The 71909-nt window shown below is 42.0% G+C and overlaps 5 protein-coding genes and 1 long non-coding RNA gene across 9 annotated transcripts in view; 4 read left to right on the top strand and 2 right to left on the bottom strand.

The window, feature by feature from the left end:
- Positions 1 to 1126, bottom strand: part of LOC133465168 (syntaxin-1A-like) — a 4425-nt gene extending 3299 nt beyond the window's left edge. The window contains exons 1-3 of one of the 4 annotated variants that reach the window (XR_009784561.1): positions 785 to 1125; positions 589 to 688; positions 175 to 249 (exon numbers count right to left, since the gene is read on the bottom strand). Coding sequence is in view for 1 of the 4 variants with exons in the window: in XM_061747662.1 (XP_061603646.1) it covers positions 175 to 249; positions 589 to 688; positions 785 to 835 (226 nt within the window). In the remaining 3 variants the exon portion in view is untranslated. Of the gene's footprint in view, positions 1 to 174; positions 250 to 588; positions 689 to 784 lie in introns of all 4 variants that reach the window. The other 3 variants (XM_061747662.1, XR_009784562.1, XR_009784563.1) reach the window with 3 other exon arrangements.
- On the top strand, positions 1104 to 9834 carry LOC133465169 (uncharacterized). Its single transcript, XR_009784564.1, has 3 exons — positions 1104 to 1239; positions 7682 to 7761; positions 9563 to 9834. It is a non-coding gene; the product is annotated as an uncharacterized LOC133465169 (long non-coding RNA).
- Positions 9835 to 13915: 4081 nt separating this feature from the next.
- Positions 13916 to 17151, top strand: LOC133465062 (stonustoxin subunit alpha-like). Its single transcript, XM_061747461.1, has 4 exons — positions 13916 to 14072; positions 14203 to 14311; positions 14404 to 15873; positions 15969 to 17151. The coding sequence occupies exons 2-4, from the start codon at positions 14224 to 14226 to the stop codon at positions 16502 to 16504; spliced, it is 2094 nt and encodes a 697-aa protein (XP_061603445.1). The 5' UTR covers positions 13916 to 14072; positions 14203 to 14223; the 3' UTR covers positions 16505 to 17151.
- Positions 17152 to 21420: 4269 nt separating this feature from the next.
- dnai2b (dynein, axonemal, intermediate chain 2b) lies at positions 21421 to 30746 on the top strand. The gene is made up of 12 exons (XM_061747714.1): positions 21421 to 21692; positions 22444 to 22605; positions 22690 to 22811; positions 22907 to 23049; positions 23125 to 23238; positions 23539 to 23678; positions 23768 to 23890; positions 23963 to 24186; positions 25325 to 25460; positions 25542 to 25688; positions 26979 to 27209; positions 27427 to 30746. The coding sequence occupies exons 1-12, from the start codon at positions 21510 to 21512 to the stop codon at positions 27499 to 27501; spliced, it is 1800 nt and encodes a 599-aa protein (XP_061603698.1). The 5' UTR covers positions 21421 to 21509; the 3' UTR covers positions 27502 to 30746.
- A 4636-nt stretch (positions 30747 to 35382) lies between these two features.
- On the bottom strand, positions 35383 to 62998 carry LOC133465115 (centriole and centriolar satellite protein ofd1-like). The gene is given in 2 exon segments (XM_061747563.1): positions 35383 to 35583; positions 61337 to 62998. Coding segments are annotated over 2 exon segments (1863 nt in total).
- Positions 62999 to 66431: 3433 nt separating this feature from the next.
- The window catches only part of LOC133465163 (matrix metalloproteinase-17-like), a 55702-nt gene continuing 50224 nt past the window's right edge, over positions 66432 to 71909 (top strand). Inside the window, exon 1 of the mRNA XM_061747655.1 lies at positions 66432 to 66903. Within this exon, the coding sequence (XP_061603639.1) occupies positions 66820 to 66903 (84 nt within the window). The 5' untranslated portion in view covers positions 66432 to 66819. The remainder of the gene's footprint in view (positions 66904 to 71909) is intronic.

The following is a 71909-nucleotide window of genomic DNA, read 5'->3' as shown; positions in this document are numbered from 1 at the left end:
GTGCATACTTAAATATTGAGACTTTGTTTAGCACATGGATTTATTGGCCTCATTTTATGTGCTTGAGACCATATGTCAACAAATACATGTTTACAGCACTGAATTATATTCATTCAATATATTCCACAACTGCAGGATATACTGTAGTCTACTAAAAGCAAAAAATTTACCTACTTTTTAACTTGGCTCGGAACAAGTTCGCATCAGTCTTGATTTTGTTATTAAGCAACTCCAACTCATCTCTGCATTCTGAGAATAGCACACCAACCATGACAGAAAAATCGAGTGGAAATGATTATCATGCAATTCGGTGAGTGTGTTTCAAGTATGTTAAGACGAGAATGCCTATAGCACCAACTAATTTCCAACAAGCGTTACACTGTGGACAAATGCAGAACAGAGGACAAATGCTTTCTTTTTTGGCAACAAATAAGTAGATGTCAACAAGTCTTTGATTGAAGGCTGTACTGCATGTTGACTTTGAGATGAAGATCAAATGTGGGGGCAAAACGCGCGCGCGCGCACGCACACGCACACGCGCGCGCACACGCACGCACACACACACACACACACACACACACAACGTACTCTTGTCTGGGTTGGAGGAAGCAAGAAGAGTACTTTGTCTTTCTTCCACTTCGTCCACTTGACAGGACATCTTTTGTATGAGGCTCCTCAGCTCCCCTACCTGCACATACAGTATTGACAAGACAGCTGGAAGTCACAAACGAAAAAATAATAAGAATAAGAATACAATTTAAAAAAACAGTAACTGCAGTCTTACCGTTTTAAAAAACTCCTCCATAACGACTTTGCCTCCGGTTGTATGTGCCATAAATGCTACCTTCGTTGTTGTTGAAAGTAGTTAATATAGCCGTCTGAAATGGCACCTAGAAGTCAGATGCTAACCTATTTTCTCCTCTTCACACGACGCTTTCTTCAGAGTAACAAACAAAAGTTAAGGTGACTTATAAACCTAGAGGGTTAACAAAACATTTTATCATGTGAAGGAGAACCACGAGTTCCTCTCGCGCCACAAGCTAGCTGAGCACACCTGCGCATCGAGCACGTTCGCGTGCGCGCGCTGCCGTGACAGAAGGACAGACAAAAGAGCTCGACTTCCGTCAGCTAGTTTGCTAAACATCGCAAAATACAGGACCTGTACACCAACAACTTGTGAGCGGTGTGAAGGATATCGGAAACGAATTCGTGGTGTTGGTGCGACGGAGTTAAGAAACCGTGCGTGTTTTTTGTTTTAATTTATTTTTATGTTGTTTTGTTTTCGTTTTTCATCCGTTAGCGCATTCGAGTAAGGTGGAAATACCAAATAAGGCCACAAGATGGTGCTATGGTTGATTGGAGAGAATTTGATGGACGACGGAAGCACAGTCAGTAATTATTTTTGAGTCAAAACAAATATGAGAATAGCCACTGGCTTCTGATAGAAAGGTAGCTAGAAATACTGTATATAGTAAACAGGATGTTTCACCTTTGAAAGATGCAAGTTCTTTTTTTGTGTGATGTATGAAATGGCACCAAAAGAAATAAGTGAGGAAAAAAAAGGAATCACAAACAGAACATCTCAAGTCTCAACACATTTAACCATCAATCGTCTCATATGTTGGCCTGTGCTTAATGGTGAACTGTACTATGACACTGCTGCTTCTCCTTCCTGTACAGCAGGCATTCGGAGGCTTCATCAAGTGGACATACTCTCACTTGAATCTTTTTTTCAATAGAAACACAGGGATGCCATGTTTCTGTAAAATACATAAAAAAGCAATAATAGCCTTTAAATTGGATATTCAATCCCAAGAAATGTTGGCATCATATTACTTGACAAAAAGCTACAAGAAATTTTAAAACAAACAATGGATGCTTTGACATAGTAAAGTTTGATAGATGAGCTGATTCACACCTGAGCACCGGGAGACTCATGCAGTGCATGACGCAATCGGTTTAACCCTCATGTGTCATGCTTTGGTCCAAGGGAGACGCCGTAAACTGCACTGTTGTAATTCTACAGACACAAACATCGGCGATGGGTCAACTTGCAATGTTGCCACTAAGTGGCAGCACAGACCATCTAATGAGTGAGCCAACGCTGTAGCAGTTTTGAAATACCAGTATGGTGACAGCACTTCTCGATTGCTAAAACACAAAACCCTGTTGTGCGAACCAAATGCTGTGTGTGCTCAACCCACTTATTGAATTGGTCACCCTTTAAGGTAGAACCTTAAGCACTTTTCACCTAGTTACACAAACACATTTTCCACTCTGATGCACTTGGGTTGCATAATGATAAACACAGGTAGCAGAAGTGAAACTCACTTGACAACATAAACAACATGGTTGTTGAGGTTTCACTGTATAGATCAAGACAATCAGAGAGACACAAGCAGAGTAAGTGGTGGTTGAGGAGGAAGAGGAGAGAGGAGGTATAACAAAGAACAATTGCGCATTTCCGATTCGACACAGGCAACATTTGTAGACCAATGTTCTTGTCCACGGTTTGACAATGAGCAAAGCGGGAATGCAGCGAGTGCAGACAAACCTAAGCACATTTACTGTGTCCACCATAGTCCGAAGACTCAGACACATGAACAGGTCAATTGTCTTGAGTAAAAAATGTCAAATTCATACGTAGGAATGTATCACAGAAGCCTGGGAAAGCGGCCGAATTGTGCAGCGCATATCTTCGCATGCAAGTCCGGGGTCAGCCTTGGCTGCGCGGTGCTTCGATGAGTGGCCGGGTCGTTGTCAGAGCGAGGAGAGGCCATCGCTGGACATGGCAGCTCTAATGCTGGACACCGTTCCACTGATTTGCACAGAGAGGAAAGCAGTTTATACCACCTTAGGTCTTTAGGCATCTGATGTATTGTGTCACTGGGATGCGGTCTGCGTTGTTCATCGTATTTGATAGGACGCCATGGTTAAAACATTTCCAAAGATGACATTCAGAGCAGTCCAAAATGAACAAGCATATGCCAAACTATTCCAAATACTGGCTGAGCTAGCCCAGGTTAATTGCCGGATTCTAGAGTTCTGGCAAGTGTGAAAGCATTTGCATTTGGAGTACATCAGTTGAATTATGCCGAACACTACTACCGTTGAACTGTAGATATGCTGACAAAAAGTCCAATGCTATGTTTTATTTTTCAAATTTTTTTTTGGTAGGCTCTTTTCCCCCCTACTTATAACTGAGCAATGTCTCGCTCTCTCACACATGCATGCACGCACACATCTTTCTACCAATTTACATAATGTGAAAAATGCTGACATAATAGAGGGTGGTCGTTGGTTGGATTCAGACTCATGTACAAACTGGAAATACAACGCAAGTCACTTGTGGAGCCCCCTGTATAATCTTTCAATTTACATTTTACAATAGGTGCCATTATTGGGTGAAGTCACATTCCTACAGCTAGATCAAGCAAAGCGGGCTAGCAAATGCACTAACCGATGAATGAATTAAAATAAAACAACATGCAGATTTGCCCTGAGTATGAAAGAACAAAAATTACTTTGGAGAAACAAATTGATGAATAGAACACCTAGTTCCATGTCGGAAGAACTTGAGCAAGGAAGTGCACAAAATGAGAATTTGTTTTATTCTTCTTCACCTGTGAAATTCACATTCATTCTTCTCGGTTAAATCACAACATCATGAAATGAAACAATGCAATGGAGTGGTGGTAACCAAAATGACATATAGGTGACAAACAAAAAATAGATTTTTTTAATATACGTCACAACTGAACTTGTCTGATGATGCAAGTTGTTCTTTCTCTGGACAGATCTTGTCATGGCGGTTTCTGTGAAGAATAACCGCTAAATTTACATTAGGGTGTGCCAAATTGTTACCCTTTGAATATGATAGCATTTGGGTATGTAAAAGAAGTTGTTAATGTAAATTCATGCAGTTGGCAGGCTTGGTTTTGTGTTAACCACGCAAAGCAGCATGATGTTGTGGTCCCTTTTTTTAATTGTCACGCTGTGAAATCTCTGTCGAGGAGGCCCAAGTTGCTCAGTTTGGACATAAAACCATATTGGATTTTATATTGTTAAACAGACTATTGCCTTTTTGATACTGTTGTGTTATTACATTCTAAAGTGTCTCGGGATAGCACTGATATTCCCTTATTCAAAAATAAGGTCACAGAGATAAAATGGATGAGCATTTTTTTCACCATGGCTTTAACAGTGTTGAATAAAACCAACAACCTCTTGTGGACTGACTGAAGAGTATCTGCAACATTTGCACAATCAACATTGTCCCAGATTATCGCATTACTCGTCACTTTAAACTGCATACACTCCTTGAAGTCTCGGCGCCCTTTGCACAATGGTCATTGCACCGTACTATTGCGAGATTAGTCATTCGAAGTGCTAGAGGACTCTGCATTGTTTTGCACAATTGTCCAAAAAAAAAAGAATTTGTACCGGCATTACCAGATAACTAGCAACCCTTTATTGCTCAGTGACTGTTTTGGTCAATGTCTTTATGTCTCAAAAATGTTCTCTGTCAATTGACTGTCTGTTGTCGTACTAGAGCGGCTCCAAGCACCGGAGACAAATTCCTTGTGTGTTTTTGGAAAATACTTGGCAAATAAAGATGATTCTGATTCTGATTCTGATTCTGGAACTGCAGGACACAAAATGTTGTCCTAACTGCATGCTAGAAGCAGATTGTCCTGGAGAAAATAACATGCTCACTAAAACTGATGTAGGTGGTTAATTTTGCAGTCTCAGAGTAAGAAAAATTAGAAGACAAACAGCACAAATCCCACGTGAAAAGAAACACAGCACAAGTGGTGACAATGTCCCAGAGGCTGAACACACTGACCCACAATAGATAGACACAAAACATGGGGAGACATAACATATGAAATGAGCATACAAAATGGATCCCAGCTATTCCTAAATGTACTTTATCAATCATATGCAGCATCCATCCATCCAATGACAAGGACGGACATCTTATTACAGTAGTTGGCTAAAAAAAAAATCAGCGCCCGCAGACTATTTTTCATGCACCTGCGAAGGGCATATTCGCTTCAAACATGTTTCATGGCGTCCTGTGAGTTTCTCTAAAAGCGCTGCTCACAACAACTGCACAGTCTGCACTACCGCCGTCAGTTTAACGGCGCGATGGTGTGTGTTAGATTTGGAATCATTTTGTTTTTATTTGATCTATGGCAAACAAAGAGGATTCTGATTCTGAGTCTAATTCTGATCTGAATCCGATATTAATCCGAATCTGATTGCGATTCTGATTCTGATTCTGATGTCATTGTCGGTCGTGAAATCTGTTTCAATCCGTGACTCGCCACCGTGTGTGGGGCCAATATGGTTGCTAGACAACTTAGTTCAAGCAGCTGGCTCGCCCGCTTTCCTATGATGGTCCAACTGCTGGCCATCAAAACATGCGTTCATGCATAGTATTCTGATTAAATTACATTTATTGTACATTATTTATGCAATAGTGAATACAAAAACATGCTCTCCTTCAAAGTAGCGCACATTTAGCGCTGAAGTCGCCCTAAAATAGGCTTAATGATGCCACCGTGCGTAATGTCACGTGACCAAACAGAAAACAGGTAAGTGGACTTCCTGTGCATGCTGCGATAACTGGCACAGCTACAGGTTGATGAGATGATGGTTTAAACCCGAACTTGCTTAGATTGTCATCTTTATGGCTGGTGTCTTTGGACAAAAAGTTAAATACATGTATATTGTTTATTTACACAAGTGTGATGTGATATATGTAAACAGGAATGAAGCCTCAATGTCGGATATTTTCATGTTTGGTAGCTCTTGGAGACACCTTGTTTCAAACAAAAGACAGTGTAGATGTTTAATATTTTTACAGTTGCTTTGTCCTGGTCTCCCGTCATAGGGCTGCGCCTGTCACCTGAACCGGAAGAAAGTGCTTCGACCAGTTTTACCGAATGCGAAAGTTGGTTGCGCATAACCCTCCATAGCAAACTCTCCTTGTTGATATTACTGCAGTAAATAACTTATGAGGCATGTTATACAAGTGCACAACTCAACACAACCTGTTGCTAATATTTGTGTACGAGTCGAGCTCGAGCTTCAGGTTGCTTTCTAATTGGCTATCGTTCAGTTTCACGTCATAATAATTAGGTCCGTAGATCGACTGACCTTGGTGTTGACCATCCAAAAGAATTTGTCATTGTAAATATTGAAAAGGTTCAACATTTTTGATTGTCTGTCAAAGGGTTTTACGAGCAATTCGGGGAGAGGAATAATGACTTTTCGAGATGTCTGATAATCGTGCTTCTGCTGACTTTGATCGTACGGTGGGAATCTGGCTCAAATTTGACCTGATTATTGATGTGTGAACCCCACTTAAGTTATTTCTTAATGTCAGTGAATGTGAGAAACCTATATGAATTTCCACAGTTGCTGAAAGCGCACCCATTACTGTGTAACTGACTAAAAAATGAGAGCGTGTAAATGAGACCACAGTGTAACACAGTCCTTCTCTGGAAATATAAACACAAAGTGGTCCCCAAAAATTGCATTAGTGCCCCGATGGGAGGAGAGCAAGCTTTGGCATCAGCAACATCCACAAACACAAACAGCTGTGAAAATAACCTCCACCGAACAAATATGACTTCCACTCGCTAATCTATCCGCTCTCAGTCTATCGAGCCATTTTTCTTTTTATTTATTTATTTTATTTTTTTGCAGACGGGCATTATGTGTTGTGTCCAGAAATCTCAATCAATACCGTTACTTTGTTTAAATGTCATTTGTGGTCGATGTTTTTTCTCTGAGACATGTCAATATGTGGTTATGGTGACATTTTCACAGAGAATGCAGTGTGTTTTTTTGTCCCACATGGCATGAAGGCTTATAGTGGATATATAGTAAGACATCAAGTCACCTCCGTAATCAGTTATTATGGGATGACTAACTAGTTTCTTGGTGTACATTCATGCTCCTGGTTATTTCTGGGGGGGGGGGGGGGGGCAATCATTTGTCTCTGTTGTTTACTATTAAGCCAAGATTTGAAAATGACCTTTTGATATATTTTAGATTTACACTTGAGGCGCTGAAAACATTGACTAGTGGATGCAGGATCGGCCAGGAGCTCAAAGGTAGACATTGCTAATGTTTGTCCTAGGAATGCATTTCACTTTTTGCCCCTCCCCCACAATGTACTTGGACAACAAGCATAAGTAAGGAGCTTCACAAACAAATCAATTTTCGATTTGTATTAACAGTTTGGCCATGGTGGAGATACTGTATGACATTGTAATTTAAAATCTGATTTGGGGTTTGGCTAATTCATGTATTTTTAGCCCCCACTACTAGTCGCAGCCTTTTCCCGCTGACATGTAAACCAAGCTATGATAAGGGTTACAAAAAAAAATAAAAAACATTTGAAAAATAATTTTATAGCAAGCACTGAGCCCTGATTAACACTAGTGCTTGAAAAAATGTTAAATAATAATAATAATAATAATAAAAAGTGTATAGGCTAATGAACAACAGTTCAGGGTCAGAGTGAAAACTGAATTTCATTTCAGGGATAATAATCATAATAAATTCATACATGCGCATTCAATGTGATGATTAATAATTCATGATCCTTATAGTTTAATAGGCTTTTATTTCCAATCCCTGTGATGTTCTTGTTGGATCTTTGCAGGTTTCTGACAACTGACAACATCACCTCAGCATGAACTTGCAGACTATCGGCAAAAGATGGCACCGCTCATATCATTGGAGGTAAATCAAACCTGTGAACTTTTTACCACACATTTTCCTATTTCAGTGTTATCTCGGCCCTCATTTCATTTTTTTTCGTTACCACGCTTCCTCTCAGGAGCTTGCAGTTTTATTTCCTAATGCAGACCAGGGTGAAGTACTTCAAATTTGGCTTGAATGGAATGGCAAATGGCGGCAATGATGTGCACAGACTGGAATATCTGGGAGACTATTCTTGAGGGAAAGATTTTAAAAAAGAGAGAAAAAAAGATTTTACATATACGATTGTCAGCCCCGGCTTAACACTCTTAACACACCCCAACCACAGGAGGATGTTCTTTTAGAGCCATCTGAAAATAAGGCCTTTGCTGACTTTGATTACATGGGAGGAAAAATGCTCAATGTTGTCATGATTGTCGTTATGTGCGTATCCCTCTTTCAGATCGTCTTTGTCCATCTTCCATTAGTCCTTCACTGAGGGGACATAGAGATCTCTGAAGCCATCACACATTAGTAAAAAATGATCACGTTTCATAGGGTGGTTACAGCAAGAAGTGGGAGTAAAGCGTGCCATAAGCCATCTGTGAACCTCCTTCCCAGATGGAATGCTTAAAGTCCCCCATGCACATAATTCATCACAATTATCATCGATTAGTCCCGCAAAAAGTCTCAACAGTGTTAATTTGTATGCGCTTTCCCTCACAAAGATCCTTGTCACTTATGCCCTCTGCTCATGGTCTGGAAGAAAGATGATGTGATTTAACAAGATCTGTCATTATTATTTGTCCTACACTGACACTGCAAGTTGCTCCACCGTGAGGTGTTATGATAACTGATTGGAACAGCCTCATCACTGCCGTAGTATTCAGTTAATGCACTGCCTACAGTCGCTTTTACCACAAACTTTCAAAGATGGCAACGAAGTTGTATGTGTCAAAATAATATATAGAGTGGAACCTGTCAAGAAAAAATGAATGGAGGTCACACAAAAAAACTTTGTAAGTCATTAAAAATGTTCTTAGTTTTTGTTTTGTTTTGTGTGTGTGCGTGCGTGCGTGGCTTTTAGGCAACCCTTATTCCAAATGAAGGACCACCCACAACAAGGGTTGTTAAGAACATGAGAAAAGAACAGAAAGAACACCAGAAGTCACAATATGCACCGTTACTTGTTGTCAAAGTGGGGGAAATTGCTTTGTTGTTTTTAAGGAAAGATATGTCATTTTTTTCCACAATCTAAAACATTTCCCAGGTGTCTTGTTTAATAATATGTCTGTTGCATGCTTGTGTCAAAACATCACAAGGATCAAGAATTTTAGGCACATTAACGGCATATTTCTCTTCGAACCTGTCACATTGCGTGTAACACAGCTAATGCTAATCTGTGCAAAGTCACCACTGGCTGAGAGACGCAAAGGAACAGAATGTTAAAGTTCAAAATAATGAATTTCAATAAGGAATAACAGGATTATAAAACTCTTTGGGGTTGTACAAGACTGAGGCAAAAATGACATGAGGTGCGTTTAAGGCACATAACACGGAAGACAGGAGGTTGGGGCCCGCTGATTCAAGTGTTGCTTGAAATGTCATCAAAATGGTAAAATCTTCACAATTCTTTCAAGAAACACTCAAAAGACTAGACTCTCGACAGAATCAGGATTGTTGACATCACAAAAAAAAAAAATCATTTGGAACACTTTTTTCTTTGCCCAGCAATACTGTGTCTCTTTTGTTGTTTGCAAATGACACATTATTTGAAAGACACAATTTGGGTTAACTTTGCATAGCTTTGCACTAATTCCCCTTCTTCTTCTTTTCCTTTCAGCTTGTCCCTTTAGGGGTTGCCACACATCCTTTTCCCTGTAAGCCTATCTCCTGCATCCTCATCTCGAACACCAACTGCCCTCATCAGAATCAGAATCAGAATCATCTTTATTTGCCAAGGTTGTCCAAAAAACACACAAGGAATTTGTCTCCGGTAATTGGAGCCGCTCTAGTACGACAACGGACAGTCAATTGACAGAGAACACTTTTGAGACATAAAGACATTGAGAAAAACAGTCACTGAGCAATAAAGGGTTGCTAGTTATCTGGTAATGCCGGTACATTTATTTATTTTTTTGACAATTGTGCAAAGCCCTCTAGCACTTAGAGCAGTTCGAATGACTAATATTGCAATAGTCCGGTGCAATGACCATTGCGCAAAGGGCGCCGAGACTTCAAGCGAGTAGTACGATAATCTGGGACAATGTTGATTGTGCAAATGTCGCAGATACTCCTCACTCAGTGTGCAAATGGAGCAGATGCTACTCCGGCATGAGTGGCCACTATTGGTCAACAACAGATATGCAAATAGTGCAGCGTGGTGAGACCACTACAGTGAGTGCACGAGTAATATATAATTGGCTCGAACGAAATGTGACAACAAACTCAAGACAAAAAATTGCCAGCATGTTGCAATGGAATTGTAGGTTAGGTGTTTAAGAAGTTGATTGCAAGAGGGAAGAAGCTGTTGGAATGTTCTAGTTTGCATTGATCGGTAGCGCCTACCTGAGGGAAGGAGCTGGCTAGCTCTCTTGCCTGGCAGCTCCATCCTCATCATCCTTCTACCAATATACTCACTATTTGTCCTCTGGATGTGTCCAAACCATCGAAGTCTGCTCTCTCTGACTTTGTCTCCAAAACATCAAACCTTGGCTGTCCCTCTGATGAGCTCATTTCTAATTTCATCCAACCTGGTCACTCCGAGAGCGAACCTCAACATCTTCATTTCCGCCACCTCCAGCTCTGCTTCCTGTTGTCTCTTCAGTGCCACTGTCTCTAATCCGTACATCAAGGCTGGCCTCACCACTGTTTTATCAACTTTGCCCTTCATCCTCGCAGAGACTCTTCTGTCACATAACACACCTGACACCTTCCTCCACCCGTTCCAACCTGCTTGGAGTCGTTTCTTCACTTCCTGACCACACTCACAATTGCTCTGGACGGTTGACCCCAAGTATCTAAAGTCCTCCACCCTTGCTATCTATTCTCTCTGTAGCCTCACTCTTCCCCCACCACCCCTCTCATTCATGCACATATATTCTGTTTTACTTCGGCTAATCTTCATTCCTCTGCTTTCCAGCGCATGCCTCCATCTTTCTCACTGTTCCTCCACCTGCTCCCTGCAGATCACAATGTCATCTGCAAACATCATGCTCCACGGGGATTCCAGTCTAACCTCACTGTCAGCCTATCCATCACCACTGCATACAGGAAGGGGCTCAGGGCTGATCCATGATCTAGTCCCACCTCCATCCTAAATTCGTCTGTCACACCTACAGCACACCTCACCACTGTTCTGCTTCCGCATACCTCATACTTCTCTGCCACTCCAAACATCCGCATGCAGTACCACAGTTCCTCTCTGGGTACTCTGTCATAGGCTTTCTCGAGATCTACAAAGAAACAATGTCACTCCTTCTGACCTTCTCTGTACTTTTCCATCAACATCCTCAAGGCAAATAATGCATCTGTGGCACTCGTTCTAGGCATGATATGGTTTCTGTTGCTCGCAAATACTCACTTCTGTCCTGAGTCTAGCCTCCGCTACTCTTTCCCATAACTTCATTGTGTGGCTCATCAACTTTATTCCTCTATAGTTCCCACAGCTCTGCACATCACCCTTGTGCTTAAAAATGGGCACCAGAACACTTTTCCTGCATTCCTCAGGCATCTTCTCACGCGCTAGAATTCTATTGAACAAGCTGGTCAGCCACCTCTCCTAGATGCTTCCATAGCTCATCATATGCCTCTTGTTTGGCCTTTGCCACCTCTACCTTTGTCCTATGTCGCATCTCAATGTATTCCTTTCGCCTCTCCTCAGTCCTCTCATTCTCCCACTTCTTCTTAGCTAACCTTTTCCTTTGTATGATTTCCTGTACTGTGAGGTTCCACCACCAAGTCTCCTTCTCTCCTTTGCTGCCAGAAGATACACCAAGTACTCTCCTGCCTGCCTCTCTGATCACCTTGACTGTAGTGGTCCAGTCTTCTGGAAGCTCCTCCTATCCACCGAGAGCCTGTCTCACCTCTTCCCGAAAAGCTGCACAACACTTGTCCTGTCTCAGCTTCCACCACATGGTTCTCTGCCCTGCCTTTGTCTTCATAATCTTCTTCCCCACCACCAGAGTCATCTTACACACCACCATCCTATGCACTAACTCCCCAAAAGGTGAAAATGAGAGATATTTTGATTTCTCTTTTTTAATGATAGGTTTCTAGGTCAGCAGGATTACACAAACACGACTTAAATCAGTTTCCATGAAATTTTGTGGAGTTGTGGCACATGTGCATGCGAAGCGAAACACATTCAATTTTGATGTTTATTCGGACAGGGGAACTGTATTTATTTTCTCTTTTTGCTGCTTGACCCGCAATGTAGCTGTCCCCTAATGCCATTGGCCTTTGTTTTGGCAAAAATAATAATTAAGAAAGCAATCTTGTCTTTGTGGGTTTTTATTACAAAGAGCTATTTACATAGTATGTAGAAAGAGAGAGAGAGAGAGAGAGAGAGAGAGAGAGAGAGAGAGAGGGAGAGGGAGAGAGAGGGTCTGAGAAGAGGGAGTGAGGAATGGAGAGGGAGGGGTCAGAGAGCTGACGGCTGGAGGTCCTAATACTCCTTACAAACTCTCTGAAGCTGACCCACGAAAAACACAGTTCCTTCAGTCTAATCGAATAAATGTTATGGAACAATAAGAGAATATATACTTAAGAATATCCATCCATTTTCTGAGCCGCTTCTCCTCACTAGGGTCGCGGGCGTGCTGGAGCCTATCCCAGCTGTCATCGGGCAGGAGGCGGAGTACACCCTGAACTGGTTGCCAGCCAATCGCAGGGCACATAGAAACAAACAACCTTTCGCACTCACAGTCATGCCTACGGGCAATTTAGAGTCTCCAATTAATGCATGTTTTTGGGATGTGGGAGGAAACCGGAGTTCCCGGAGAAAACCCACGCAGGCACGGGGAGAACATGCAAACTCCACACAGGCGGGGCCGGGGATTGAACCCGGGTCCTCAGAACTGTGAGGCTGACGCTCTAAGCAGTCGGCCACCGTGCCGCCATACTAAAGAATACATTAAATTAAATTAAATTAAATTAAATGAGAAATACGTCTGTTCGAAGACTGTGTGCAGTTAGAGAAGTGAATGTTACGGTCACTGGTCGTTTCCTGTAGGTTTTTATACTTACCGAACATCCTAATGTTAATTGCCTTGTGAGCAATGTTTAACCGCATGTTCCTGTAGCAGTGAAGTTTGTTCATGTCACATATACTTACTGCTGTGTATGTATATGTGCCGTATCACGCTTTCCATATGATAAACAGTCCGAACCCGGTGTCCTAACCTATTACGTGGAAGTGTTTAGCTAACCGGATGGCAGGATAGGACATTCTGTGAGGCCAACTGACTGACTCTTGGGACTTTTTCTGACACGCTAGTCGCTAGCATCTCCTCCATAAAATTTCACCTGCCAATCGCTACATTTTTCACCTGTTACCAAGTGTGCACTTTCCTGATGCTGTTATGAAAATTCATTTGCAAACTGGGATATGAGCTTATTATTATATAAGGAGCTAAGCAAACTAATCGTACATGCTCCCACCTTAGCTGAAATGAGATGTAAATTCAAGATTCGTGCGTCAGCTGCCCTCTGCACTTGCTGCGCCCTCAGCACATACTCATTGAATGGGAAAGTCGTTGGCGGCTTGCGCGTTGCAGTGTGAAAAGCCCTTAACACTCAGCGCACCTTGGTGGTTATGTTATTCGAGAATAAAATATTTTCATTAACCGAACATCCATCCATCCATCCATTTTCTGAGCCGCTTATCCTCACAAGGGTCGCGGGAGTGCTGGAGCCTATCCCAGCTATCTTCGGGAAGGAGGCGGGGTACACCCTGAACTGGTTGCCAGCCAATCGCACGGCACATACAAACAACCATCCACACTCACATTCACACCTACAGGCAATTTAGCGTCTTCAATCAACCTAGCATGCATGTTTTTGGGATGGGGGAGGAAACCGGAGTGCCCGGAGAAAACCCACGCAGGCACGGGGAGAACATGCAAACTCCACACAGGTTGGGCCGGGGATTGAACTGTGAGGCAGACACTCTAACCAGTCGTCCACCGTGCCGCCCATTAACCAAACCCAATATGAAAATACATACAAAAGACTAGCCAATTATAAGTATAAATAAGCCCGCAACCTGACTGATGATGACGCTGGCATCGCTGGTTAGAACTCGAGAAGACTCTCCAACAGCTCGGCTCGGCTGATCATCACACCTTCATCAGGTAACTAAGCAGCGGTACAAGTTGTGTGTTTACAACAGGCTGTATCAGAGTGAACATTGATGTTTGTTTGATGGTTGCGTGGCTTCAATGTTAAAATTAGATGGAGTTTTCTTTTTTTTTTTTCCATCAGCTACTCTTCATATCTGCAAGCATGTCAGACACCATGAAAGTTGTTGCTCTGGGCCAGCCCTTCACATTGGGGATGCTCTATGATGCCCGCAAAGATGAACTAATCCCAGGTAGAACTTGATGCACACAATTGTCCTTACTGTTATTTTGGGATACCTTGATTGTCAACGAGCTTACTTGTAAAACGTGTCTGTTCCTGCAGGTTTCACTCTGTGGGATAGAGAAACCCTAGATCGCGAGACCTCTGAAACTACTCAAAAAAGCAGTTCCTTTAAGATTACAGCCTCTGACACCATTGAATCGAGGTCTTCTCTAATGGATATTGAAGCTTCTCTGAATATGAGTTTCTTAGGTGGGTTGGTTCAAGTTGGAGGATCTGCCAAGTACCTGAATGACCAAAAGAAATTCAAGAACCAGAGCAGGGTAACGTTTCAGTACAAAGCTACCACGAGCTTTAAGCAGCTGTCTCTTCCTGCTCTTGGGGCACTAAACAGCCAACAAAAACAAATTATTGAGGAGGGCAAGGCAACACATTTGGTCACAGGTATCCTTTATGGGGCAAATGCAGTCTTTGTGTTTGACAGTGAGAAGTTGGAGGCCAGAAATGTTCAAGATATCCAGGGTAACATGCAAGCTGTGATCAAGAAGATTCCTACATTTAAAATTGAAGGAAGTGCTAGAATACATCTGTCTGAAGAAGAGCAGGAGCTGACAAACAAGTTCTCTTGCACATTCTTTGGCGACCTCATTCTTGAAAAAAACCCCGCCACGTTTGTCCAAGCAGTTGAAACCTACTGTGAGCTTCCAACACTATTGGGAACAAAGGACAACAATGCTCCTCTGCTTGTCTGGCTGTATCCTCTGCGGTCGCTGTACAACAAAGCTGCTGTACTGGTCAAAGACCTCAGCGTCTCACTATCGAGGAGAATTCAAGATGCGATGGAAGAACAAAATCAAGTGAAAATGAGATGCAACGATAGTTTGTTTAGCAGTGCAGCACAATATTGTCCCGTGATTCGCAAAAATATAAACAGTTTCCAAAAACTTTGTTCTTTTTACAAAGCTTCACTCAAACGACAATTATCAGACCGTCTTCCGTCAATCCGTGATGGCAAAGAAGAGGAGAGCGCGTTAGCAAAAGTCTTTAATGATCGAGAAAATTCTCCATTCCGCCAAGCACACCTTAACAAGTGGTTGGAGGAAAAAGAACGAGACATCAATATCATTCAGTCCTGTGTTGACATGATAATGAAGGAATCAAATGCTTATGTTGTGCGCACTAAGTCAGAATTGGATCGAGTGGTTCTTACTGTAGGTGTGACAAATGTTCTTTGCTATGTTTTCACCAACTTGGACATACATGACCCCTGCCTTGATGACATGGCTAAGTACTTGGACACATCGCAGGTTGGAGGAAGAAATGCAGACTATACGTCCTTCACGAATGAGGTCATCATTGAAATGAGAGAAAATGCCCAAACGTTCCTTAAATATGCTAAACCTCTGAAGCGTAGCAGCAGTATCAAGTTCCTTATAACTGCTATGACAAATAAGAAATATAAAGGATCTTCCATCTACCATTACAAAGATGGCCTCCTACAGTCTGACATGTTCACGGTACCATCCCTGCCACCAGTAAGGACGATCACAGACAGAAATTATGTCATCTGGCGTAAGTTCCTTTTTCGTGCTGCTGTTTCCACTTCCAAATCAAACTATATCAATTGTCATCTGTATGATGTCTGTGTTTTTTTTTCTCTCCATCAGATGCAACTGAACTCACGTTGGATGGCAATACTGTCAACAAAAATCTCACTCTGTCAGAGGAGAACAAGAAAGTGGGATATGGCCGTGTTATGTCGTATCCCTCTAGCTCGGAGAGGTTCGTTGATTTCCCTCAAGTTCTATGCAAAGAGGTGCTACGTGGTCGGCATTACTGGGAGGTGGAGTGGCGGGGTCGCGTTAATGTGGTGGCTGCATTCGAATCAACTCCGAGGAAAGGAGTCACCCAAACTGAGCGAAACTTCACGGATTTGTTCACTTCCTGGGGAATGCATGCAAGCCATAAATTTGAAGTAATTGTAGAAAACAGTTTTTTTCCTATCACGATCTTTACAGAATCTTCTAGTGGCATGCAAAAGGTTGGAGTGTTTCTTGACATTCCTGGATCCACTCTGTCCTTTTATGGTGTGTCTGGAAACAAACTGAAACACTGCTATACTTTTCCATTAAATTTTGATGAACCAGTCTATGCAGGTTTTGCAGTTTTAGAAAAACAAAGTTATGCTCACCTGACATATTAGCACTGCAAACCCATTTTCTTCCATTATATAGTCAAGTCTGCAACAATTATTTATCCATTAGTTTTGAACAGCTTTTTAAGTAGTTGGTAGCAGTAGTAAGGTCTAGCTAGCACAGCACGATTTATCAACGAATCACTGACATGTTTTTGATTGTCAAGATAGTAAGTGTTAATTTGCTACTCTGAACCGTTCTTCCCCGAAAGACAGGCATACACTACCGCCACCTACAGGAAACAGCTCAGTGTCCACTTCTGAAGCTGCTGAATACAAATGTTTGAATGTTAAATTATTGCAGCAGGAACAGCACCTTAGAATTTAGTAAGACATTCATTTTCAAATATACAATAAATCAATACAGAATCCATTTGAAACATTGCAACTTGGTTAGAATGATGCTTGTGGCTTTTTTGATTGGGTTTGATGTTAAAACAGAAAATTTCACTCTCTTCTCTTGCTTACGAGTTTTGAGCATGTGTTCTACCTAATTAGCAGCTAAACCAACAAAGATGCAACGCTTTGCTTGATGAGGTTTTAAGCGGCCTTGGCAAATCACACCATGTGTTCTACGTATATGATGTAACTCTTGACCTTTGTTGTCACTACATTTTGAAGGTCACATGGACAATAAAATTGCTATTTGCTCTCCCTCTGTTGGTTCTCATTCTGTCCCTCTTGCGATGAAAATGAGAGTGGGAGTGGATGATAGAGAATGCATCATTGTCAGAAAACAGAGACTATACTCCAGCTCATTGAGGATAATGTAAACCTGCAGGAGCCATGCCTCTTAATCACTCACTTAGCACACACTCATACCATTCACGCTATATATTTTTCTCACTAAACACATCAGGGTACGTACACATATCAAAGGGTTCCTGGGGGACTTGTATGGGATCGGGAGGGTGTGGGTTTCGGATCGGGTTTCAGCACGTCTGTGCTGTTTCCCGGTCCGTGAACCCTGCCCCTCCGCCCTGCCTGCCCCTCTGGATTTTAAATGCATCACACAGACTCCCCATGTTTTAATGCACCACATACACCTATCTCTGGGGGGTGGTGGGTTGTGGGTGTTGGGGGGGTTTGGCTGTTAGGCAGTAGTGCCTGGCAGCCCTGCTCCCACGCCCTGGGCTCACTGACCTCTCCAGATTTTAATGCACCACACCACTCTGGGGGCGTGGGGGGGGGGCACTGATACACTGGGTAGGGCCAATGACTGCCAGTCAGGGACCTGCTGCGTCTTGTTCTCCTGGTGTTGGAGGGGGGGTGGGGTGGCGGGGCGTGTGCGGCGGTGGGTGGGGTGAGGGGATTGGCTGGGGGTGTGGCATTGGGTCCCTGCGGCCCCCACTGGGTGGCCAGTTGTCGGGGTCGGGGGACCGCCCTGGGTCCCTCGGTGTGGGACGTGTCCCGTCTGCCGGGCTGCTCTCGGGTGGACCCCTGGGCCTGATCCCGCCCCTCGATTGATTGGGTGGGGTCCTCAGCCGCCGCGGTGCGGCCACAGCAATTACAGGACACTTCTGTCAGTCTTTGTGCATGTAAAACGGTACCAATTCACTTGCGTGTATCTGCAGACACACACCCCTAGGACTCTTTCACTGGGTGTGAGGTCACGCACTTACTGAGACAAATAACTCATGAATATGCAAATCGCGTGTGTATCCCCTCACTTATACTCTTGTCCTGTAGACTTTTATAATTCACATAATGCCACCACACTTCAGTTTTACAGCCAGGTTCACGACCCTTGTCCTTCATGCTTCTTCTCCTGTCCTTGTCCTGTTCTATCTTGTCCTGTCCTTCCCTCACAGGGTGTAGCACTACAGCCCCATGCAACACTCATATTTAATGTTTCATTGTTGTAGATAATGTAATGATTTACTTCTCGCATCCTTTTTACAATTAGTGCTTTGTCTTTTGTCTTTGTTTCTCTCTCCCTTCTTGAAACTTTGTTCTGTTCGACTGATCAAGTCTGATTCTCAATAAACCTCAATTATAATACCACAGTGGCAGCTTAAAAACTCCACTGTGACACAGTAAAACTGTTCCGGCATTAAAGGGATACAGATTTTCCATTCTGCTTGACCTAACAGCCGAACAGGACCAAAAAAAAAAGAGAGAGAAATAATGATGTTATACTCGTTCACTCTAATTTGAAGGCGTTTTTTTGACAAAGTGATATGACATAACGTTCCACAAAAGGCACTTTTTTTTTGACACAAAACAATCAATTACTCTGGAACCCATCATCCAATTTTCAAAATTCTTCGTTTGTTGTATTCAGATTGAAGAGGCCATTCCAACCAGACATTGCATTTTGACAGACTGTCTTTTTTGGGAAAACCTGGTCTTGTTGCTACTTTGAACACTTTTGAACACACGACTTTGATCTTTTTTCTTTGACTTACATTAACTCCCTTCCTTCTTCGCTGACCTCCTTTAGATCGTTTATCGGTCTGTATCATTACATCTAGGCCCCAGCCGCAGATGGACTATGGAATAAAACTAAACGTTTCGCGGCTAACACTGGGTCTTGGTTCCAGAATGACCTGTTACAGTTGCTGCTTCAATTCTCAAGAATAATCTCTCATCTCAGCAGTGCCCCCAAGCACGGGGCTTGCCCCCGCGTGGCCCCCCCAAAATCGACACTCCCCTCTCCCCATCGATGAAATTGAATTGACTGCAAAAATTGACGGCCAGCCCCCGCAAGATAATGAAATGGACAGGCACAATGCCTTGGACAGCCCAATTCCCCAACCTAACCTAAGCTATGGTAGGGAGGAGTAATTGGTTTACAATTTTTGTTTTACTGGCCCACTGGTTATTGCTAATTATTTTGCGGAACCTTGAGTTGCATCTCGTGGATGGATGGATGGATATTGTTCACTACAATATGTAAAATAGTGCAAAACATAATTTGAAATCATCACTCTATTTTAGATATACTCAACGGGAAAAAATACATACCATATTTTATAGCCATTGTCTTGACATATTTGTTCTGGGCGGCTGTGTTAATCTGTTCGTTATTTTTTTTTATATAAATAAAATATAAAACATAACAGCTTGTTGAAAATTAATTTATGTTCCTTTGCTCTTTCTCCATGCTTTTGCATTCTAATTGAGCAATTTAACAATAATTGTTTCAACATGCTTCTACTGTAATTATTATGTATTTTGAGCGATGAGTAATTGCAGCCATGTTAAATGGACTTTTTAAAGTGACAGACAACATTGCCCGCTGTTCCGGTGAGGTTTTATCCAGTGATGCCTTTACAAATGCAATCACTCACATGCGAGGACATGGTTCTTGTGGCTATTGTTGTCAACAACAAAAACTAATGGCAAGCATTCAAGCACACTGAGATTTTCCTGTAAAAGCTGAAATGGACTATCCATTAACATCCTTTTTGTGTGTTTCTCAAGATATTGTATCTTTTCTTCAGATTCCATTCACTGAGATTTCTCAAGGATTGTTAATACAAGTTTTTCTCATTCACACAAACACACATGCAAATACTTCATTGATTTATTGAAACAGCCCAGTTCTACTCAAGGATTGGAAAAAAGGCTAAGGAGCTTGTTCCCAAATTTAAAAATATATATACTTTTCTTTTCTCCTTGATAATGGTTGGGATAATGGTTAGCACATAACTGTATGTCTCGTTTGTCTGCTTGTGCAGTCCAGGGTGTAACCCTCCTCTCCCCGAGACAGCTGGGAAAGGCTCCAGCTCAATACCAAACTCATGAGGATAAGCGTGATAAAAATGGATGGATGGATATGTGATATGATTAATCAATACATCTGTAAAGGAATTGAACTCCCCTGCCTTTACAGCTTCTTTTTTCATTTGTCTCTAAATGCAACCTGATAAATAGAGTCAGTGTCTTTACTTGCTTTTCTTTCATAAACTGGAATAAATTAGACACAGGACGAGAGCTCTGGCAATGACGGGCAAGCGGTGATTGATCCAAAATGATATTATTTTTTAAACAATTTCAAACCAGGTGTCTTAATAATATGACATGTCAGGATTCGGGAATCTACCCAATAGCAGAATAGAATGATTTAATGGAAGATATATTTGCTTATCCATTGTTATTGTTTTTTTTTTTTTTTTTTTTTTCTGGGGGTCCATGGTGCTTCTTGCTTGGCACCCCCAGCAGCGTCGAGAAACGCCCCTGCATACACTACTGTGTGTGAACAGTATGTGGTGCATGGATGGACACATGATCAGCAGACACACAAACACTGGCCGTTACTTGAAGTGGCTAAGGACCTTTGCACAATTGGTTGTTTGATGGGCAGGCCCCCCAGATATTTGTATGCAGTACAAGTATTTAAAAAATGACATTTTCCATATAATCCCTTTAAAGCTGTGATGGAACAGCAACAATTGATCACACATCACCAATTTAACATAATTTTCTTGTCAAATGACAGCTGAAAATGTATTATTGATTGATGTTACCGTATGCTAGTGTCTTGTTGACGCTGTATCAATATTTAGTCACCCAAGTGAATCTTGCAGGTTTCATGGTGTTTGTTTCTTCTTCATTGCCATTCCTAGTGGAGGTAGTAATCATACGTCCATGTCCCAGTTTAACACGCACGTAATGTATTTATTCGTGTATGTGAGCAGTGAGTGTGCATGTGTGTTCATATTTTTCTGTCCTTCACCTGTCACTTAATTTTAGAGAGAGCAATAAAGTTTTGAAGCATTTGAATAATAATTTTAAAAAAAGCTAGCTAGTCACCTACTCCGCCTCTTTTAGAATATTGTTCCTTCACTCGTGTCAGCAGAGAGACGATAAACAATTCGAAATATATTGCGTCTGGTTAGCAGTCTAACCCTGAAAAGTCCCGTTTTCAAATTAAATAAAGTTTGAATCTCGTCGCTAAGAGACTAACAACATCCGGGTTCACAGTGTTGCTAGGAGACGGAAAAGCGCCGTTCCTGCTCCTTGTTTTTTCTGAATTTGTTGTTTGGTGTTTTTCGGCTGGTTTAAACGGATGGAGATTGTACACGAGTACACGAAGGCCCGCGGGGACTTTGGCCGCCAATGTCTCTTCTCGGACCAGCCCGCGGAACTTCTTGCGGACGTGGCCCCGGACTCGGACCTGGCGCTGCAGTTCATGACGAGAAGTAGCAGAGTTCAGGCGCTTCAGTGTTCTCAAGACATGTCCGAGCACCAGGTCGTCTTCACCTTCATCTCGTTAACCTTTAAACTCTTTTCTACAAATTAGAATGTCGAAATGTTCATTTATTTCAGTAGTTCCATTAAAAAACTGAAACTCACGCATTATTGTTAAACACATGGAAAAATACTTTTCAGAAGGCCAATCTAGATGACATAACTTTCAATTTAATGAAATTTGTGGACTAAATTCCTACAATATTCATAATTCATGAAGATGCACTCATATATGCCAACTTAATATAAGTATGTGGAAACTGGGAAACAAAAATACATAATTTCACTCGTATTCATGATACTTTAGCAAAGATTTTTCATTTAATTCTCTATTGAAAAATGTGGCTTAGTTCCTCGTGTGTTTTTTTGTTCCTCACTCGTCCAGTGGCAACATAGCAAAACAATGGGCTATAGTGTTTTGCACAGGGTGTACACCGCCTCTTGCCCAAAATCAGCTGGGATAGGCTCCAACACACCCGATGTAGTGGGCTGGGGGCATTTCTTTGGGCAAGGACGTGAGGGGGTGGGGGCAGGGACTAGGTAGTGAAGTTAGGCTACATCTACACCTAACAGTTTGAAAACTGCAGACTCTACCTTTATTTCACAGTCATCCCTGACAATTCTGATGATTTGAGATTTTTTTTAAATATATATCATTGTTCAACTTCTTTGTCATATACCATAAAAGTGAGTTGAATATCAACCGTGTTTATGTTGAATTAACCAACACCGGTTCATTATTTACAAGCCAGGTGAACACAGAGAGGTTTGAATCAGAAAGCCGTGGAATAAACCATGTGGAAGGGGGGTGGCCCAAAGACATCAACCCCCAAGACATGGAGCAAACCATTCGTTTCAGGAAGAAGGTGGAGAAGGATGAGAGCTACTTGATTAGCATCATGCAGCTTGGTGATGTAAGATCCTCTGGTGTCCCTCATTGCTTCAGTTTAGTCCTCAACTGATTCTGCACTCTATAATGTCATATCGCTGCGGTCTAGGTTATAGGGCACTGCGTTGGACAGAACACCGCCGTCAACATATACCAGAAGTACTTTGAGGATGAAGATCTGCGGGACAAAATTCAGGAACCGCCATCTGCTAAGACCATCAATGTGTTCAGGTACCTCATGACTTATTGTTCCCACAGGAGCCCTTTCTTCTTCTTGGATGTCAAAATTCCACTTCTAGATGTTACAATCAGGATTGTTTCAACAGAGATCCGAACCAGGTGAAGCGAACTGTCACCTGTCTGTCCTGGCACCCCGACGGAGGTAGAAAACTGGCAGCTGCCTACTCATGCCTGGAGTTCCAGAAAGCTTCCACAGACATGAGCCCGGATGCATACATTTGGGACATTGGTCAGTGTGACAGACAGAAAGACAGACCAAGAGGCCAAGATAACAGTCACTCGGATATTTACATGTGTATTGCAGAGAACCCCAACAAACCTGAGCTGACTCTGAAGCCTGCGTCTCCTCTTGTCTGTTTGGACTACAACCCAAAAGACTCACACACTTTTGTTGGCGGGAGCTACAATGGACAAATTGGTGGGTTCATGTAGAAAATGGATCAGTAACACTTCTTATGTGTAGCACAGTTGTTAAGGGGTTAGCACAGTCCACTCACAACCAGGTGGTCCTGGATGTGAATCTCTATGTGAAAGAGTTCCATGTTGAGTGGGTTCTCTTACATAAGGTTATTTGTTAACTCTACATTGCATGTAAATGTGAATGTCCATGCAAATTGGGATTAGTTGGTGATGAGTCCATGGGGTGTGTCACACCTCTCACCCTAGGTTAGCTGGGATAGGTGCCAGCTTCTGTTTAATAAGGCTTGGTTTGTTTCAGTGTTCTGGGATACCCGTAAAGGCAGTCAGCCTACGGATGTTTCCTCTCTGGAGCAGAGTCACAGGGATCCAGTCTATAAGACCATTTGGTTGCAATCCAAGACCGGAACAGAAGCCTTCTCTGCATCCACTGATGGACAGGTCAATATGTATAGTAAATTTGAATCAACCCTCAGGGGCTGGGTTGGATTCATCCAGCCAGACTGAGTGAACCCTGTTTATTATGTCAGATTCTGTGGTGGGACGTCCGTCGGCTGAGCGAGCCCACAGAGCAGTTGATTCTGGACTTGGGTCGGGAAGGAAACCTAGACCGGGCTTTAGGAGCGATCTCCCTGGAGTTTGAATCCACCATGGTGTGTTTTGTTTCAGCTAATCAAAACTGTGTGTCTCACTCTGCCCCTTAAAATGTCCTCTTGTCTCTCCAGCCAACCAAGTTCATGGTGGGGACCGAACAGGGTATTGTTGTGTCCTGTAACAGAAAGGCAAAGACTACATCTGAAAAGATAGTCTGTAGCTACGACAGCCACCATGGACCTGTCTATGCGCTACAGAGGAACCCTTTCTTCCCCAAAAACTTCCTCAGTGTGGGGGACTGGAGGGCTCGCATCTGGTCTGAGGACATCAAGGAGTCGTCCATCATGTGGACCAAGTACTATTTTATTTTCTTCAGCAAGGATGTATGTTGTTAGGTGACTGGATTCATCAAAAACAACTAAACCAATTACCACAAAACTATGTGGAGGGGTGTGGCATTGGCGGGGGAAGAAGCCATTACATTTTAGCTGGATTTCCTCCAAAAGATCCTGGAACTTTTCGTTTTTGGTACTTGTTGTTCCTGGAACTAAAATACTCCAAACTGCACCAAAGATTCCTGAAATGCTCCAAACTGCTGCTTCTTCTTTTGGCCCCGATACATTTAGACAAAGGAAATACAAAGCCTAATCCCTACTAGTTAGCACATCTGCCTGACTGCTCTAATTTGTGGGTTCAAATCTCTGCTCTGGCCTTACTGTGTGGAATTTGCATGTTCTTCCCATGCTTGCGTGGGCTTTCTCCAAGTACTCGGGCTTCTGCCCCCCACATTCCCAAAACATGCATGTAAGATTAACTGAGACTCTAAATTGTCCATAAGTGTGAATGTGAGCGTGAATGGTTGTTTGTCTATTTGTGCCCTGCGATTAGCTGGTGACCAGTCTAGTCCAAGTGTACCACACCTCTTGTTTGTTTGTATAGCCCTTAATCACAAGAGTCTCAAAGGGCTTCACAGGCTCACAGTTGTCAATGACTGACGACCCCCCCCTATCTTTCAGGACGGAACATACGGTACAACTAAGTCAGTGAGATAGGAGGCTGCTAACCCGTGTAATATTTTATGAATAAGTAAAAGAACCTTAAAATCGCTTTTCAAGTGGACTGAGAGCCGATGCAAGTTGGCCAGCATCGGTGTAATATACCCAATGTAAAATGGGATAGGCACCACCTCACCTGCGACCCTAATGATTAAATGTGCTATCGAAAATAGATGGATTGATACATATAGCCAATAGTTTCTGGGGTCCAAACTCACAGTGGTAGTCCCAAAGTTCCCAGTTGTAGGGTAAGGCTCTTGGGGTCAAACTGTGCTTTTTGGTGCTGATCCAATAGAAATGTGGATTCAGAATTTTTTTTCACAAAATTCTGTATTTGCTCCCTCTTCGTATATATTTTTCTACAACAATATTCTACCATTATTGTTGTGTCCTAACAGCTTGTTGTTGTTTTTTTTCAACTGTCTTTGCTTCAATCAGGTACCAGATGTCGTTCCTGACAGATGCCTGCTGGAGTCCTGTCAGGCCCGCCGTCTTCTTCACTGTGAAGACCGAAGGCGTGCTGGACACCTGGGACGTCTTGTTTAAGCAGAACGACCCCACGCTGAGTGTAAAGGTACACAAGTTTCTTCCATGTTCACCTAAAAGCCTAATAGCTTTTTCTGTGATAAAATCAAGCCGAGTGTTGTTTTTTTAGGTGTGTGATGAAGCCCTGTATAGCCTGCGGCCTCATGAGAGCGGACGCCTGGTGGCTTGCGGCTCTCAGCAGGGTGCAGTTACATTACTGGAGATCTGCTTGGGACTGTCCAGCCTCCAGAAGAATGAGAAGAGTCTAATGGCTGAGGTGAGACCCTGAAGTTAAAGTCTAGGAGTCACCAACATTTTTGAAACTGAGAGGTAATCATCTGTTACTGGTTAATGCAAAAGGCTACCAGTTTCATACGCACTTCTAAAACAACAAATTTGCTGAAATTATTAAGGTGCAAATCATCTCATTGTCATTGCGCCCGCTTGTCTTCGTGAACGCTAGGGTTTGTTCATGCGCTACAATACTGACCCTTAAACAACACTTTTGTTTTTTAATTGTCATTTCCAAATTTACACCGATGTAAGTGTGATGAAAAAAAGTAGCAGGAAATTAGCTGCAGCTCACTGTAAGTGGCGCTCCTTTTTTATAGAATAGCAGCACACAAAAAATGACACGCATCTCACTACTAAGCTATTTTTAGAACAGGCCAGTGAGATACTCATGTAGTCCGCAGGGTCTTCCTGGTGCGCCATGTTGGTGATCCCTGAGTTAAACACACAAGCTGATTTCCTCCACTTCAAACCGCAACAACTTTTTTTTTTTTTTTTCATTTCAGCAGAGAGGATGAACCATATTGCAGTAGGTATCTACAGTTCAAAGGAACGGTCTTTAGCCACCACTACATTTACACTCCAATGTAGGACAAAATGTCATAATGTAATAGTATCCATCCATCCTTTGTCTGTACTGGTTTATTTATTTATTTATTATTAATATTATTATTTTATTTATTTTCTATCGTGCTTGTCTTCATTGGAGTTGCGGGTGAGCTCGAGCCCACCCCAGCTGACTTTGGGCGAGAGGCGGGGTATACGCTGGACTGGTTGCCAGCCAATCCAATACTGGATCGAGAAACCACACCACTCACATTCACACCATTGATTAAACTAACGTGTGTTACTTTAAAGTCGCACCTGGACAAAATCCATGCAAGCACTCATCCACCATGCCTGCAGTGGTTAGCTTGTCTGCCTCACAGTCAAGAGGTCCCGGGTTTAAATCTCGACTCAGACCTTCCCGTGTGGATCTTAAATTGTCTCCCTGCAAGGGTTTTCTTCCAGTACATCAGCTCATCCCAGATTCCAAAAACATGCATTTATTTGAAAATGATCCATAGGTGTGACAGTAACAGTGTGAATGGTGTTTTGTTTATATGTGCCCTGCGATTGATTGGGGACCAGTCCAGTCCAGCTGGGATGTGCTCCAGTATTGAAAATGGACGGATTGATGTACAATATCCATTTTGGGATCTATGGATATCACCATGTTTTTCTTCTTGACATCATCAGAACACAAAGCATTCTTGTGTCAATTGTGCGTGTGCAGATGTTTGAGCGCGAGGCCAAGCGCGAGAAGATCCTGGAGGCTCGTCAGAAGGAGCTACGACTGAAGGAAAGGAGTCGGTCCGAGCAGAGCCGAGAGGACGAGGCGAGCCGAGACGCGGCGGAGCGAGAGGAGACTCCTGAGCAGTTGATCGCCAGAGCTGAGCAAGACTTTTTCAGCATGGTGGAAGCTGAGAAGAGGAGGAGGAAGGAAAGGGAGCAAGAAAAAAAGCAGGTAAGGGTGCATGATTAAAACTTTGTCGCAACTAATACTGTATTGTTATATTTTTGACAAAATAACACTTTGATACAGCCAAGAGCAATGTTAGTGCTTTCTCCTGTTATTATAGTGTGACACTGAGGATCTTATTAAAATCTAATCTCGAGCCATCTAATCTCACTTTCATTTATGTTTTTTTTTTTCTCTCCCCTTATCTCATCTTTGCTCATAGATGGGAGGAAGACAAAAAGATTGCACCAGTGGAGCTCAGCTTGGTGTGAAGCGCAGTCATCCTAAATCACTCTGACCGATAGTCACAAGAGACTCAACATTTGGCTAAAACATCTCCATACATTTTACAGTATAGATTGGTTGTCCTCATTAGGGACGCTGGTGAGCTGGAGCCAATCCCAGCTGATTTTGGGCGAGAGGCTGGGTGCACTCTTGACTGGTTGCTAGCCAGTCACATATGGACAGAAACCAACGCTCACATTCACACCTATTGACAATTTAGAGTCTTCAATGAACACTAACATGCATGTTTTTGGAATGTGGGAGGTAACCACAGTAGCCAGAGAGACAACCCGCACAAGCACTGGGAGAACATGCAAACTCCACACAGGAAGGCCAGAACCAACATCGGAATCCCGACCTCAGAACTGTCACACACATGCTAACAACTCGTCCACCATACCACAAATCAAGTAATTCCTGGGAAATGTATGCCTGGCTAATGTGTTTGGAATGGAGAGTAAAGAGGATGGGTCACTGATGGTGTAGTGGTACACTTGCCTGACTTTGGTGCGGGCAGCGTGGGATCATTTCCCACTCAGTGACGGTGTGAATGTGAGTGTGAATGGTTCTCCGTGTCTATATGTGCCCTGCGACTGACTGGCGACCAGTTCAGGGCGTAGTCCGCCTTTCGCCTGAAGTCAGCTGGGATAGGCACCAGCGCCCCGCGACCCTAACCAGGATAAGCGGTGTTGACAATGGATGGATGGAGTAAAGAGGTTGGATTTGCCTGCTTGATTGTGCGGCTGACTTTCCATCCTGGATTACCAGCGACATGCTGTATTGTGTCACAAGAGCAAAGAGTTTGCTAATGCGGAAATGGTGATTGAGCTGCATAATTTATTCATACCAGTTGGAGTGAGTGTTGGAATGAGGAACTCTTCCTCACGACCTAAGCAAATCACTGACAGCTGTCTGTCAATTAAGCAGAGTGCTTTTATGAGGCAGCGTTTGGGTGCTCTAACCCGCAATGGCTGTGTCATTTACGACGCATGCTCATTTTGATAATGCTACTCAACTCAAGCACGCAGTAGATTGAACAATTACCTGAATGGAAAACAGCAAGGTGGAGATTGGTTAGCCCATCTGTCTCACAGTCAAGAAGTTGTGGGGTTGAATCTCGACTCAGGGCTTCCTGTGTGGAGTTTTCATTCTCCCTGTACTTGTGTTGTTGTTTTTTTCAGGGTTTTTCAGATTCCTGCCACGTTCCAAAAACGTACATGTTAGGTTCATTTAAAACTATAAATAGTCCATCGCTGTGAACAAGAGTGTGAATAGTTTGTATGTGCCCTGTGCTTTGCTGCCAATTTTTCTCTCAGTTGTCTGGATTTTTGGTGCTTGGCTAAAACCAAGACCAAGTACACACTTGGGCTTTCTGGCATGAGTCGGCCCTCCCCAACTATATAAATACTGAGCACCTTCATTGCATCAGTGGCTATTCGCCACAATGAAGAACTTATCCCATTGTCACCACTACAAGATGCAGTTAGCTAGCAAGCTATGCTAAAAAAAAAAATGCATCTTCCCTGAAGTGTTATGTGTTATTGGGTCTCTGTTGTGTGGCGTGTGGAGCCGCCGCTGAGTCTTATGCTGTTTTACTTTTATGAGATTCCGCACCAACAGGTGCATTTTTGTGCAATAACCTGTGCAAATGTGGTGGGAAGGCAATATGTCAAAGGTGATCAATGTAGACCTGGAAATTATGTAAAGGTTTACCAAAAATTCAGTTGAAGTGACACTTTGGCATAGTTTGCTTCATATTTTGTCAAGGTTCTTGTGGATACTGGATTCTGAACCTTCAGTCGTGTCAGTTGCTGCGCATTGCTGCAGGCACTACACAAACTCTGAGTCACCTCATCATGAGGAACTGCTTGTTTGATCGCTCCCAACTTCTCTGAAAGATCTATTAACTGAACAGTCAGGCAGTCTATCGAAAAACTCCCTTTCTTCCCATCAGCCGCTGCTGTGGGAGGCTAAGGAAACCTACACGGTCATGAGTGGGGTAAAAAGCAGCCCTATCCCATCTATTATTCACAAAAGCATACGCGAGCAGCTGTTTCCAGCCTCATTAGACCAAGATCACACCAAGACGTGTAACACAATCGTCCATCTGATTGCACTATTGCATACTTGCAGTGAAGATCAAGGCAATGTGCAGTAGCTCCAAGCACCACATCAAAAAAGAATAAATGATTAAAAGTAAGAATATTTCTGATGGGGTTGTAAAGCAAATGTCTTGAGAAGTCCCAGTGCATTTGAGCATTGCAGATCGTGCTGGCGATTCCCTGAATGCCCTGGCCTGTCACTCATGTTGATTCGGCCACTAATTAAGAAAATTGCTACAGAAGGGGCCTCTTAGTTCACACAAATCAATGGTGTTGTCTTTCGAGGCTGCGCTTGGTCAATATTTAAGAAATAGCCTATGCTTTGATTTAAATGTGGTTGCGTAATCATTTTTTCCCTATATTATGTGTATCCAATTTGATTCCATTCATTGACGTCTGTATTGCATCTCAGTGTTTATTGTTGGTGCACATTTGAGGTCCCTTTTTTCTGCTCCAGTGCACAACAGCCAGATCCTTTAACTAGATTAATTTAGAAGAGTGGATTGAAGATGGAAAACTGTAAATTGGAGGGAGGAGGAGAGCATGAAGGGAATAGGAAGAAAGTGAATGAGTGGACAGAGTAACTGCAGCTCATAGTCCTAAGGTTGCATATAAGTCTCCACAGAGAGTTGGTGCAAGCGTAGGCAATTTTTTACGCAGCTACAGAAGAGCGTGATAATCCAGTTAAATGAAAATGTAAACACCAAATAATCCCCCACAACCCAGGCCTCATCATATTCTTATAAATCCTCTCTAACATCCACACAGCCAGATATTCATTAATATAGCAGATATCGTTAGCACTGAGTGGGTATAATAACTTACTTAGTGCAGCAAATTAGAAATATTCTGTTTGGGGATAGGAATGATGCAGCGTGGAGGGGGGAAAACTGTTTTGTTTTTTTCTTTGCAAAAATATCCCATCAAATGTTTGCACTTTTTCATTATGGAGTGTTGTATGTATATGTGATCTATTTTGGAATATGGCGACAACAAAACAAAATGTGGAAAAAGCGAAGCATTGTGAAAACCTTCCAGAAGCACTGCAAGCAAAACATGCAAAGCTGATACTTTGTAAGTCGAAATCTTAAGAGTTTTCACTGAACTGTGGTTGTATTCTGAAATAAGCAGGTAAGATAATACAGTGGTGCCTTGAGATATGAGTTTAATTCATTCTGTGACAATGCTCGTGACTCAAGACACTCATTTCTCAGTCAAATCATCTTTCCCAATTTAAATGAAAGGAAATGCCATTAACCCGTTCCAGCCTCCCCAAAAACAACGTTGTTAACGTGATTTTAAGAAAGTAGTGTGCTATAATATTGTAAAAAATACAGTAACGACATAGTTAAATAGAATGTAAAGAAAAACAATTTTTTTTGTTTCAATTCAATGGACATTGTGCAGCTCCTTCTGGTCGGTGCACCTTCACTACCTGACGGCGGTATAATAGATGGTCACAACTCCTCAGTATGGCAGTAATATTGGTCAGTCTTTGCAGAGGATTAAGAATATATATGAGTGCTTTTATATTACCTGCCTACGTGTTGCTTCAAATATCCGTTGCTTAAAGGGTTATAACACTGACGCTATTCGTTAGCCCATTCATGATGTTTTCTATTATGTGTTAGCATTTGGCTAGTGAAATTTAAAGCAAAGTTATGTCCATCCATCCATCCATTTTCTCAGCCGCTTCTCCTCACTAGGGTCGCGGGCGTGCTGGAGCCTATCCCAGCTATCATCGGGCAGGAGGCGGGGTACTCCCTGAACTGGTTGCCAGCCAATCGCAGGGCACATACAAACAAACAACCATTCCCACTCACACCTAAGGGCAATTTAGAGTTGTCAATTAACCTACCATGCATGTTTTTGGAATGTGGGAGAAAACCGGAGTGCCCGGAGAAACGGGGAGAACATGCAAACTCCACACAGGCGGGGCCGGGGATTGAACCACGGTCCTCAGAACTGTGAGGCTGATGCTCTAACCAGTCGTCCACCGCGCCGCCGCAATGTTATGTGATTATTTTAAATACACAACGTATAATACTCGTTATATTTTGTTTATTTTGACAATAAACTTCAAGTGGGAGTGGCAATGAACGGCTTGTAGCCTCTGCCAAACTGCTGCTTTTTATGAAGTGAGTTGAGTTGATGTCACTGCGACAATACAGCGCTTGTATCTTAAGTTTTTACTCGCAAGTCAAAGCAAGAAAACTCCAAAGTCAGCAGTTGGGTCACTCGTATTGCAAGGCAACACTGCATAGCTATTTATATATGTATGTGTGTATATATATATATATATATATATATATATATATATATATATATACACACACACACACAGTCCGGTTTCCTCCCACATTCCAAAAACATGCATGATAGGTTAATTGACAACTCTAAATTGCCCGTAGGTGTGAATGTGAGTGCGAATGTTGTTCGTTTGTATGTGCCCTGCGATTGGCTGGCAACCAGTTCAGGGTGTACCCCGCCTCCTGCCCGATGACAGCTGGGATAGGCTCCAGCACGCCCGCGACCCTAGTGAGGAGAAGCGGCTCAGAAAATGGATGGATATATTCTTGTCTTGGAAGTAATTCATTTGTATAGGAATGAATGCACTGTCCTGGTGGGTTTTAACTAATGGAATGCAATGCAGTTCAACAACACTGCACATTACATCTACAGTAATTAACATATTGCTAGATTAATATTCTCCGCCGGTGTCACTTCTGTTCACATAACGGGCCTCATTAGCTTGTGCAGGTGTACCTAATGAAGTGTCCCGTGGGTGATGAAGGGGAGTTTCCCCCACATCTGTACATGTTGGCGTGTTGGCCAATTCACTATCAAGCCAAGGCGATGGATAATTGCTGCAGCTATTATGAATCATGAATGCTTTGACTGAGTATCTGGGTTCAACTTCAGAGCCATACAGCATGCAGAAGGCACAAACTGTAAATTTGCCCATCTACCTTGTTCTCCATGTCCACTTCAGGGTTAATGAAAATTGAGGTATTTTATGGCAGCTGAAGGCGCTGAATCTGTACTCAATCATTATACTGTGGAAGGAGTTACGCTTGGTTTGTTTCTACTTGAGCTTCTTGTGTCCTTATGTGTGTGCGTGCATGAAAGGGGGCTGCAATATAACATCTCTTCTGTCAATGTTTCTGCACAGCACTGTCCTAAAAAAAATCGGCATGATTTAAAGGTTTGCAGGATTAGTGGTGACATTTTTATACCAGCGATGAAGCAAGGATGGAGGGCTTTGCTCTTTTGCTTTGGGACGAGGTAAATGAATGAGTGACTGATGTGCACAAGTCTCTTTTGCTGACGTTAGCGCAATTATTGAGAAAGGTTAGGCTAGTTCTAGAGGGGGGGGGGGGGGGGGGGGGGGGGTGATAAAGTTGGAATCCTGGAAAAGACATTTATATATATATATTTTTTTCATTTTTTGATTGTAGTGATGAGAGGGGGGAATTGAGTCTATTTGGGGTGTAGTCTATCATTTTTGAGGCAACTATTGTCATACACGTTCAACCTAGTGCTACAAAGCTGATAATGACTGTGAAAGAGGAAAATGGGGGTATACAGTTACAGTATGTCCATAGTGAAAACTGATGTGGTACATAAAATACCTGTAATTCCTAAATGGTAAATGCCATATTTATTAACCTGCCAAATCAAAGCTAAAACTCTACACTTCCATTACTTGTTAATTGTTTCTATTTCAAATGTGGTGTGTAAAGGCAAAATCATTTTGGGGGAAAAAAAAAAAAAGTGCCATAGTCCAAATACTTTTGGACTTCTATCAGCAAACTGTGTGAGGTTTCGAGGATAACAAAGATTTATTGACAATCCATCAAAAGAATATATCAGTTTAAGAACAAAACATGTAGATCCAAATCCACATTGTGATCTAAAGTTACTATATATTATTTGTCCATTGCTCATACCAAAGCTACACCCTGCAAGTCATCTGCAATCTTTGTGCATGATGGCAACAAACATACATGAACATGGGCAAAACATACTGTACATTAAAACATTTATGATTGATCCATTTTCTATAGTGCTTATCCTCATTGGGAATGCGGCTAAGCTGTACCCTATCCCAGTTAACTAACGAGAGGTGTGATGCACCCTGTGCTGGTTGTCAGTCAATGGCAGGCCAAATATAGACAAACAAGCATTCACACTCACATTCACAACCATGGACAATTTAGAATCTTCAATGAAACTAACATGCATGTTTTTGGAGTGTGGGTGTAGGGTGGAGTACCCAGAGAAAAACCACACAACCAACAGAAGAACACGCAAACTCCACACAGAAGATCCATAGCCAAGATTCAAACCCAGAACCCTCAGAAGTGTGAGGCAGTTGTCCTAACCACTCAAACACCACGATGTCCAAGCATACAACAACACAGTGTACAGTATGTTAGCAAGGTGATTAAAAAAAAAAAATACCTGTGTAAAGTTTCCTCGTTGAAAGTTAAATTTGCAAAGTGCACATTTTTAATGGAATAGGAACCACTTGTAATTTCTAATTGTATGAAGAGCGATGTAAATTGGTGTTTTGTTGGTTCATTGCAAACTATTTTCACTTTGTACATTTTGCAAGTAAAAGGCAATAAAGGCACAAGAGGCACTTAAAAACAATTAATGTAAGTATATTTTCAGCATGATCGCAATGTTTCCCCAAATTATTAACTGAAGATTTACTTACAGTCAGTGATTCTGTGGTGGGTTACTCGTCTGACTTCTTAAGTTCAATTCCCACTCAGTGAATGTGAGTGGTTGTCTGTCTCTGCACAGCACGTGCCCTGTGATTGACTGCTGACCAATCCAGGGATCATTTCCAGCTCGCCGTGACCCTAAACAGGATAAGCAGTAGTGCTGTGAAAGAACGAGTGGCAATTTATTTTCTCTCTCGAGTTTGCTTGGTTTTTCTTTATCACAGTTTTTGGCAGGAATGTTTTTATTGGTATTTGTTGTTTATGGGCAGCTAGGTTTTAGGTATAGCGCTGTTTTGTGCACACCGTACCGCCGCCATTTTGTGTCGTTGATGTCCAAGTAGATTATGGTGCTTGTATCGCTTTGTAGTGTATCAGTGCGTTAGATGTTGTTTTGTTGATTTGAGTTATATTTTTTAAGTCAGATAAGATGTGTTGGGGGAGGGGGGGGTTTGACGTTTACGAGGATAGGTGACGTAAAGGCTTGCGTGGAACGTGGGTTGAGGATTTTTGGGTGCATATGGTACTTTCTTTCTGGTCTGCATTGGGGTTTTTAGTTGTTGGTTTTAGGTTCGGGTAAGAGTGTGGATGAGTTTTAATTAGGGATCATCTTAGAGATGGATGCATGGAGAGCGGTCTGGGGATTTGTGTGCTGGGGGGGATCTTGTTGTTTGTATGACGTTGTGGGGACTTGGGGGTGGGAGAGGAGGGGGGGGGTGGTTATTTTATTGGTGGTTTATCTGCGATTAGGGGTGTATAGTGGTGAGAGGATTGGTAGTGGTTGTTGTGGCGTGGTGATTGGGAAGTGATATTTGTTGGTGGGGGGGTGTGATGTGGGTGGTTGTGTTGTGTATTATATGTTGGTGGGGTGTTCTTGCGCTGTTGGTAGGGGTGGAGTGGGGGGTGGGGGAGTTTGGGTGATGGCTAGTATTTTTTATGGAGAAACCGGGTTTTTAGGGGGGGGGTGTTTTTAACATTTCTTTCTAATGGGTTTTTAAAAAAGCGAAACCCACCACGACTGCACAATGACACATTGAATGGACATTGAAATGCTGCTGTCGCTCACACGTTAGCCAGCTGCAGCAGAGCCAGATGGCTTCTGTCAAAGCCTTTTTGGATATATTCTGCCCCTGCCAAGAGAAGCTGAGCAGCTCCATCCCGCCTGCCAGTCACAGTGAAGCTCAGCCAGGTTGTGACCTCACTAACGGGCTTCGGTGTGCAGAAGTGGAGACGCTCCACCGACTGGCTGACACTCTGAGACGGCTGATGAATGAGAGGAGAGAATGTGCTCACGAGGGTATAGATTTAAGAGACATGCTTGGTGTCTCACTAATGTCCTTTGGCAGCCCACGAACGGGCAGAGTAGAAAGATGTCGGCTCACGGGTCACGCTAACAGGAGAGTTTTTCGTCGCCAAATTCTCAGCGGCATTGTGGATGGAACATTTGGAGGTTCAAACGTGAATGAAAATCAGTCATTGCACATTTTCTATTTCAGCACTCCAAATAACAAAACTTTTCTCATATCGTTTATTATAATGTTACAGTTCTGGGGGAAAAAATATCTGAAGGGCTTGCTTACAGACAAGGAAATAGGCAGATGACAAAGGATTTATTTTGTTATGTCAGTTTACACTTGATGGTTAGGCAGGCAGCCCAGAGACACATACTGTATTTGTATAAAACTCTTCAAAAGTCAATTTTCCATTGTACTCGACTGAAAACGTTAGGGATATTCGGCTTGTGGTTGAAATTTCGACATCAGCCTACGAGGCAGTCCAACCTTTACAGGTAAACTTATTTTAACCTTCTCTAAACGTTTGAATGGACATGTCCAACTCATCAACGAATTTTGTTCATTGTTGTTTATTTTGGCATTCGGCTCCTTTTTTAAAGAACATCAAGTGGTGAAAAAATGTACAGTTGTACATTCAAAAGTTTAGAGAAGGTCAAGTTAAGTTCACCTGTAAAGGTTATAGTGCATTTTTGGTTTATCCTGAAATTTCATCCGAAAGTCCACTATCCTTAATTTTTTTGTGAGCAGTGTAATGTCACCTTTAATGCAAAGCACGTTGCCGCAAGCACAGACACTCAAGCTAATGATTAGTGTCCACCCTTCTCATACGAGCAAGGTTTCTTTGTCTGAAACTCTGTTTTAGAAATTGCACTTCCCATTCAATGGTTGGTCAGTTTGCTTTGGCCGAGGATCAGAATCAGAATCATCTTTATTTGCCAAGTATGTCCAAAAAAAAAAAAACACACAAGGAATTTGTCTCCGGTAGTTGGAGCCGCTCTCGTACGACAACAGACAGCCAAAATTGACAGAGAACACTTTTGAGACATAAAGACATTGAGAAAAAACAGTCACTCAGCAATAAAGGGTTGCTAGTTATCTGGTAATGCCGGTACATTTATTGATTTATTTATTTTTGACAATTGTGCCCTAGCACTTAGAGCAGTTCGAATGACTAATATTGCAATAGTCCGGTGCAATGACAAACACAGGGCTATTCTGGAATATACAATAAATATTTGTTTGGACTTGGTGATGCAACATGTGGCAAATTACCTAAGGTTGTTTCTATAGTTTATCTTCCAAGTAACTGTAAAACATTTTTTGTATGGTTTTATCACAGTGTCCCAATCTTTCTTACAGACCTTGAGGACTGCATTTTGTGTCTTCTTTATGCATTAACTCCTCTTTCTGCAGGAATCAAATGACAAAAAGACATCTCCTGGTATTTACTATAGTATAGCTAATATGCTGCCACAACACTTAGAGAAAAGACACCTCACTTTCTTTGCTTTTAACTTGATGAGAACACTTTTGGGAAGGTTCCTTTCTGTTCCCTGGGCACAATGCAAGGTCCGTAAAGGCATACTTGGATGGGTTTGTTGTGCAAGAACATGAAATGTAACAGACATTGTGGAGAACATTTCCCATCGCTGCACTACAAGCATCTTGGAATGGAAGATTTATACTGTCCCTTTGTCCAACAGTGTATTTTCCATATGAATAAAATACAAATGTGGCCCATAGTCAGGCATTGATCAACACTCATTAGAGGTATTTCTAATTGCAGTGGAGCACTTTGCATTCCAAAGCTAATGCTCCAAAATCCAAACGCAAAGGGTCGGGAGAACCTAGGGCGATGTTACAGTATAAAACACCAGCACCCTCCATCACAGCTGACAAAGTCCACTGACACATGCGAAAGCCCCGGCGCTTCTTTTTTGTTCAGTCACAGTCCGACTGGCTGTGTTGAAATTCCCCGCATGCACCGAGAAGCACGCAGCTGAGGCCTGCAGCATAAATGCTCTCCTAAACAAACACAGCAGCATCCAGCGCACACACAATGACATTCAGTAGCCAGTTAGACCACCTGAATTACTATTTTCCCCCCATCCGTGACACAGACTTTGCATTTTCACTTATCGCTAAACGGCTTGGTTTTTTTCCCCCCCTCCAAGGGAAAGAGTCCTTAGAGTAACTAATCAACCAATTACCGATACTCAACTCCTCATGTGTATAAAGCACACCTTTATACCTATTTGGAAAGATAATGAGCTGTTGAAAGATGACCAGGACAGGTTGTAAAAACTATCGGTCAAAAGGCTGTTGAGAAGGCTTCAAATATTGGACTATTATTCTTAAGTGGAAGACAAAAAATTTCATCTGGAGTTCCATACAAGATCATGCTCATGGAATAAAGATGATCGTGGTCAAAGTAAGGGAGCAGCCTCAAAATACACGGCTGGAACTTACGCGGTCGGTGGAAGGTGGCACGTTAACTTTCAGTCGGCATGTAAACGCATAGTGACATGGGAACATGGGAAACAAAGAAAAACTTGAGTTGATGCTGAACACAGCAGCACACCGCAGTGTTGTTTTAGAAGCGCTACAGTCTTTTTTTTTTTTTTTGGAGGGGGGGGGGGGGGACCTTGTGACGCCATTTCAACCTCAGAAAGTACTAACACCAAACTAATGACTATACCTTTTACATAACCCCAGGTTAAAGAAGGCTTTGTTCAGATGAAAGCTGTTTGGCATCAACCGCATCCAGTCCATCCAAACAATTAGATACAGTAGCCAGCTTGGCCACCTAAATCACTTTTTGTTTTTCATCTGTAACCCAAGCTTATCCTTTAACTCTTCTATTTCCTTCCAAGGGTTGTAGTCCTTACCATAACAGTGCAAAGGGGTTATTTACATGTGAAGGAGAAGTGGGAATGAAAATGAAATTGAAAAAAAAAAAAAGATTGCGCTGTTGTCGGGGTCAGCAAGCACCAGGGACAAAACTTGTCCCTGGTGCTTGCGTCACTCCGCAGAAAAACAAGCGGAACACTAGATGTAGCCATTTGAAGGCACTCTGATTCAGGCAAAAATAAAATAAAATACAATATACAATAATAGCGCGGCACGGTGGCCGACTGGTTAGAGCGTCAGCCTCACAGTTCTGAGGTGCGGGGTTCAATCCCCGTCCCCGCCTGTGTGGAGTTTGCATGTTCTCCTCGTGCCTGCGTGGGTTTTCTCCGGGCACTCCGGTTTCCTCCCACATCCCAAAAACATGCATTAATTGGAGACTCTAAATTGCCCGTAGGCATGACTGTGAGTGCGAATGGTTGTTAGTTTCTATGTGCCCTGCGATTGGCTGGCAACCAGTTCAGGGTGTACCCCGCCTCCTGCCCGATGATAGCTGGGATAGGCTCCAGCACACCCGCGACCCTAGTGAGGAGAAGCGGCTCAGAAAATGGATGGATGGATGGATACAATAATAGCAAGTTTTCCTCACTGATGTTGAATCTAGAAGTAGCCTACTTTGTATTCAGTGCATGCAAAAGTTAAGTACCATTCCAACAAGGACTTTGAAAATGAGTGAAAGTACAGGATCTATTCAACAACTACCGTAGCACCTCTACATTCAAGTGCTGAATAAAGTAGCACAAAATCTATTTAAATCTGAAATCAGAACGAATGCAAATGATTCTACATGATGCATACAATGCTGTTTGTACATGAAAGTGTCTGCATTATTGTCTTTCAGAGAGCGTAGAAAGTCAGTCTTCGGATTGCGCCTTGAAAGTGGCTCTGGATCTACAGCCAACCTAGCTGATCATCTCCTGGGCAGAGAAACTCAGTGTGGGGGTGGTTATTATGTTATAGCTAAAAGTGTGAAAAGAGGTCATCTCTGTTAATAGTAAAATGTAACAATTATAGTGTGAATGGTGAGGTTGGACTTCTGGTCACATCCTTATCTCAATATAAAAAGTCATGGAAAAAACAAAACACGCATGGGCGATATGCAAAAACGTATTGTGTGCAAATTCCACACAGGAAGGCCGGAGCTGCGATTCGAACCAGAGACCTTAGAACTGTGAGGCAGTTCTAGTCTAACCACTAGTTCACTGCATTACCCAGTTTGATATATTTTTTTAAATTTACATTATAACCTTTACAGTCTCTAGGGACTAACCGCTGCCTTTATAATCTATATTACAGTACATCATGTTTGATACCTAGCTAAACTTGGAAAAGCAATGTAAACGAAAACTAAAACTAAAACAACTAAAACATAGCTTTCTCGCTGGGTTTGACTGTGTTGCTTCTCTGCTTTGTTAAAGTGTGGTCAGCTGCTGAAGCATTTCAAAGACTCAAAGAATCATGGAAACACGTGGCCTGGAGACAGATGCATTTGAGACCCACACGTCAGTCCATATCTTTACTCTCACTGATGGAAGCAAGGAGTGCCAACACATTTGAGCCTTTTGTCATCGCAGACTGTGGAGAGAATTTCAGTCTTAGGTGAGGCAGACCTTTTATCACACTTCCTGTTGTTTTTCCCTTCCTTTCCTTCATTCGTGGTCATGTCCTGTACATTATACCAGGAACTGTATCTAGGGCAAGCACAGTTATTTCCGGATGCTCCTTTTTTTCTCCCACATTCCAAAAATATGTATGTTAGCTTAGACTCAAAATCTCCCAAATATTCAGACGTGGGACTCTTATTTTTCGTAACTGGTGTAAATCTGGCGCCACGCGTGGCATAACTCTGCGTGGAGGCGGGTCAGACCCGGTATTGGTAATTTTGTGGATCAGCGCACCTAAATAAGGGACCTCTGCGCTGCTGTGGGTATGATCAAAGCCAAATTCAATCGTGTCCAATCAAAGTGGCTCCTCTCGTTCCCTTTAAATGCGGTGAACTAATGCACATTGACAGTCTTTGACATGGCGGAAGAAGAAACTGATTTGCCGGATACCGGGAGGTTGAAGCGCACAAAGTACGTTCATACGGAGCTGCAAGCAGACCTCCACGAGCGGTTGATGTAAAGGAGATCACAAATATCTGCGCCGTGATGTGAGCACTTGGAGACCGTCCTGCACACCCAATCATTCGTTTGCCCCACAATGCCGGCCAGCGGGAGGATTTAAAAATATATAATAATAATAATACATGCAATGAATTGATTTCTCCAATGATTCCCACAGTTTATTGCCTGCTGTTCAAGTATTTATGCATGATTATGTCTGACATCCGCCACACATGTCCGCAGATCTCAGAAAATGTCTGCCTGTGCTCCGATCAATTTGACCAAAATTGTGGTGGACCAGTCGTCTACCTACTGCCACTGATGGGACTTTCACACCGAATGGGAAACGAACATTAGCCTTGCGTTAGTCGGACATTTGATCAAGGGATTTAATCATTCTCACCGAACGCACATTTGCACATAGATATGCTCCTCCCGCCTCGGTCCTCTTCAGCGGGATCACGCCGACGACGGTGGACTGTGAGCGGCCACCACCAGCGCTACTTTCCTTTACTGGTTTGATTTTTTTCTTTCTTCCGACTTCTTCTCCACTTCCAGCCCTCTCTGCCCCATGACCCATTTGTATTTACTTGTTTTTTTTTTTAAAGAGCGCCAGCCTTAGATCAACTTATGTTACACATTTCTCCACAATAAATATGAAAAAAGCCATTGCGGTTGTTTTAACATGAAATTATTAATATACTGTACATCCATGTTCTTATTGTAAATATTTTACAGAAAATGTGATTCATTCAGATTAATTCTTCAGTCATGGAATTAATTTAGTCTTATCTTTATTTTATACTGTTGTAAGTGCAACTGACATCATAAATTTAGAAGTCCACCGCCACCAATCAGGACACTCGAGATTTAATTAAATGCGCATGATGCACGTTGCGTGCTCAACTCAGCCAGCACAGCAAGCAAACACAGCTTAACGAGCCTATTGATCTAAAAACAGAGCCTTATCATCCGGACAGTCCTGTAAATTGTGTTCCATTGGAAAGAGCCTTTACGAAGCCTCTTCGCCCAATTCTGTAAAATCAAGATACACCAGTTTTTGCCCTCCGCCACGATTGTGCCAGCAATGGAAATACTGTGGAGAACATGTTTTTTTTTTTTTTTTTTTACAGTAGAGGCCACTAAGCAAATATAGATCATATGTCTGTTTTTTCCCAGTGAAGAGTTACCAATTTAAACTTTATATTTTCCATTTTAGTGATATACTGTGCATCATGGTCATATAGTGCACAACAATAACTTGCAACTTAACGTTCTAGAGGTCATAGTGGAGACAAACAAGAAGCAAATTTCCTATTGATCCATATCTCCTTATTACAACATCTACACGAGAGTGAGAATATAATTAAATGAAATTGATGAAACAATCCCTTTTCAGCAGCAAATCACAAGAAAGGCGTTTATTGAAAGGGCTGAGGAGCAGAGAGGCAAAGAGAGCAAGCTGACACACAAATAAAAATAAAACAACTCTTCATGGGAAGGTGCTGAAGTGTTGAAGGGAGACAGCTGGGAGAAGGGATGAGAGGAAAATGAGTGCAAAAAAAACAACAAAAAAATGAAGCCCTCTGGTAGAGTCATGTTAAAGAGATTCTGCTAAATGTACAAATTTTACATTTCTCTTGTATCTATTTTTTTTAACAAGATGCAATATCATCAATTATTTAAGCTCCTTAAAATTCCCTGCATTCATCAAAACATGTGTCAACCGAACTAAACGTGACATTTAAGCTTGCAAGGTAAGCTCTTTAGTCCTTGCTTCCATTGCTGCCGAAGACATCATAGTGAGACATCCGTGGTGGAACTACTGAAACTTATATGACAGACATGGAAGGAAACATAACAGCAAAAATGAATAGTTCAGCACTGAAAAAAGCTTTGCGACTTGTGTTATAATGTTTGTCACCTAATTATTACCCCTGCTTAGCAGGTAATTGTGAAAATAAAATTGTGGTGGGCACAAACGTATTAAGAATTTATTTTCCAGCTGTGCACAGGGCCAAGTGAGGGGGTGAGCAACCAGATCCACCGTCCACTTTCTATACCGCTTATCGGGTTGCGGGTCAGCTCAAATTTGTGTTCATTCATTCATTTATTTTTCCGAACCGCTTATCCTCACTGGGGTCAAAAGTGAATTCATTTTTTCAATATATTCTTCAAAAAAGTAAAAATGACAAATTGAAAGAGTCCGCACTGAAGCGCTTCACAATGTGGATGGGTCTCTGAGACAAATAGGGAGTGGTGGTCTAATATATTTGTAAGAAAAAGTATGTAAACCCTTCATTTGTAATTACCTGGATTTCTGTATAAATTGGTAATAAAATCTCTTAATTTAAGTCAGAAAAAAAAGACAGATCAGACAAAGTCTGCTTAAACTAATAATACACAAACAAATGTACGTTTTCATGTTTTTATTGGACACACCATGTAAAAATTCACAATGCAGGGTGGAAAAAGTCCATGAAGCCCGAAGCTAATGACTAGTCTAAGAGCTAATCAGAGTCAGAGGTCAGCCAATCTTGGTCCTGATGTGCAAAAATGCATGCAATTGATTGCTCACACAAACAGATCTACTAACCCAGGAAAACTGAAATGAATTGCAATGGCTGACTTTAAATATTGCGTCTGAAAGCCAGGTGCAAACCAGCCCGCAAAGCAGCGTGAGCATGGCACAGGCAAAACGAGAGGCAGGGGGAGATTTTTTTCCGCTCGTGTAAACAATTTTGAAACTACAAACTTTATTGTGACATATATTTAGCAAGGTCATTTCGAAAAATTCTGAAGGATCGAAAGGCTGACTTGGAACCTATCACAAGAAAATGAAGCCATATCACCAATCACAAAACTTCTTTCCACTCTGCATTTCCATGCGTCTGGGTAATTTACGCGCGCTGTGACAATTGGTGCAAGACTCTCCCAGAGCAGTTTTCCAGGTGTGCTGTCCCAAGTTTTAAAAGCAATGTTACAAACGATGGGCACATACACTCAATTGGCAATCACTCGGGACAAGTTAAGTCAAACAAAACATAGCTTTTTTGTGGTTACTGATTTCCACAAAATTATCAGTGATAGATTTATTTTCTGTATCTCAGTAATATATTTGTTTTCTTCTTCCACTAACACTCCCAATTCCATCACCTCAGAATTCTTTTTGTACTTCAAGTCCTCTCGCAAATGTTCCATTGTCAAACCCATAAAAGCTACTTAAAACTCAAAACCCTCTTTAAAATATGGCAGTCTCCACCACTTTTACACCTGTTGGCAACAGTGTGTGCAATCTTTTAGAGTGGGTGAACATACAATTTAGTATCTCAGTAAAATATCGCAATCTCAGTAAATCAGGCCCCCAGAGTCCAATAATTGTGTGCCAATTTTGAGTTTTCTATTCTAATGAAGCATTGCTAGTTGTGAACAATGCCTCACACACATTGGGCAGCCGTGGCCCAATGGTTAAGATCATCGTTCTTGAGCAAGACACTGATACCCCGAAATGCTCCCCGGGCGCTTCAGCTACCCCCTTCTCCAGTGTGTTCCACTAACATGTGTATGTGTTCACTGTGATGGGTGAAATGCAGAGAACAAATTTCGTGTGCACGCATGCATGCATGCATGTTCTTGACAATAAAAAGATGATTCTTCTTCTTCTTCAAAAGAGCTCTCAAAATACCTACCATTAAGAATTGTTCCCTTACATGAAACGGGAAAGGGTCACAAAAATATCTATAAACGCTTTGATGTTGGCAACATGTCAGTCCGTGCCAAGACAGATTGTCTGCAGAATAAATGGACAACATATTGCTACTCTCCATAAGAGTGGTCATCCTGTAAAGATGACTGCAGCACATCACAGAATAATCAATGAGGGGAAGACAGAAATCGTAGTTAGTTTACCCGTGACCGTTAATGAAGACAAACGGTATAGAAAAATAATGGATGGAGGTTGAAATAATATTAAGTCACTGTTTCTTTCAGTTGTTTTTTTTTCAGAGTATCCAGTGAGATTGCTCCGTTGTCATCACTATACTGTTCCCAGCAGAAGGAATAGCAATTTGTATAGAACTGAAATGGAATGTCTCAGACACAATAAAAAAAGAAAAGAAAAACAGACAAAGACAAGTAAGACATGAAAGTAACATGGTAAAACAGATTGGATCGTTGGATGAGCTGTTTTCCGACATGTTCGCTAAATCCAGTAGAGTTGTCATAGTCTCAGCATGCCCTCAACTTTCCGATGTCTCCCATGTGTCTCAGCCTCCACTAGTCTTCTATGTATCGGTCCTCCTCCCTGTTTTCTAGCAGCAAGCCAGCAGTATAATCAAGGCCAAATAGCTCTTGCAGACTCCCCTGTATGGACCACATTTCTCCATTTCTCCTCTACAACTCCCAAACACGAATCTTTACAACTGCCCCTACAGCCGAGGCTACCGAGAGTTCAAACTGAAACGAGTAAACACTTTAATGTCCAAACAAGAGCGTGTGAGGACTGCAGTAATACGGTTACCTGCCTGCTCTTTTTCGTGAGGGTGAAAAAAGAAGTGTCACGTGCCACCCCTTCACTTGTTTTTCCATCCATGCATTTTCCATAGCACTTGTTCTCATCGGGGTCACGGGTGAGCCGGAGCCGATCCCAGCTGAGTTTGGGTGAAAGGTGGGGTATTCCCTCGACTGGTCGTCAGCCAGTCGCAGCAGACCATATCAAGAGAGGGCGTAAACGGGAATGGATTTGTTCATTGCTTGACTGGCAGTTATTTCTTTGTGTGGATAGAGGCTGAGCATAGAACATTGAAAGTGTTTGGTCATACTGTCACACCACGGTATCACTCATTTTGGCCTTGACTATATATGAAAAAGCTGTCTGCTGAGTGTGTGTGTGTGTGTGTGTGTGTGTGTCTCTCTCTCGGTGTGTGTGTGTTGTTGTTGTTTTTTTCCCCCTAGTAATTTGTTGCACTTCATTACCTCATGGTGCCTGGGAACCCACTTGGGAAATTCTGGAGTCGTCGCTAAGCAGCTTGGTGTCAGAATTATAGTAACTGGAGGAAAGAACCTAAAATTTTTAAAAAAAGAAAAAAAAGGGGAAATCCTCTTTCTTTTCATTCAGTTGAGCTGAGACTTAAGGCTTAAGAGCAGACAGCAGAGCGAACGCAGATTTACGATCTAATCGGACCCACTAGAAAAGTACAAAGGTAATTAAAGCTGCAGGCAGCAATGAATGGGCCCTCACACCACCTTTTCGTGGCGAATCCTCCAAAGAATCATCAAACTTTGACGCCATGCTCCAGCACTGGATTTATTTCTATGATGCACTATTTTGATGGAGAGAACCATATGTTCTGTGTTTGTTTAGACTGTGGTGTTTAACATTTTAACAAATAATACACAGATATGTATCTTGTGGGTTCTGTACATTCCTAAGTAAAAGAGAAACTGCTTCAAAAGGATAAGTTGGATTTTTCAGATGCGTCGCAAGATCCCGCCGGCTTCAATCTCGGATTCAATCTGTTGGTGCGCATGAATTTGCACAATTTATTCCAGACACAGCTCTGCCGGTTGGCCCTGTGCGGGTACAACAGTAAACTCCAATATGCCTTAAACTGTTAGAATCATGTGGAAAAACACCCTGAGACACATTTAAAAATGCAAATAAACATTTAGAATTTCATTTATTATATAATCGTTAATGTTTTTCTGTAGTCCTTTGTTTTTTAGAGTCTCAAATAATGGAAAATACTATGAAAAAATGAATTGGAACAACCAGAATTCAAGTTTTATTGTAATGTTTTTTTTTTGTGGAACTGATGAATCACTTTTATTTATTAGTCAAGTGTGACACATTTTTTCGGGAACAATTCATATTTAAACATGCAAACGAATGACAACAATAGAAGAGAGTTGAAATGGAATTAGTTGGATGGATCGATAGATAGATCGATAGATAGATAGATAGATAGATAGATAGATAGATAGATAGATAGATAGATAGATAGATAGATAGATAGATAGATAGATAGATAGATAGATACCTGTTGAATTTCAAGTTCAGTTAACCTAACAAGCCTTTTTTGTGATGCGGGAAGATGTTGGAGTAGTTGGAGGGATTCAAATCCAGAACCTTAGAACCTCAGGACTGTGAAGCGGACATGCTAAGCACAATTCCACCCACTGCCCATTTTCTTTATTTTTTTTTATATAAATTAAAGTTAAGTGAAGTAAGTTAAATCAAATTGCCATTGTACTATACCTTTTAATTATACCGTCAGTGCTTTTTTATTTTTTTTGACACACAAGCTCAGTAATGATAAATAATCCTACTTTTGACATTTTAATCACATCTGCTTTGCTTCCCGCTGCTCCCTGGAAAACAGAAACAATTATCGAGGACAAAAGGTCCCCGAGGATAAATCATCTGCAAAGAGAACATTACATGCTGTATTAGCTATTTCTGACTAATATCTATCAGAATTCGTGAAGACGGTCTGTGTTGGTCTTTTGTTGAACAGGACGATTAGAAAATGTTAGTGCAGAAGTGCTTCTAATTCCATGAACAGACGTGCTCTTATGACACACATGAGATGCCGAGTTAGCACGTTACCGAGAATTGTTGGAAATTTTATGAGTTTGTGTTAGTTGTTGTGTACCCCAACTTTGGGGGTTTTCATATGTTCAGTTTTTGTTTGTATTTGTTTTTTTATTTTGATGTTCTGGACTACAGATGAAATTTAGCTTTCTGCTAAATCTTGTGCACTCATCTTTCCATCCATCCGATGTTTAATGGAACTTATATGATATTTACACATTTTTCTGGCAGTTAAAGTGCTCAAATTTTTCTGTTCATGCATTTTACGACTGTTGTGAATGGAGCACCAAAATGCCCATCACTGGGCAACCTTTGGATAACCTGAAGTTGGTACTGGTGCATAAATAATACGGTCGGCATTCATTTGTCTCCATGCCATCAGGTATAGCTCCAGGGAATATGCTTATGGTTATTCCGGATTTGTAAATCTCCTTGGATTTTGCATATATTTCATTTTATTGGGTTGTCGTCTTTGCACAGCACTGAATAAATGTGTAAATGTACCTGCATGCCTTGCCTGTAAACCACACATGTAAATGATTTGGGCCCCTATGCAGATCTTGTTCTTGTCTTTTTGCAAATTGTACTTCGGAATGCTAGCAGGTAAAATCAATCTCTTGGACTCTTGCTTTACAATGAACAACTGCTCTAAGGGGGCTGGGAATCTGTCCAAGTCGTGGTATTATCTTTACAGGGTTCCTTTCACCCTAGATCAGGAATTTAGGCGTTCTTGCTCGAGGATCCTGACCGAATTCTGTCTGATACACGACGGCTGATGTCAGGGACACCTGCACGTCAGGACTACCTCTCAAGACACTAATGAGGACAAGTGCTATAGAAAATGGGTGTTTTGTTACGGAAGAAAGAAAAAAACTCTTGTGTTTTATTTTTTGCTCATTACTATTGCTCTTGAACAAAAAAAGATCTAAAACATTTGATGCTATTTCTGTGACGATGTTTGTTTGAAGGCTGTTAGTGGTTGATTTTGATCTCTAAGAGAAGGGTTAATGAACTACTTTAAAATATGTAGAAATAGAATTGGTGTGGACTTGGTAAGAGTAAAATGCCTGAGGATTTAGAATTCATTACATTTCTTTCTTCCTGCAGTAAAAATAAATAAATAAATAGATAAAAAGCAGTGTAGATTTTAGGACCGAAATCATCCCACAGGCTTCACGTTCGCTTTTACATCTCTCTCTCCTTAGTGGCTTAAATTTTCCTTTTATGCAAACTGTCTTGTCCCATTAGATGACACTGCAAGATGCATACAACGGCAGAATTAGAATTTGACTACATTTTCTGCACATCTACATCGGCAATGGACAAAGGGTTATTTTCAAATTTGGTTTTGACGAAGTTTTTAATGACTGCTAAAGGGACACTGGCCAAATTAACATGTATAGCTTGATTGGTAGTAATTGGTTAGTTTAGCTGGGAAAAGCACCTAAAAGCTGAAAAATACACCTCTATATTGATTTATTGCACTTTTTCAGCAAAAACCTTCAATCCGATTGGTGCGTCCATATTGGCTAATCACGTAAGTGACGTCATGAGTGTGTCATGACAAAAACAACTCTTGCCATGCACATTGGCATTGTCTGCCATGAAAAGGATTTTTATGTAGACCTCCAGGCAAGCAAGCATTTGCAAGCCGGTGCTGTAGTACCAAGTCTTGTGGCATGAACTGATAAATCCCGCTCGGCTGAGAAAAGAAACGTCTTCTAAGACTTCCAGAACATGCCGTTTGCGATCGATTCAGACATCGAAGGAGATGTCGTGTTGAATGGAAACGATGCACCTTAAATCTTTTAGGATCAACGCTAGAAGGATTTGTGTTAGGAATTACCAATGCTAATTGTGTAAAAAATGACATCGGTTTAGACATGTTTTTATTTACAGTTGTTTTCATGTTCCTCAGTCAGGGCACTTCTTTGACTGGTTACATTCTGTTATGATCACAAGCATTACATTTCCATTGAAGACCAAACACTGAGAACATTGTACACTACCATTATTCCATTATTTTTTTTATTTTTTTTTGCCACAGTCTTTGCTTTTTGACTAAGTATAACCATCATACTTTGGTTGCCAAAGCATATAAAAAATGGAAAAACGAGGGAAAGGTCCACACTGATTATTGTGGTGAACAGATGTTTCTTTGTCATCAATGATGTATTGCTGCATAAGCCAAGCACTATATTGTTTCCTAGGCCCAGCCAAATCAATGTTTTCACATTTTGTCATGTGCCACCCCAGGACATTATTGATTTTCTTCTTGTCATTCAGATCGACCTTGATAAACACTTAATTGTTTTTGTTTCTCAAAACAATCAAAATTCCATCAACTACTTTAAAATATGTAGAAATAGAATTGGTGTGGACTTGGTAAGAGTAAAATGCCTGAGGATTTAGAAAGTAATGTTTTTATTATTATAAGATTAAATGAATTTGATGTGATATGTTTGCTCATTACAAACCAAAGTGGGTTCCACACATACTGATGAATGGGCTGAATTTGAGCACGAGTTTGAAAAAGCAATATACGAGGTGTGTCAGAAAAGTTCCAGCACGAGCGTCACAAAAGATGTATTTCAAACCCAAACTACAAACTAAGGGCTCTGTTTTCGTGATTAACGCAAATCCGGCGCAGTGAGTGGCGTAACTCTGCGAGGAGGCGGGTTACCATGGGTTGTCGTAATTTTCACAGATGTGGGCAAATAAAAAATACAATTTAAAAAATTAAAAATGTAGCTGTCTGCGCCGGTGGGAGTGAACACAGCCGACTTTATTAGTCAATGCGGCTTCTTTAATTCACTCCTTTTAAGTGAAGTACAATAATGACGGTCCTCGCATGGAGAGAGTGCGCGACTGGAGCCTTGTCGCTTGGCTGGTGTGGGCCAAAGATTTGCTTTGGTTACCCAACATAAGCACTGTGATAAAAAAATCTTAACTCATAACAATCTTGAATTAAAGCTGAAACTCCATACTTTTTTCACCAAAACCAGTGTGGTGGTGTATAAAGGCAAAATCGTAAAAACTCACCTTTATGTTATAGTAACTCACAACATCTGGCATTTGATATTGAGCCTTAAACGCTCACATTATATAAATGTCAAGGAGAGCATTTTCCTCATTTCCGTAATATGACAAAAACCCTTCGCTTCTTAATGCAGAAAAAAAACAACTGTCATTCCTTTATGACTTCAAGACTGGATTATTGCATGTTGTGGCAATATTTATATATTACTATTATGAAACACCAAAGGTTGTCTTTCTGCAGAATGTCATGAACATGGTTAGGGCGACGGCGAGGAACGCAAGGCAAGAACATGGTGGACCCAAATGCAGGGAAGCAGGGAGGCAAGGCAGGTGTGTGGGAATCAAAATAATAATATTTAATCACAACGACAAAAACAACAGGCGACTATGACAAAAACAACTGGCGACTATGACATGGCAAGACATGTGACAACGACAATGAACCGACGAGAACTGAAAGAAACCAGGGAACTAAATACAAACAAATTGACGAGACAACGAGGAACACCTGGACAAGACAAGTGGCTAGAGAGAGCTGATTGGTCAACACAAAGTAGACGAGAACAGGTGGACACAACAACCTAATGAGCACACGACAAACATGGAACACAGGAAAACATGGAACAAAACCAAACAACCCAAACCAAAACACAGACCATGACAGTACCCCCCCTCTAAAGGAACGGATCCCAGACGTTCCCCAAACAACAACCAAAAAGTCACCAACCCAGGGTGGGCGGAAGGGGGCCTGGAGGAGGGTACAGAGTCCACCCCTCAGGTCAGTCTGGTGGCCATCCAGGCCACCCGAGGTGAGGTGCTTGGCTGAGCGGGTCAGGAGGTCGTCCAGGACGCCAAGCACCAGGGTCTTTACAGGGCCATTCAGGCGGACGGCCACGGTGCCGAACCCAATGGTAATGCAGGGGCCAGGCAATAGGGTTGGGTGGCGGCCGCTGGACGAGCGCCGCCGGAGCGTGGTCGGGTGGCGGCCGCTGGACGAGCGCCGCCGGAGCGTGGTTGGGTGGCGGCCGCTGGACGAGCGCCGCCGGAGCGTGGTCGGGTGGCGGCCGCTGGACGAGCGCCGCCGGAGCAAGGACGGGTGGCGGCCGCTGGACGAGCGCCACCGGAGCAAGGACGGGTGGCGGCCGCTGGACGAGCGCCGCCGGAGCAAGGATGGGTGGCGGGAGCTGCAGTCGCTTCCTCAGCCTGCCGCCATTGAGGTATGTGAGTAGAGGGTACGGGAGTGGAAGAGTGCACAAGGTCTCGGGAAGGTGAACTAGGAAAAATGGCTGGTACTGAACATGGCTTGGGGGCAGGTTTGACTAGACGTGACTTAATTGGAGCCGTGGAACAACGTGTGGGAACAGGTGAAAAATCAAGTGATTTGTGAACAGGGGGGGAAAAACGAGGGGGCAAAATTTGACCTTTACTTGGGCGCCTCCGTTGGCCACCACGCGGCGGTCCCGGGTAGATGGCCAAACGGGTGCCCAAGAAAAGGTCAGAGGGAAAGGATTTGGACTCACTGGGGTTGGAAACGTGGAAACGTGACAAAAACTGACGAGGACGGGATAAACTAGGGAAGGAACCAGAAAAATCTAAATCTGTGTCAGAGTCAGAATCCGACAGGAGGTTAACTAAATCAGGGCCATCTTCACAATCAGAAAAATCTGAATCTAAAGAAACATGTGGATGTACAATAGTAGGGCATGGTGAATAGCTAGGACAAGTGGGGGGACCCGAGGAAAAGGACAGAAAAGACTGAATGATAGGGCTTACTTGAGGAGGGTAGGTATGGATGGCAGGCTGAGGACGGTGGGAGCCAGTTTGGTGGCGTCCAGGGTGACGCCATGTTCTTCCCGCTGGGTCCTGTTCTGGTCGGTTCATTCTGTCATGAACATGGTTAGGGCGACGGCGAGGAACGCAAGGCAAGAACATGGTGGACCCAAATGCAGGGAAGCAGGGAGGCAAGGCAGGAGTGCGGGAATCTCAAAATAATAATATTTAATCACAACGACAAAAACAACAGGCGACTATGACAAAAACAACTGGCGACTATGACATGGCAAGACATGTGACAACGACAATGAACCGACGAGAACTGAAAGAAACCAGGGAACTAAATACAAACAAATTGACGAGACAACGAGGAACACCTGGACAAGACGAGTGGCTAGAGAGAGCTGATTGGTCAACACAAAGTAGACGAGAACAGGTGGACACAACAACCTAATGAGCACACGACAAACATGGAACACAGGAAAACATGGAACAAAACCAAACAACCCAAACCAAAACACAGACCATGACACAGAAAGGAGGGAGCATGTACAAAAAAAATAAAAAATGGACATAATACAAGGCTCATAACTCTAAAATTCTAAATTGTGTGCACTCGTAAGGTGGGTAGCACTGTACTCGAATTATTGATCGTTGATATTGATAGATTTTGACGAGAAATTGGAACTGCTTTGAATTGTGAATGAAACGTATAATGTGGCTCTGCTCATCGCATGTGGGGAGCAGAGATTATGACTTGCTTCTTACTGTATGTGCACTTCCTCAAACAGGACTTCTTCAGTCAAAAAAAGGAAGTTGCTTAGTTGCAAGCTCCACCGTGAGGGAAAAGCGGCAAATGAGCTGTGAAGTATGTCTGCTTTGGAAACAGCGGGGAAATGCTGTGAAGTTTGTTTACTTCCACGTGGATGGTTCCATTAATGGTAATTTCCTAGAGGATTCAAAGGGAGGAATTGAATATTTTTTCATCTCAAAGCAGAGATCATTCATCTGATCTGTGTTCCTATGAATTAGTAATCACACACACACAAACTTTAAAGAGAACATACTCTATTGTGCCCTGGTTTTTCATCATCAAATCATATTTTCAATGAAAAAGAGCTTGGATGAGTTCAATTTCAGAATATTTAAGTGCACTAGCTTTGAAGAGTGTATTATAAAACAAGGTTAATGTTCTACTCATGACTAAAAATGTACACAAAGGACTTGCTTTTTTGTCTATGGGAGTATTTTTCCATTTGCTGAGGATTGTTTCCTATTTGATTCCCGTAAGAAATAGAACGGAGTGTGGAAGCCTGGTGGACAGTTCTGAGGTTTGGGGTTCGAATCTGGCCTTCCTGGCCTTCCCGTGTGGAGTTGCATTTTCTCTCAGTGCTCGTGTGGATTTTCTCTGGGTACTCTGGCTTCCTCCCACATTCTAAAAACATATGTGTTAGGTTAATTGAAGACTATAAATTGTGTAGGTGTGAACATCTTCAGCAGAAATACGTAGACAGCGTGGTGCCTGTCTCCGCCCACTTTTTAGATTAGTCAAAGCGGCTATTACAGTATATTACAGTCTTTATGTCGGTGTGACTGCAGTGTTTTCTGAAGCCTTAGTAGCGAATGTCACATTTATGTGGGTGTCAAGAATGAATGACTTATAGTTATTGATGTAGCATACTAAGAATCACGAAGAGGAAACGGAATAAGTCAGTAAATTGAGTGGTGACACTGCAGCATCCTTTTAAGGTAGTTACACGATGTTGAGTTGTCGCTGATGACAAAAATATGAAAAACTATTTATTTACATGCTAGGTTACATTTATGGACAATATTTACATTAGACGATTTTTTTCACATATATATTACACATATTTACATACTTATGGATGTACTGTATGTCAGCAACTGCTTATACTGATGTTGTAGTTATTGATTTATTTAACCAAATTTAAACAAACTTGGAAAAGGGCCTTTGTACACAGCCTTTCCATGAATTTCCAATTTAGTTTTTTCAGTTTAGCCATATGAGGAAACCTCAGTTGGTAGAAAACTGAAGCTACCACTGACATGAGCCCAAAATGATGGTTGTCAATGCCATACTGTGTGTCCTCGATGTGCCCCCTGAGAAAAAAACATGTCCTGTGATCCAATTTCTGCACGGACAAACCGGATGAGAGAGGACACGCTCATGTTCCGCCTCGGCTGCGACTGCCGAAAGAAACGTTCTGCTGATTTGTCGACACTCACGACTCTCCCCTCAGAGGTAATCATCAGCCCTCCTCTATTCCTGAGGGTTAGCAAAGTTAGAAAAGTTTGCAAAATAACCTTCATAAATCACCGTGGTTGAGTTCCAGCGGCTCTATCGCCCAAGCTAATGTTATATGGGCTAAACGCAACCAAAAAAGCCAACTTCTCCTACCGGTGAAAGTTAATTCCACACAATCTATTATCGATTGTTTGGCGATTTGTGTAACCCCAAGCAGGACAGTGATGTGGCATCGTTACTCAGGTCTCAACAAGTGACTGCTCAAAGATGGCCGACACCTTGGTGCGGCACGTAGTGTAAACGTATGTCCGTGGCTGTGAACGTGTGTGAATGGCTGTTTGTCCATACCTGCATTGCGATTGGCTGGCGACTAGTTCAGGGTTTACCCCGCTTCTCTACCAAAGGCAACTGGGCTAGACTCCAAGTCAACCGCTAGTGAGGATAGGTGGTAAAGTCCTAAGGTCGCCATCACAAAACTTAAAAATACATTGCAAGGAATGCTCTAAAACATTTCTTTACGTTTTAAATAAAGTACAAAATGAAGAAATTGTAAAACTTTAAACACATACTTTGGCTAAAATACACACGCTAAAAAGGCAAAGAAAGAAAGAAAGTTGGAGCCTATACCAGCTGACATTTTGGGGAGAGTAAACCCTGGACTGGTCATCGGCCATCTTAGGGGATATTATTATTGCACTGGCTATCCTGTTTATTTCTCTTTTGAATGACGCCTCGCTTGTAAGGATTGTGCATTTGTGTGGCGAGTGGCGTCCAAACACTGCTTGTATTTACGGAATACATGAGGAGTTAGGATTGAGAGCAAAATGTCAGAATGATCCAAACAGTACATCCATGATGCATTACTTGGCTGCATTCCCTGTGGCACACCAATTTATTTTCTGTCATGGGCACAGCACCACTGGGCTGTAGAAGTAGCCTCACATATACAGAGATGCATGAAAACAATAATCTGGTGAAGCAAGGTAGCGTCTCAACTAGTCTTTTCTATTCATTTATATATTCCGACATTGTGTGTGATGGCGGGGATGTGGACTTGAGGCTGAAAGTTCAAAGATGAGAGTCTGAGTCTGAGATGTACATGAGCCTCAGGCTAAGTTTGAGGGGATCGCTTCCTTTTTTTCCCTTCTTTTTTTATCTCCTATTCGGCTGTTAGGTCAAGCAGAATGGAAGATCTGTATCCCTTTTATGCCGGAACAGTTTTACTGTGTCACAGTGGAGTTTTTAAGCTTCCGCTGTGGTTTCTTAGTATTATAATTGAAGTTTATTGAGAATCAGAGTCGATCAGTCGAACAGAACAAAATTTCTTGAGGGGAGAGAGAAACAAAGACAAAAGACAAAACACTAAATGTAAACAGGATGAGAGAAGTAAGTCATTACATTATCTACAACAATTAAACATTAAATATGAGTGTTGCATGGGGCTGTAGTGCTACACCCTGTGAGGGAAGGACAGGACAAGACAGAACAGGACAAGGACAGGAGAAGAAGCATGCAGGACAAGGGTCGTGAACCCGGCTGTACAACTGAAGTGTGGTGGGATTAACTATGTAAATTATAAAAGTCTACAGGACGAGAATAGAAGTGAGGGGAGACACAGGCAATTTGCATATTCATGAGTTATTTGTTGCAATAAGTGAGTGGCCCCACACCCAGTGAAAGAGTCCCACGGGTGTGTGCCTGCGGGGACATGCAAGTGAATTGAATTGAATTGAATTTTACAAAAGATTGGGGACCCAGGGCGCTCCGCCGGCCCCACCGAGGGTCCCCGACAACTGGCCACCCGGTGGGGGCCGCAGGGACCAAATGCCACCTCCCCCCAGCCAAACCCCCCACTCCCAGGATGGCCAGACAGTCATTGGCCCTACCAAGTGTATCAGTGCCCCCCCCCCCCCCCGAGTGGTGTGGTGCATTAAAATCTGGATAGGTCAGTGAGCCGAGGGCGGGGGGGCAGGGCTGCCAGGCACTGCTGCCTAACAGCCAAGTCCCCCCGCCCACGACCCACCATGTATGTGGTGCATTAAAATTCGGGGCGTGTGTCTGATGCATTTAAAATCCAGGGGGGCAGGCAGGGCGGAGGGGCAGGGCGCACGGACCGGGAAACAGCACAGACGTGAGAAGGGATCACTTCCAATCAAGGATTCTCACTGAGACCGAGGAGGATCAGGTTTGTCCTCCAGTCTGATTAACCATAGATTGCAGAGAAGCTCAATGTCGTTAAACTCGAGGAAGAAGGGAGGAGTTCAAACGCAAAAGCAGGCGTCTCCATTTTTTGGTGAATTTAGTCAAATGAGGTTTTTTATGTCTGGTTTTAAGGTTACAGCTAATAATTTCTATTTAGGGTATTCTAAGTTATTATAAATTCGGCAATTAAGAGGTTAATTTGGTAAGATATTTGATGTCAGTCCATCGCAAAACCAGGCAACTCCAAGAAAATAATTTTCTTGAAAATCAGACAAGTCCAAAATCTCACATAACTATTAAATTACTCGAAAAATTGTGAGTATTATGCTTTGTGAATAAAAATGAATAGTGTGCTAAAACTACAACTTCTTGAACTAACCTTTAACTTGAAATAAAAATTGATCCTTACCCTTTAGAGGAAGCGACAAGTCACACTGCTGGCACAAAGTCAGTTGTTTTTCTTCATTGCCTCTATCCTCAAGATCCTGTTGACCCAGTTGATTGCGACCAACATCGGCGAAGGCTAGCTCACGTCAGCTCTCCTGCACGCTAGACATTTTAACCTCAAAAGAGCAAAGAAAAAGTCAAGCTCAAGCGATCATGGACTTCTTAATAAGATAAAAGGGAAATATATCCTCTACCAGATTGTAAGTCAAACAGCATCAGTCACCAAAAGAACCACGTAAGACGAGGCTCATTTTAAGTTATGCATGCTAGCCTTTAGGCTACATCTACCATCGACAGGGTTAATGCTGCATTACATTTATTGTTATCTCCTGAATTAATTAGCCAGTTCCTCAGTGATCATATAACTATGTATGAATCTCCTCCACGTCAATTTTTTAAATCAAATTTACTGTTGAAATGAAAATTACGGCTGCCGTTGATCTCAGTCGAAGCACTTTACCTCACGTAATCTTTTCAAAGAAGGCTGAAATCATAATTATAGCCTATTAACCTGTTTTCTCAATCCGCCTTGTTCAAAGGACGTCCCTTGCCCAATTGGGGATTTTAGATTAGGGGATGTCATCAATCATTGCCAACTGTGGGCCTGTGAAGCCCTTTGAGACTGTTTTGTAATTAAGGGTTATACAAATAAACTTGACTTGACATGTAATGTTTTGTTTACCAGTGGTGCCATCAGAGAAAGCAAAGGCTTTTGGCGAAATGTCCTATTCTTCTTCTCTTTACACCCCTGGTGAGGCTGACAAAGACAAAAAGAAAAACAACATTTTAATCCTTTGATGCAGGGTGAACTGAGGTATCACTCGAGTAGTTGCTGAAAACAGCATATTTTCTGCAAAATGTATGATAAAATACTGAACTATACGACTTTACAGCTTTCGAGTGTTGCACTGTAACAGATGCAGAACTGGAATCTCAATTTATATTTCTACAGCTTGTCTGCATAACATACGTATTTCTATTTCTATACTGCATATCCGATTTCATTAAGCTCATAAAGCCGATCTTTTATCAACACTCTAATGACAGTATTGCCATTAATCATAAACCCATGTTGAGATCAATATGCATTTCACAGATGTAGGTCTCAGAAATATTGAGGTTCCAATTGGATTTACGATTTTGGAGGCGTTATGATCCAAATACAATTATGAGGCCTAATTTCATGTGGACTACAAATCTCTGTGTGGAACTCAGTTACGACAAGCATCGAGAATCCCATAGTAATGAAAATGCACCGAGATCATGCGCTGGGAGTCATAAAGTGCATACAGTAAGCCGTAAACAGATAACAGTCAACAGAGTTGTGCTTGCTGGCAGAATGTCATCTGACATAGTAATAATAATCATCTGACTGTTACTTATACTTAGAATTACTTACTCTGCATTAAAGATTGACTTCACAAGTGTTGATACAACCACAGAAGGGCACCAGTGATGGCCAAGAGTAAAAACCTAGATGATGATCATATAACCACAAATGGAACTCATCGTGGCATCGGAAAGCACTACACACATCTCTGTTGTGGTTGCTCTTGTTGAATAAGAATGGAATCTACACCGGAAAGTGAGCGATGTTAAGTCTTTATGTAAAGAGACTCTTCGACAAAGCATAAACAGAAATCTCCCTCAATACAATTGCGGTACTCCGTCTCGGTAACTGGCTGAAAGAGGACAAGAAATAAAAGTGACAGTAGGGGTATTGTCAGGCTAATAGATTTGTTGTTATTAAATCGCACACAAATGTTGATGAAACTGTTATGGGCGTCATTGCAACAGACACTTTTGCTCAGGATACTATGAAAATAAAAGGGATTTAGGTTTTTGGTGCCATGCAAATGACACTTGAAGAAAATGTTAAAACATGGTGCTGTTCAGCAGGTAAAATCTGGACCAGATGTTCTGCATATTTAGTGTGCTAAATTCAAAGTATTTCATACAAATTTGAAGTTATCTTCATCCCTGGCGGCACGGTGGGCGACTGGTTAGAGCGTCTGCCTCACAGTTCTGAGGATCGGGGATCAATGGATGGATGGCTCTTCATCCCTTGGGGCTACTCTATCATGTTTTTCCATTAGTGTCCCAGAAGTAGGCTAACATACCACTAACTTGACCAAAAGTGACACCTGCTTTCTTTTATTTTGGAAACCTCTGTGCTTCTTCTGTCATCCCCATTTTAAAGAGGCCCAATCATGCATATAATGGATCACATCTTTAAACAAGGTATTTATAAAGGCATTAATAATATCTGTGGGAGAGCCCTTGTGTACTACCACTCAAGTGCTGTCATGACCATATTAGAGCTGTTATTCAGCGTGTACTGTCAAGACCTGCAAAGCAACACAGAGACGAACTAAAACAGATGCTTTGAATAGAGACAAACAAATGAAAGAAAAAGATTGATTAGTCGATTGATTTTTTTGGTAGGGTCCACAGTCATATTATAGTATAAGGGATACATCCTTCCAAATTAATGAATGTCACAGAGACAATGAAATAAATTCAGTGGAAGGTTAAAATAATCTAACGTGGCAGCTGATTTGTTTCACCAAAGATTTTGTATCAGCACTTGGAAAAGAACCGAAACCTTCAATCGGCTCAAAAGAACAACAACAACAACAACAAAACACATTGTAGTATCAAGAATTGTCAACAAGAGACAACAAGATGTAGCTTTAATTAAATTCAGAATTTAAATGGATGATATGATACATGATATGATATGGACATGTGGGCTGAAAATGATCTCTCTCCTTGACGATAGAAACATATTTGTAGTTAAAAGTAACTGGTAAGTACACATACACAAGGTAACAAGTATGGTAACAGGAAAATAAATCTACCTTTAAAAACAATTATATAGCTCTGGTATTGATTGGTGCAGCTGTACTTAATATAATGAGTTCACTTATTGTCTGCAATTCAGCAGATTGTGTGTACATCCTAATGATGTTGAATATGTAGTGTAATAAGGAGTGCATAATCAACTTTCTACTTCTGGTGGCCTATTGTAGCTTTTGATGTGTGCACTCGATGGATGCTATTATGGACCATTGTTTTGTGACTGGGATAATGCTTGTTTTTTATGCAACAATGATGATGTTCCATATAAAAGTGACAAACTTTCACTTAGCCTGCATCTACTGGAAAAGCTGCAGTGGTTAAAGCATTCGTGACCCAGAAAGCATTGCAGCGAGTCCCACAGCCATCCCAATTACAATAATAAACCCGTTGGTTTGAGGGCAATGAAAAAAATCAATGGCTCAAAACAAACAACCATTCACACTCACATTCACACCAATAATTTAGAGTTTGGAATTAAACTAACATGCATGTTTATGCAGTAGCTCTCTCTCTCTCTCTCTCTCTCTCTCTCTCTCTCTCTCTCTCTCAATGAACGCCTAGTTAAAAGGGAAGATGACAAAACAGCTTATTTTGAAGTCCGTCCTTGATGCTTTTTCCTGCTAGGGGAGCTTCCAGTGGAGAACAGTTGGTTGACAGACCCTGAATGTTTATCCAGAAAAGGTACACCCCCGATGTTGAGAGAATCAGGTCACAAGAGGAAACTATAGTCTGTGTCAAAGGCAGAGGATTTCTGGTTTTGGATGACAGAGGGGCCCTGAAGGGCCGCCTCAGTGCAAGAGAGGTCGGTATACAGAGGAGGCAATTCTCGCCAGGTCCACTTTCATTTTAGAGTGCCGGGAATTGTCTGAGTTAGAGATGACAGGATGTGGATTTGCTGCACTTGGTATGTCATATGTGGTGTTTTTGTGCTGAAGACTAGATAGATTGGGCAGCTTTTTGCAGGTATCCGTGGGGAACATACTGTCAAATGGCCAAACTGCCTCTCTAATCTGTCTTTGAAGTGTTTCCCTTCTGGGAGAGTATGGAGTGGATGTAAGATTTTTGACAAACCCAGAAGGTTTATCTAGAAATTGTCCCGGTTTTTGAACAAAGAGTTCAGTCGATGAGACGCGACTATGATTTGTGGTCATTACAGAAGACTGGTTTTGGTCTTGTGAAAAAGTTGGTCTTGGTTGAGCAGTTGGTACGACTGTTCTGGTGTCTCTGTTAGTTTCAGTAGAGAATGGTCCACTCAAGATCTGAGATTGACTGGTCGGGTAGGGGGGTGTGGGGAGTGAGAAATATGTGTTGGTTCACAAGAGTGTGGCTGATCTGTAGGGCAACGCGCCAGACACTTTCTGTAAGCTTCCTGGAAGGCCTCAGCTTCCTTCTGCAGCTGAAGAATCCAAGCTCTGGGTTCTATCCCCAGCTCCATATTGGGATTCCCACATGACTCATGCCTTTGCATGATACAACCTGTTGTGCCTATCGGCATAGTTTGGTTCACATACTTTCTGGAGCAAACCTGCTTGTCAGACTTGGAGATGGCTTGGAGACATCTTTTGAATTCTTGATTTTGGTGGAGTCGTTTCTGTAGGTCTTCAACATGACCAGTGTACCACTGTAACTTCTCCTCACATTCTGTAAGTTGGATCTTGAGCTGACCACACTGCTCCACCTTAATCCACAGCTGTGCCTGCAGAACTTGCTTCTGGTTGTTAAATGCTTCTTTTTCCAGCTGGTGTTCAGTTTGCAGCCTCCGTAGCTCTGACTGCAAAGCCTGTTGCTCTTGAGATGGTTTCTCCAAGTCTGCACACATACGCTTCAAGTTCTCCAACTGTGTCTCGAGAAGATGCACCCGCTCCTCCAGTGTTGCTTTCTCACTTTATAATCTGGGATAGTCACTCATGCTCTCTAGTTTGTCCCTCAGTAGCTCCTTCTGTTGATTCAGCACAGAGGTCGTCTGCTGTGCTGCCTTCAATTCATCCTGCAGCTGTTTCACCTCTGAGCCGATTTTGCTGTGATCTTCTGCTTTCACACTGATTTCAGCCAACTCATTGTGGACACGTATGGTTTCCAGTTCCATTCTCTGCTTGCTGTCTTTGAGTTCATATGTTTTCTTGAAATATTCATCCTTTACCTCTAGCTCGTACTTGGAGAGTTCTTTCTGTACCCTGTGGTCATGTGTGTCTTCCGTTGTTTTGATCACCAGCTCTCTCCTCCTCAACAATTCCTTGGTGGTGTTGACCTTCTCTTCATGTATTTTACAAATCTCTTTAAATGCCTCCATTTGCTTCCTCAGCTCATTTTCTTGGTGTAACAGTGTTTCCATTTCCGTCAGCAATTCTTGTCTCTGGACCAAGACATTGTTTTCCTTAGTCTCTTGTTCTTTTTTTAATCGATCTATCATGTTATTTTCCTTGGCATTTAAAGCCTTTGCCTTAATTCCAGAGGTCATCTCCAGTTCTTGTCTCACTTTATCAAATTCCTTTTGAAACTGCACCTTTATTTCCATCCTCTGCTTGGCAATTTCAACATCTTCGAAAAACTGCATTTTTACATTGACGTCCATCTGCGCCTGCGTTTCAATGTCCCTTCTATATGTCTCCAGTTTTGACTGTGATAAAACCTTTTCATCTTCACTGCCATCATTATATTCATTTTCCATCATTTTTATCTTCTGAGCAAGAGACTCACCACCATTTACGATGCTGGCTGTCTGAGTTGAAGCATCATGGTAAAGATGTGATGCGTGACGTCGGGTCACATATGTTAGAAGCTTGATTAAAAACCCTTGATTATTGCTTTCTTCATCGAAAAGTAGAGATCTGGAAAGTGGCGAGTATGGACTAATTTCAAGAAGCTGAAGAATGTCTTCTTTCCCAAAAATCTTCCCTGTGCACAGGTTACTTTCAGGACAGAACACAGAAAATGTGTAGTCATACCCTGAGCAGTGAAGATGATTAGCAACAATAATGTTACAAGCTGGCACCAAAATAGAGCGTGATTTCACGGGGTCCGGCCTGGGAGCCGGTTCAATAGTGAATGGTAGAGGTTTTAACTCCCTGATAAGTTGAGTACGTAGTTGGGCTTGAAGCATTCCCTGCACTCTCTTCTCTTTAAATCTTTTAAAGAGCCTGTCCCTCAGCTCATTGGAAGATAAAGCATCCTCCCTGGTTGAGAACATTATTATTGTCAAGTCTAACGAGTCCCCAATGTGTGCCTTTTGATTTTAAAATGTCAACCAAAATGATTTGGATTAAAAATGGTAAACTCAGCAACCTTTCAGTTGCTTTGTTCAGTGACCTCAAAGAGATTAAACGTGAAGTCGAAGTGCATCACAAAGTCCAACTTCAAATCAATTTGATGCCACACTGACTATAAGGGGCATGGCTATCGTTGCCATGGCGACCCTGCATTGCATTCTTAAGTGGCCTATAATGTTTATGAACACGCATAAGAATGTTTATCCACGCGCATGTGGATGAGAGCAAGGCATGATTTCAATTTGTACACAGCCCCTAAGGTGACATGAAGAGAAAAAAAACAAAAAAAAACTGTTCCCTTACAATAAACAATGCGTTCCAACACAATGTTTTTTATGCGCCTTAATATCCTTTCTGGGTTAACTTACATAAACAAATGCGGTCCGATGCACAGGAGCTTCTAAAGTCACTCTTTTAGTAGACATAAGCTTAGAAAGTCCAAATCTTTGTATTTATTTTTCAGTCTCATTTTTGTCAGAAAATGCCATGTGACTCAGTGCTCCTGGTTGAATTAATTCGTAAGGACAGCTACTTACTGCACCAGTGTTACAGATCAACTGGTTACCGCTGTGGCTCTAGAACGATATTTCTGTTTACATTTGCAGATCCATCACTTGTTCAAACCACTATATTGAAATTGTTCAAATATACAAGTGTCCAAGTTTTAAATAAATGTGGAAACACGACACATCTGACACACAAACACCGCTGCTTCTCCGAACGGAAAACTTGGACACTTGTATAGTTGAACAACTTTGATGTAGTGGTTTGAAAATATGACCGATCTATGGGTACGAAGAGAAATATCATACAATGGCCACATTGGTAACCAGCTGAAACGTAACACTTATGCAGTAGCTATCCATGCGCCAAGTCACAGAATAGTTTCTGACGAAAGTGTGACTTCCTGAGTTTGTGTTTACTAAGAAAATGATGTTGTCTCGCAATTATTTTTTTCCATCCATGTCACCTTAAGAGTTCCATAAATTACTCAGTTGTTTGGTCAAAAACCTTTTCTCAGAACAAATTTGTGGTTCTGGTAATTCAGCCTCTAAGTGGCTAGAAATCATAATTGCACGTCCAAATTCACAAAATAATTACAAGAAAAATGTGCTACGTTGGTGCTAAAGCAAGTCTAGAAAAAGCGATGAAAGAAAAGCCTACAATTTGATCGAGTGCAAACCGTTCTTCTGGCATTGGGAAGGCTAAAACAAGTCTGTATGAATGTTTCTCTGAATCAAATTCAGAACAAAGTTGAAAAAAATGACTGAATAATAACATACACGCCACCAGTATAGATGAGTCATTTGAAACAGGACATGAGGCAATCTCTAAATACTTCACTCAATTTGCAACCTGCAATTAGTTAAGTTAGCAAAATGTTTCACTTGAAGCCAGTCTTAGGAAATGCAATACTCATTACTCAATTACGTCAACCGTTCTGCAGTCAATGGTTGCTTGATGGATTCTTCAGGTACAATTTTTACTGTTACTTCATTCATCTCCCATACATTACTTTTTTTTTTATTATTATTTGGCTTGTCTTTTGAATGATCCAAGCAAAAGCTGTGACACCATGTTATCTGTCTGGCCACAATTAATCATTTCACAATCCACACTGAAAAGAGTGGTCACGTGCTCACACACACACACACACGCACACACGCACACAAACACAAAGATTTAGCTCGTTAGGAGCACAGCGAAGATATCGCCGGAAAAAAACTAGCATCTTAAAAAAAGAAAAGAAAAGAAAAGAAAAACTGAAATATTAAAAAAAAGTATTCAGAACCTTTGGTGTGACACTCATATATTTAACTCAGGTGCTATCCATTTCTTCTGATCATCCTAGAGATGGTTCCACACCTTCATTGGAGTCCAGCTGTGTTTGATTCTACTGATTGGACTTGATTAGGAAAGCCACACACATCTCTATATGAGACCTTACAGATCACAGTGCATGTCAGAGCAAATGAGAATCATGAGGTCAAAGGAACTGCCTGAAGAGCTCAGAGACAGAATTGTGGCAAGGCACAGATCTGGCCAAGGTTACAAAAACAATTCTTCTGCACTTAAGGTTCCTAAGACCACAGTGGCCTCCATAATCCTTAAATGGAAGACGTTTGTTATGACCAGAACCCTTTCTAGAGCTGGCCGTCTGGCCAAACTGAGCAATCGGGGGAGAAGAGCCTTGGTGAGAACCCAAAGATCACTGTGGCTGAGCTCCAGAGATGCAGTCGGGAGATGGGAGAAAGTTCTAAGCACACAGCTAAAATATGGGGTGCTGTTTGTACGTTAATGAGGGGGGGAAATGAACTTAAATGATTTTAGCAAATATATTTAGCATCATTTTGATTAGAGGAAGTCTGTTATCTGAATGTTAACAACGGAAAAAGCTAGATGAAACTAGCAACGATGTTGCATGTTATATATCTTTTAAGCGATGGATATTTGAACACAAACATTGCACCAACCCACGTAGACAGACAATATAACAATAACCACAGACATATATTCTTTATCTCCTGCAATCTTTGCATGGGTTTTCTGCAGGCATGCCCTTTTTCTCCCACATTTTAAAATCATGCACATATGTTAATTAAAGGTTAAAGGAAGCAAAGTTTGTCTATGAGAGTGTGTACGCCACCTCTCATCAAAATTCAGCTGGGATAAGCTCCAGCTCACCCGGGACCCAAGTGAGGATAAGTGCGGATAATGGATGGATGGATGAATGTGTTATATAGCCACTTGGTGGTTAGCTGCACAATGAACTAATCATGATGCACAAACCGTTTAATTCTTTACATTTTATTTAGTAATGTTAGTAGGTAGCCTTTTGTATGTTTTTCTTTTATAAAGTACAATAGTGTAAAGTGCTATTTTTCGTATTATAAAACATTGCAAACTTTTTGGTGGTGGTGTTTCATGGGGCTGGAGCAGATTAATGGCATTTTCATTCATTTCAATGCGAACACAAGTGTTTTAAGTGCTTGGTCACGGAAGCCAAACTCGTAAGTCAAGGTATCCAGAAGTCCTTTTTTTTTTTTTTTTTTTTTTTTTTGGTTTTACTTTTACTTTTCATAGGGAAAATATATATTTATTTTAAAAAAAATCCTAAAATATTGCTGTAAGTTTCACCTTTTTAAATTAAACTGCAAAGCTAAATAAGGCTTTTGACACTTGTCATTTATTGAGATGTACCTGTATGCTGCTGATGTGTTTTTGCCCACAGAAATCTCAAATGATTTAAAACACCCCCAGCCCCCTAAACCCCGCCCCCTTCCACCTTCCACCTTCCCCCATCCCCCTTCCCTCTTCCCTCCTCCTCCTCCTCCTCCTCCTCTTCTCGGCTGGTTGAATCCAACTGGCCCAGTCCACTCGTGTAATTTACGCGGGTGTACGAGGCACAAAAAAAAGCCCACGCAGCTGCTTTCCGTTTCCCCCAAGCGCGAGAGCTCACAGCACTTTCCGCTTGGAGCGGCAGGGCACAACTCTCATGATGGCCACTTAGCTCGTATTCGCACGGAAAGCAAACTTTTTTTTCCCCTCAGCCACCTGTTTTCATGTGTTTCATGTGTCTGCGCTCCACGGTGAGGTAGCGTAAGAGTTATTCTTTTTTTTTAATTCCCTTTTCATACGCTCGTGACAGACAACCTTCCCCGTGCCGTGGACGTTGTTTCCCGGCTCGTTTTTCGACGTGGCTCCGGTTGTTTCCGAGTGGACGAGGAGCATATGTGCGGAGATGCTGCTGCTGGTGCCCGTTCTGTGGCTACTGCCTCTGAGCCTAGCGGCTCCCCCACAGACCGAGCGGGAGGACACGGGGGTGGTAAGTCGCCTCCCTTTCCTAAGAAGTTTGCCCCTTCTTTTTGACGTCCAAGTGGATTAATGCTGCTCTTTTTTTTTGTGGGGGTTGAATGTTGTGAGGCAAAACGCTCTGAATGGTAAGCAACCGGGAAGTGATGAGGGGAGGAATTAAACTGCACTCTAAAGCAGTGATGGAGAGCCGTGATCCATCGCAATAAATACACACAAGATGTCGTCGCCTTGGCTGTCACGAAACATTTCCAGCTCTGACAGCGCGAGACAATGCGACTTTATAGGATATGTCATTTTCTCTCAGTCATGCTTTGGGAAATGGGGTCACCAGACTTTTTTCTTTTTTTTTTCGTGGCGCCACACGAATAGTTCAAACTGATGAACATTTTAACAGGGAGCTCAGTGATATGACTTTTGTTTTGTGCATCTTTTGATAATCTTATTTTTGAATGATGTTGAAACTGGAGTGAATACGGTTTACACATGTCTGGGTGGGTGTGTTCCCTGGAGGTGTTCAATCATTAAAATTCAATAAACAATAATGTTCTGATATTTCAATTCCCACTGGATCAGAAAGTCAAAGCTCGTTATTTTTAGGCGCTTACTCTGTATGGAATGACTCACAACCACAACCTGACTGCTCTCAATGTACGTTTGGGTTCTTCCTCTTAAGTACTGTTTGTCAATAATACATTTTCCAAACTGTTGTCGCAAACAAATCAAGATCGAAATCCCTCACAAAGCAGCACGCTTTCCTTTCAAAACATGATTTCAACATGCCCTCCACTTTTACACAGAGGCAGTGAGGGATAAAGGCTCAGAGTTTGGAAAATCTAATCACAACATCAGTCCCTACTGGAAAAAAAGTCTGAAACGCTAAAAATCTATCCGATCGCTCTGTTTTTATCCTATACTCTACATGACTAACAATGGCCCACTTCTGAAGTGCGTGGACGTGGACAAAGTCACCCAAAATCTTACTTTGCCTTCATTTTATATCACTATATTTACAAACCAGATCGCACTGATGTCATCTTTAAAGAGGGCATGTTTGTATGCTATATGCGGATTACTATTCTAAGCTGTTATGTATTCACAGGAGTTATATCATCCATTCACGTCTTTCTTCAGCAACAGCATTCATATACAATATCGGAGCTAATTGGCATTTCTAATTAGCGTCAGGTGATAAGTTTAATGAGGGGACAAAATATGACAGACTGAACTGCTGCTGACATCATACTTTTTATAGTAATGGCTTTTGAAGCAGATGCTTTTGTCTCCCATAACAAATTTATGCCTCAAGACACTAGAACATTCCCCCCGACGCTCTTAAGCATCTGGGTTTTTAGTGTCTCTCCGGTGTCCCATCTTTTGTTCTGCCTCAAACCAAATTTGATGATGGACATTGGCTTGGATCTTTTGCATTGTTTCCCATTCCCTGGGAATGGGAACCTCTGCCCTGATAGTTCAAAGATCTGTTGCAAACTTGGCAGAGGCCAAATAATGACATACCAGGGCATTGGGTTCACTGGACCATGACTTTTGCTATGAGTAAATATAGCTTGACCACCTGCACTGAATTCATGTGGATGTGTTCGTTAAGAGATGTGTCGTTCCTTTTTAAACATTGTTCGAGGGGAGTCACAACTACGTATAAAGCAGACTCCCCATGGCACCAGACTTCATCTCAACTCTACTTTCCTGAGTTTGAGTCATTTGGTTCTCCACTTCAAAGTATTACTGCGGGGAACAAAACGAAAAAAAACACTGCATTGAACATATGACTCATGTCACACGCTAACAACAGAACGTGGCTATCCTGCGTTCTTGGTGTGGTTGTTGGTCACACTAAAACGATTTGGAACATCGATCCATCCATCCATCCATCCATCCATTCTCTGTACCACTTCTCCTCACTAGGGATGCGGGTGGGCTGGAGCCTATCCCAGCTGACTTTGGACAAGATGCGGGGTACTCCTTGAATGGGTTGCCAGCCAATCGCAGGTCACATATGGACAAACAACCATTCACACTCACATTCACACTTACAGACAATTTAAAGTCTTCAATTAACCTACTATAAATGTTTTTGGAATGAGGCAGAAAACCGGAGTACCTGGAGAAAACCTATGCAGGCACGGGGAGAACATGCAAACTCCACACAGGAAGGCTGGAGCCGGATTTGAACCCACAACTGTAAGGTGGATGTACCAACTACTCGGCAACTATGCTGCGGGTTTTGCAAACCTTAGCCAATTTTTAAAATATGAGAGATCACACACGGGGGTAAAACTGGTATGTGCGTTGGCACTGCTTTCCGAGTGTGTGGTGTACTCGAGATGAGTAACCCAGCATAACACACATAATGAAATCTCCTACAACAAAATGAGTATCCTACATGTCAGAGGTAATACCAAGACTGACCTGTGAGGCAGCAAAGTGCTATAAGCTGCTGGAAAATATAAACGTTTACGTAAGTATATGAAAGACTACGAAAGTAGACGTAGAAGAAGAAATTTGAACGAGCTAGGCAAGCTTTTAGTTTATCTGTGAATTACATTGTTGTTACAAAGGTTTCTCCTTGCCATTTTCATTGTGTTGAATGACTTGGGACTTGAGGCCGAAATTGGACCACACTCGTGAGGATTTCATTTTTGAAATATTGAGTTGGTTCAATATTTACGACTGTAGGCCGCGACTGTTTTCCCAGCAGTTCGGGGAGGAAAAATCAGTCTTATCTCACAACACATTACATCGAGATCCCTCTTTAGATCCAAATATGCGACTTTGTTGACTAATGTTAGTCTCATCGTTTTGTTGACTGACATCTACATGTTCCCACAAGATTTGTTTGTGCATTTAAATATGATTTGTCTTTAAATCAGCTTTAATTGCAATGCTGTAGACTAGAAACGTATTCTATGAGTCATGCTGTTTTTTTTCTGGTGTGGCCCATCAGCTTCTGAAAGAGCCATCTGGGTCTATTAGATGTTCAACTCTCCTCATGAGCTAGTTTTTACTTGATAACTGAATCAATCATGCTGTGTTGTGTTTTTGTGACCCAGCAAACCAAAATGATGAGCCCCAGAGAGATGAATTCACATTCTCAGTCAAAAAAGCAGATTTTCCATATCACCGGTGAAATAATTTTTGTATTAATGGATAATTTTATTTCACATCAGGTGCTGCTTTTTGCTACCCATGCCCGAGTATTAGACAGTATAAGTGTTATTTTCTTAAATGGATTATGTGAGGGCGGCACGGTGGTGGACTGGTTAGAGCGTCTGCCTCATGGTTCTGAGGACTGGGGTTCAAACCCCGGCCCCGCCTGTGTGGAGTTTGCATGTTCTCCCTGTGCCTGCGTGGGTTTTCTCCCACATCCCAAAAACATGCATGCTAGGTTAATTGAAGACTCTTACATTGCCCGTAGGTGTGAATCTGAGTGTGAATGGTTGTTTGTTTATGTGTGCCCTGCGATTGGCTGGCAACCAGTTCAGGGTGTACCCGCCTCCTGCCCGATGATAGCTGGGATAGGCTCCAGCACTCCCGCGACCCTTGTGAGGATAAGCGGCTCAGAAAATGGATGGATGGGTGGATTATGTGAGAATATATAAAAGGTGTCTTGGCTGGCTGACCCTCATTATATCTCGTAGACAACTAAAGAAGGTGATCTTGTTTCATTTTGGCTATAGTTGAGATGCTATTCCTTATTACAAGTCACCGCACCATCCCAGCATGATTGAATGTCATGTTTTAGTCTCATTGAAGTCATCTAGCATGGCATACATATATTGTATACTGCACAATTGTATTGCAAAATTGTTCAGTGGATCCTCAGTGTTTCAATGGTTTCACAGGGCCAACTTAATGGGACCTAAAATTTCCAGGAAAATATGATCCAAAAGCCAAACAAAATTTGTCAATGTCATGTCAGTAATGACATGAGATCTTTTATTGTTTTTATGGTTGACAAAAGTTTGGTTAACAAGTTATCTGCATAACTTTTTGAACATTTCCTAAATGCTGAAATATTACTTAATCACTTAATCATATCCTGTTCAATAATTTTATGATGGTGAACGACAACTAGAATTAATAAATTGGATGGCTGGATGGATGGATGGATGGATTGGATCACTTGGAAAGGGTGGACGTCTGATTGTTTAAACAAAGGCAATGTGTCAATTTCAATAGGGGGATTTGTAGATCCAGATGGGCCACAGACACCATCCCTCCCACCAGTGATTCTTGATTGATTGACTTGAAAATAAGAATCCTCCCCACTGATCAAGCTAGCCTCAGCTGTTGGGAGCAGGTGGATCCAATTTTCAGAATTTAAGTGGGGTTCCTTTATCTCGGCCCAGTTGTGCTCAAAACTGTTGTCCATTTGGGACAAAACTACCCGCCCTCCATTTGGGACAAAACTATCTGCCCACAGAAGCGTGTCAACCCCCCATTCCCCCCTACACACACACACACACACACTCCCACGACCTCCCGCCATTATGCTGCATCACTTCGCTCTTAGTGGAGCTTGTGTGCTGCTGTGTTGCTCTCTTTGAAACTAATTAACTGAACCACAAACTTTAAGCACAGCTCTGAGCCATGCATGCTTTGCTCTTATCTAGTGGATTGCTCAGAAGCGTTTGTAATCCTTGGGTTTGGGAGAGAGTGGGAAATTTCAACATAAAAGCTCAAATATGATCTTAACTGTTTTATATTCATTTTATCAATCTCAAGATGATTGTTTTTGGCGGTTCTTTTTGTGCCGAAGCCCAAGTTCTGTGGTGTATTGAGTTTATCAGCTGCAGATGAAAAAATGAGCTTCATAAATTCTGTGGGAGCACACGCTGTAGCTATTGTTTTATAAAGTACAATTTTGTAAAGTGCTATTTTTCGTATTATAAAACATTGCAGACTTTTTGTTGGTGGTGTTTCATGGGGGCTGGAGCAGATTAATGGCATTTTTATTCATTTCAATGCGAACACGAGTGTTTTAAGTGCTTGGTCACG

The sequence above is a fragment of the Phyllopteryx taeniolatus genome, chromosome 15, assembly GCF_024500385.1.
Source record: "Phyllopteryx taeniolatus isolate TA_2022b chromosome 15, UOR_Ptae_1.2, whole genome shotgun sequence".
NCBI classification, from domain to species: domain Eukaryota; kingdom Metazoa; phylum Chordata; class Actinopteri; order Syngnathiformes; family Syngnathidae; genus Phyllopteryx; species Phyllopteryx taeniolatus.
This window is presented reverse-complemented; position numbering and strand designations above follow the sequence as displayed.

Bases quoted from the DNA above. Each gene is read 5' to 3' on its own strand.
- LOC133465062 (XM_061747461.1), top strand. From the start codon at position 14,224: ATGTCAGACACCATGAAAGTTGTTGCTCTGGGCCAGCCCTTCACATTG. The intron at 14,312-14,403 runs GTAGAACTTGAT...CTGTTCCTGCAG, and splicing joins CAAAGATGAACTAATCCCAG to GTTTCACTCTGTGGGATAGA. The intron at 15,874-15,968 runs GTAAGTTCCTTT...TCTCTCCATCAG, and splicing joins CAGAAATTATGTCATCTGGC to ATGCAACTGAACTCACGTTG.
- dnai2b (XM_061747714.1), top strand. From the start codon at position 21,510: ATGGAGATTGTACACGAGTACACGAAGGCCCGCGGGGACTTTGGCCGC. The intron at 23,239-23,538 runs GTGGGTTCATGT...GGTTTGTTTCAG, and splicing joins GAGCTACAATGGACAAATTG to TGTTCTGGGATACCCGTAAA. The intron at 23,679-23,767 runs GTCAATATGTAT...TTATTATGTCAG, and splicing joins CTGCATCCACTGATGGACAG to ATTCTGTGGTGGGACGTCCG.